Source organism: Podarcis tiliguerta (assembly GCF_965153285.1).
Source record: "Podarcis tiliguerta genome assembly, chromosome: 12".
Taxonomy (NCBI): domain Eukaryota; kingdom Metazoa; phylum Chordata; class Lepidosauria; order Squamata; family Lacertidae; genus Podarcis; species Podarcis tiliguerta.
The window spans coordinates 25393916-25466004 of NC_139545.1; the positions used below are offsets into that span (position 1 = coordinate 25393916).

The 72089-nt window shown below is 43.4% G+C and overlaps 1 protein-coding gene across 1 annotated transcript; it reads right to left on the bottom strand.

Annotated features, from left to right (window-relative positions):
• Nucleotides 1-17395: 17395 nt before the first annotated feature.
• On the bottom strand, nucleotides 17396-33375 carry NPY (neuropeptide Y). Its single transcript, XM_083405275.1, has 4 exons — nucleotides 33254-33375; nucleotides 31438-31625; nucleotides 20525-20605; nucleotides 17396-17910 (listed from the first exon to the last, which is right to left on the bottom strand). Exons 2-4 carry the CDS (start codon nucleotides 31623-31625, stop codon nucleotides 17886-17888), a joined length of 294 nt encoding a protein of 97 aa, XP_083261401.1. The 5' UTR covers nucleotides 33254-33375; the 3' UTR covers nucleotides 17396-17885.
• Nucleotides 33376-72089: the final 38714 nt, after the last annotated feature.

Below are 72089 nucleotides of genomic sequence, written 5' to 3' on the forward strand. Positions count from 1 at the left end.
GATCAGGATGCCCTTGAGTCCATCATCCAAGTCGTTGATAAAGATGTTGAATAAGACCGGGCCCAAGACAGAACCCTGTGGCACCCCACTAGTCACTCTTCTCCAGGATGAAGAGGAACCATTGATGAGCACCCTTTGGGTCCGGTCAGTCAGCCAGTTACAAATCCACTGAGTGGTAGCATAGTCAAGACCGCATTTTACCAGCTTCTTTACAAGAATATCATGGGGCACCTTGTCAAATGCCTTGCTGAAATCAAGGTAGACTACATCCACTGCGTTCCCTTCATCTACCAGGCTTGTAATTCTGTCAAAAAATGAGATCAGGTTAGTCTGACATGACTTATTTTTCAGAAATCCATGCTGACTATTGGTGATCACAGCATTCCTTTCTAGGTGCTCACAGATTGTTTGCTTAATGATCTGCTCCAGAATCTTCCCTGGTATTGATGTTAGACTGACTGGGCGGTAATTATTTGGGTCCTCTCTTTTCCCCTTTTTGAAAATAGGGACAACATTTGCCCTCCTCCAGTCTGCCGGGACTTCGCCTGTTCTCCAGGAATTCTCAAAGATGACTGCCAGTGGTTCTGAGATCACATCTGCCAGTTCTTTTAATACTCTTGGATGCAGTTCATCTGGCCCTGGAGACTTGAATACATCTAAACTAGCCAAGTATTCTTGTACTATCTCCTTAGTTATTCTGGGCTGTGTTTCCTCTGCTGAATCATTTCCTCCAAATTCTTCAGGTCGGGCATTGTTTTCTTTATCGGAGAAGACTGAGGCAAAGAAGGCATTGAGGAGTTCAGCCCTTTCTGTGTCCCCTGTTTGCATTTCACCATCTTCTCCTCTGAGTGACCCCACTGTTTCTTTGTTCTTCCTTTTGCTACGAACATACCCATAGAAGCCTTTTTTGTTGCTTTTAACCTCTCTAGCAAGCCTGAGTTCCTTCTGTGCTTTAGCTTTTCTGACTTTGTGTCTACACGTGCTGGCTATTTGTTTGAATTCCTCTTTGGTGGTTTCCCCCCTTTTCCATTTTTTGTACACATCCTTTTTTAATCTTAACTCAGTTAAAAGTTCTTTAGATAGCCACCCTGGCTTCTTTAGGCACCTTCCATGTTTCCGTCTCATTGGTATTGCCTGAAGTTGTGCTTTTACTATCTCCCTCTTAACAAACTCCCAGCCATCATGAACTCCCTTTCCTTTTAGTATTACTGTCCATGGGATCTCACCCAGCACTTCCCTAAGTTTTATGAAGTCGGCTTTCTTAAAGTCAAGAAATTGAGTCCTAGTATGCTTGGCTGCTCCTTTCCGTTGTATAGTAAACTTCAGAAGAGCATGATCACTTGCGCCTAATGATCCTTCCACTTCTACCCCATTAACCAGGTCATCGACATTGGTTAGGACCAGATCTAAAATGGCTGTTCCTCTTGTTCACAAGAGACAAGTGTCTCTATGGGTGTATTTCATTTATTTATTATCATTTATACAGCATATAGCTCTCTGATATCTACCACAGCTGTGTGAAATAGGTCGTGGTCATTACTATCTGCGAGAGAGGGCAGAATCAATAAGGATATATCTTCATCTGCAAACATATATCATTATCTTTAAAGACCATTTTGCATGCGTCCAATAAGTAAGAAGGAGACACCCTTCTTTATGAAGACCTAAGGGAATAATGCTGAGAGGACAAGAATATAGTGTCTTCAACGTCGCAAACAGTTGTAGACATTACAGAAGAGCTTGGAACCTAAGAGTAGAAAACTAGGGGAAACCCATAGGAAGGTCCAATGATCAGAAGGGTTCCTGTAAGCTAAATGCATAGGACCCACCAGGTCTACTCTGAAGTGAGACAGGCCTAGGGCTCTGTGGCTCCTATAATTCTTGTGAAGTATAGTATATGGCAGTGGTTTTCAACCAGTGCACGTGGCACCCTGGGGTGCCTTGAATGGGGGCCAGGTGTGCCAAAGGCACCACAGACCTCCTTCCTTCCTTCCCTCCCTCCTCTGATGCCTTCTCATGTCTCTGACTTCAAAGGCTTGTGTGGTTGTTTGCTGCAGCGGCCCTGGCTACAAGCTCCCCAGGTGAATGGTGCCTCTGGGGCCGGCCAGGGGTTGCTGGTTGCCGGGAGCTGAGGTGGCCTCAGAGGAAGCAAGCAGGCGGGTGAGGATTCCCAAGGAAAGGGGAGAAGAAGCTGAGGATATCTTCCATAAGGGAGGGTGTCCAAAAACAGGGTGAGGGGCTGACGGCTTGGCATGCAAGGGGTGACATAACTGAGACTCTGAGTACATTTCCCCACAAGGGAGCCACAAAAAGAATGTAGTTGGACAAGGAAAAGTGGACTCAAAAAGGTTGAAAACCTGCTTTATGGAATGCAAATTGGGCTACATCTAGAGGAGTGGGTCAATGGAAATCAGTGAAACCCCCTGCTCCGTTGTGCCTTCATTATTCTTGTGGACTACCCAGTCCTTTGCCAGCTTACTCAGAAGCAAGTCTCACAGGGTTTAATGGGGCTTCCTTTCGACTATGTGTGCTTAGGATTGCAGCCTGAAACACGGTCTCATTAGCGTGTTTTCTTCCCCCAGAGTGGAAAGAGCCACCTAGGTAAATAATACGCCAACCCTGATAGATTTTATTGCCGTAAGATTGTACAGAACGCCATTAAACATCAAATTGCGCAGCGAAAAAGATGTACTTGTCTTGTACGGGGTGAAAAACTATGCCAGCATAACAGTGCAGTAGGCAATGCAATGCATCAGGTTTTTAGACATGAAATGAGCATATTGTTCAAACTGGTTCCAGATGAGCATTGCTACTGTGGAACACCATGTGTGAAATGGGGTGATTTTTCATTTTAGCAAACATTACAAGGTGTTTTTTTCACCCATTTACAATGCCTTACACAATAGCTATGAGCACACAGGAGGAACAAATTAATTTCGCTTATGGCTACGTAAATTAATTTTTTTATCTTCTCCTGCTCACTCCTATTATGTATGCAATCATTTATTTTGGAGATTGCAGGGGCAGTTCTTACGTGGTGTTTTTCTTCTGTTGTATGCCACCATTCAGAACAGTTAAGAGGCAAAGGCAGCAGTGCATTATGCACCATAGGCATACTGTTAATGACTCCTATTTGCTCAGCCGGGGTAATAACTGTGTTGTTGCAGCTGACAGGAGAAGTTGGTCAGAGTCTGATATTAGCTCTAGGCTCTCAGCACTGGAGGTGGGGTATAAACCCTAAATTAGTGGGAATAACACAGTGCCTTCTAGATGTTCTTAGGTGCGGGTGGTGCTGTGGTCTAAACCACTGAGCCTCTTGGGCTTGCTGATCAGAAGGTCGGCAGTTCGAGTCCCCATAACGGGGTTCTAAAGCACACCAGTGCAAGTAGATAAATAGGTACTGCTGCGGCGAGAAGGTAAGCAGCATCTCCATGCGCTCTGGTTTCCATCACAGTGTTCCAGTGCGCCAGAAGCGGTTTAGTCATGCTGGCCACACAACACGGAAAGCTGTTTGTGGACAAACGCCGGCTCCCTCAGCCTGAAAGCGAGATGAGCGCCACAACCCCATAGTCACCTTTGACTGGACTTAACTGTCCAGGGGTCCTTTACTTGAGACTACAGTTCCCAGCCAGCATGGCCAATGGTCAGAGATGGTAGGAATTGTAGTTCAGCAGCTCCTAGAGGACATCATGCTGGCTACTCCTGGTTTATAGGGCTTCTGAGAGTGAGAAGAAGGAATATAAGGACAATCCACTATGCATTGTAACCTTCATCTTTTATGCTTAGGGACATTTCACGGAGTATTTCATACCCCACAGGCAAATGGGCAAATAATATTTTGACCAAGACCAAGCTATAGATGGAATGAAAGTAGGTCAAAGTAGGACAACAGAAAAGATGGAGGCCATGTGAGGTTTTTAAAGTGTGACATAATTTATGGACGGCCCCTTATAACCCACAGCTACATTAATGAAAAGTGTGTGTACATCACTTCTAATACATCCGATCTCCCTCAATTAAACAAAAGTAGTTTGCAGGCATTCCTTTATGAGCAATAGATGAGGACCTTTATTTTTGCACCATGGTTCTAAAAATGAAACTCATTGTTGCTTGGTATGTTTTCCCCGTTCAATTCATCAAGTACTCTGAAGCTTGCGGCTGGATTACAAATTAAATTATCTGCTGCAGAAAATGAATTTTACACTCTTATAATAAAGAAGAAGAGAGTGGAAGGGAGAGAAGGAGAATGGAAGCACATTATAATTTACCACCACAGGCAGGTTCATTTAAGTATAAAAGAGAGGGGGTGGGTACTAATAATAATAAAAAGTAGTTTTGAAAGAAATTTTAAGATAAAGAAGGAGACTAAATCAACACAGGAACATTTGCTTAATTCAGATATTTATAGTCCTATGTTGTTGAACTACAGCTCCCATCATGTTTGACCATTGGCCATGCGGAGGAAAGGCTATTGTTTAGGGTTGACATGTTTCGGTGTTGGGGGGGGCAAAGTTATTGAGCTTCTTTTTGCAAAAGCTGCTCCCCCCCCCCCCAATAAGTTTTTGAGCTATTTTTTTTAGGATATTCTTCAAAAAAATCTACATTTCCAACATGGGTTGCCCTACGCCCAGGTTTTCCCAGACATTTTTATCGACCTTCAGAAATTCCACCCAGACACTATTTTTGATGGACAAATACCAGATATGTCCAGGAAACTCCTGACATATGGCAGCCCTACAGTTGTTTCCAACTTGATGGCCCATCTCCAGCCTATTGCTACTCTGAGTGGGCGTTCTCCCAGCCACCTGAATACATTGTGATTAGGTGGACAATGCCAGCTGTCAATCTAGAGACCCACCTGGGTCAGATACTCTTAAAAGTGGACTGTAGCCATGCAGCCTCTTGTTCAGGCCCGGCTCACCTATGAGGCAGGGTGAGGCAATTGCCTCAGGTGGTGGATCTGCCTGGCAGTGGCACAGTCACATATACACACTGCCCCATGCCACCACATACACAAACGCTGCCACTGCCTGCCTCCTTTTACTGCCTGGGCCACCTCATTTTCAAGTTTGGCTAGGGTAGCAAAACATCCTGGGGCGGCCCTGCTCTTGTCCTTCCTCTCAGCTGACCATCAAAACAGCCACTTGAGGAGACCCAAAACCCGGTTGTAAAGCAGCTGCAGTAGGACGGGTGAGCTTAGACTAGGCTATTTCCATTATTTTCTCAAAGCAACCTTCTGCCTCTGCCACCTATCCATCTTATTTCTGTTTAATTCTTAATAAACGTCATAATATTGGCTGCCAGGCTCTTATCTGCATTTTTTCCAGACTGCTTTCTTCTCACATGCCTAGACCATTTTGGTGTTGTGCTTTAAATGTTTGTCTGAGTCGGGGTCTCACAGGGGAAAGCAAACTATGTTAGACTCAGGGAAGAGAAGACTTGGGTAGGGCTGGTATTTCTTCTGTCTCCCTTTCTAAATACCTGCTTTGGACTCCCCAGAAATCATTCCCATCTCAGGGTACAGATTACTGAGGGAAATGTCATGGCCGCCTTTCTTGATAGCCTCTGACAGTGCTGGCCTACCCAGGCTGGCGGTAGTGGAAAGAAAGGAATTAAAGGTTTTTCTCCCCATCCATTGCAACAATATTGCGATAACCATGAAGAACAGGGAAAAGCAGAAGCGTTTCTGACACAGGAGGAGCTGCAGCAAAATGAGCCTGCCTTGGCACACAAACAGCATTTCTGGTTCAGCCAGATAAGGTAGTCCCGTTGCAGCTGGAGTTTTATGCAGTTCTAAATACGATTCATCACTTCAATGTAGATTTATCAAAAAAAAAAAAAACAGTGCATCAAACACATAGTTTACACATCAGACGTCATCATACTATTTTCTTCATTCCTCAGTGTTGGTTTGGAGGCAGGACACAACAGCAAATTACACACACACAGACCCCGCACTCTGCCAGCTATAAACGTAAAAAGGACTGCTCATCATTTCTGAGAGAAGTCGCTCACCCACTCAGTTTGACTGATGTGCTTTGCCTGAAAAGAGGCACCCCAGTCTGGCCGTGGCTGCTAACGTTCTGTGAATAATTTTCATTTTCTGCCCTTAACATCAGTTGATTGGGGATCCTGTCTGTAGCTTCAGGGACTTGCGAGAAGCAGTGCGATAAGGAGCAGCCCTGATGTGTTAACTCGCAGCCAAATTAATAGCAGTTGTTGGGAAATAGTTTAGGCGGTGACTAACTTTCTCACGGCGACAAGCTCAAAGAGACTTTGCGCCATCAATTTCCAACAAAGTTTTAGCATATGGTTGCAGTGATAACCCACGCTCATTAAATAATCTGAGTTTTCTATAAAAAAAACCCCACATGTCCTTTCAAATAGAATATGATGTTTCTGATATTAGTTTCAAGCCTGTGAAATCTGCCTGCACAAGGAGGAAATTAATTTGCATTTGTCCTGGCTCCCAGAAGGCACTTAAGTCCCACCTTTTATCAACAACAGAATGGAGAGATGATGGTGCCTGTATCATACAAACCAATCACCTTCGTCTTACCAGATTTCCCCTCCAATGCGTCTTCAAGCATTTGTGATAGAAAATATATACATGTGGATCAAAGTGTGTTTGAAGAGCAAATAAATATGAGAACAGCAGCCACTTCAGTACTTCAACATTTCCACTTGCTTCCATGCTCCTTTCCCTCATAAGCAAACAGTTTGCTCTAAGACATGACAGCACTAATATTAATGGAATCTGTAAATTTGCACTGTGCAATTAATATCAGAATCCAAAATCTTGCAGCATTGTCTGAAACACACCTGTTATAGCTCAGAATCTTTTTCTGAACATGAGTCCACATAAAAGGAGGGAAATAATGAACTTGTTCATTGCTGTCCTCAGGCTTCCATAACAGGTTAAGTAACTTTTGAAGGAAATCCTATCCCTTCTTAGCCTCCTTTTCCCCCTGAGCCAAATTGGCCCTGGATGCTCTTTTAAGCTTTTGCCCATTCTTGGGATCATTCCGGTAGCTCCTCTTTGCATTTGTCCACATTGCCTTTATCGTTTTTGTACAGGCGTGATTAAGGCCAAGGCTGCACGCAAGCCCATGCTGAAACAGCAGCTTCCAACTTATTTATATTTTTTACTCCTTTTTATGTTGCTCGGATTTCCATGCAGTCCGGCAGAAGTACTTATGAGCTGTTTCAACACTGATTGAGTCATCAGTCTTGCCCCATCTCCCATCCATCAAGCAGCGTCTCTGCCTTAAAAAAAAATGCATGGACATTCAATCAACCAAATGTTCTTTTGCCCCCTTGTTTATTGACTTTCACAAAGGAAAGGGAAATCAATGTTAAACAGTTGCAGAATTGCTCTGAAAATGGGAGAGAGGGAGGATTAAGAAATCTGAGTGTGTAGCCAATCACTGTTGTGCACAGTCAAATTCCAAAACTAAATTGGTGGAACTGTTGGTTTTTTTCTGTTGGTGTCCCAGAAAAGGAACAAGTTTGTATGACAAGGATGTTGTGTAGTATGTACACCTCTTGAGCAACTCCATCTCAGCTCAACCACTTGAACCAGAGTAGGCATTTTTTAAATATTAAGATTTTCCTGTCAATTCTGCAACAAAAATTCCACGATCCCTTTTCTCAATGTATTGTTCCCATCTTATGAGTCTCCAACCATGGCAAATAAAAAAAAAAAAAAAATCCAAACCCCACAGTATTATTATGGATAGTTCCAGAGCAATAACTGCCTTAGTCTGTTGCAGCAAAGTCAACATTGATTCTTGTGACGTGTTACAGAACTACAGTATTCTAAACTTTCATGGACTAGAGCTTATATCACACAAAAAATTAAGTGTTTACAATGCCATTGTTGTTATGACTAGACATAACTGATAGTGGTGCTGAGCTAAAATTTCCTGAGGTTCCATTCTCGTTGTGAAATTTGCCACCTTAGGGGTGGGAGAGATGGTTACAAATAAGCCCTTCCTTCCTTCCTTCCTTCCTTCCTTCCTTCCTTCCTTCCTTCCTTCCTTCATGCCTGTTTGCAATTACCTTTCTCCATCTGCTGCTTTAGTACCTTTAAAAAAGAACTTGAAAGTCATTGTTATGTATTCAGTGGTCTGTGTTTATCTGAGCTTGAGTCTGGACTAAGGAATCTGAGCTCCTGTGTTCTGATTCGATACATGATGTCCAATCACAAAACATTTCAGGATTTGGGCCACTGCCATTGGCCCTTGAACTCTGAGTCATGATTCGCAGCTTGGAAGTTTAGACAGCCAATCACGTTGGGAGTGGGAGTGGCCCAGGCTTTCAGAAATGTATGTAAGCAGTTGCTTTGCCCCTGTTTCCCAGTTATGAAGGTTAATAAAGGTTCTTGCTTTTCTCACTGTGTCTTGCCATGTGGCAACCCACCTGCACTCCAGGCAGCTTATTCACTGCCTGATTCCAGTCAATCCAGCATCACAGAGTGAACATGATGACACAGGTAACTAGGTTTGGACTATGTGGTAACTCAAGGCAAACAAAGTCTCTCTTTCCCCTCACTCTGAACCAAGAAAAAGGAATCAAGCTGTGGGGCTTCGTTCTCTACCAGTGCTACAGGGTAGAATGTGTTTGGGGAGATGCATTTGAACTCATATTCAGATACACAACACATTGAAAGGAATGCATTACAAACAGATGGCAACCACACTCGGATGAACATCTGTGCTTTACCAAATATGGGTGTTATCCATCCATTACTTGCAGTAGGATTTGCATTCATATGTTCCTCCAGATGCACAGTCCCCATCAATTTCCCTTTACAATTAGTCAACTATATGCAACTGAGCTAAGAGGGACGCGGATGGCGCTGTGGGTTAAACCACAGAGCCTAGGACTTGCCGATCAGAAGGTCGGCGGTTTGAATCCCCGCAATGGGGTGAGCTCCCGTTGCTCGGTCCCTGCTCCTGCCAACCTAGCAGTTCGAAAGCACGTCAAAGTGCAAGTAGATAAATAGGTACCGCTCTGGCAGGAAGGTAAGTGGTGTTTCCATGCGCTGCTCTGGTTCGCCAGAAGCGGCTTAGTCATGCTGGCCACATGACCCGGAAGCTGTATGCTGGCTACCTCAGCCAGTAAAGTGAGATGAGCGCCGCAACCCCAGAGTCGGCCACGACTGGACCTAATGATCAGGGGTCCCTTTACCTTTACCTTTTATGCAACTGAGCATCAGGATGAAGGCACATGGACCCTGTTGTGTTGACAACACTGGTCCATTGCCACTTCCTCTGATTTTTGCATTCTTTCAGAAGGAGGCACAAAAATGGCTGAAAGGAGGATGTCATTATGTGAGGGCAATCCATCATCCCTGTTTCAGCTCAATACAAAGTAGTAGGGCTGCTACTGCTAGTCTCACATGTTTTCACATGCACTTCACATCTCCCAATTTCTATAAAGTTAAAAGACAAGCGTACAATGCAGTATTAGAGGCTGAAATTTCAGTCTCACTGCATATCAGTCTCACTTTTATTCTAGCCTGCACTTTTGGAAGGAAATCCATATTATCTTTGTAATGATTCCGCAGTGCAATTATCTCATGAGCTAAAAATCCTAGGTAACATTAGAGGATAAACCACACGAGATTTGGATCCATTGTGGTTTACCGTATGGCATTCATTAGTCTTTGACTCCTGGTTGTTGTCATGGATTTTAAAGAGCTGGAAGAAAGTTTGATCTATTCATTGATTTGTTTTCTACCTTCAGAACCACTGCAATACAATAAGAACAGGTAAAAACCACACACATTAGGGAAAAGAAGTAGAGCTTTCTTTTGTAATTAGGTTTCAGACCGTAATAAAGCAATCCTATACATGTCTGCTCAGAAGTAAGCCCACATAGTCCAGAGGAAGACTCACTAGTTAGTGGATATTGGCTTGCTGTTAAATATTATCAAGGCTGGGATTAAGATGAAGCATCCTTCTCTATGGGACTTGCCAGTGGCTGCGCTGCCATTTCAAAGATCACTTTCCATTCTTTTTAAAAGAAAGAAATGGAGCGATGCAAATGAAATTATTCACACCATGGCCCCATTATTTGATGCCTGTCACTTCAGCCATTCAACGGCAGGCCATCTTTTCCTGTAATTGCTAAGTGGAAAGAGCAATAATTTTCCATCACAACTCAGCAACTGATTGAGCTGCCTGCATAATTGCTGTTGAAGTGCCCAACCACTTTTGTATCGTGATGACAGTAGCCATAGACATGATTCTTCGGTGCATCTGTTCTGTACTTGCATCATCAATGAATCAGGGTGCTTCACAATTGAATTAAAGAATACAAAGGTCAATCCAACAGCCAGTGGAGAGGACAAAGAGCTACAAGGAGTTACTTCTTAGGCTGCTGTGAGTTACAACATGGGCGGGCCCATCAGGGCCAACCCTACCATTAGGCAGATTGAGACGCCTGTCTCAAGGGGCAGTTTCTGAGGGACACAGAGGGGACAGAGCTGTGTGCACTATAGAACCTGTCCAGCATATCCTAAGTTAAATGGCTGTCCTCAGGTGCCGTAGAGCATGCGGTCCCATCACCAGCATTGTGGGAGTCCAGTTGACATCTATACATGGGATATTTGCCTCAGGCAGCAAAATATCTTGGGCCAGTTCTGGGGCTATTTGTCAACTCTGTGCCTTACAGCACAGTTCTTTGTAAGTCTACTCACAATTCTGGAACCATTGGAAATATTTGCCAATATTGTTGCTGTTATTTTCTTTTGCTGTTTTAAATTATTTCATTGTTTTATATTATGCATTCTTAATTTACTCTCTCTCTCTCTCTCTCTCTCTCTCTCACACACACACACACACACACACACACACACAGTGGATGCTTGGTAAAGGCAGTATAGAGATCCCTAAATACAATGAATAAATAAGGCCCACTGAGTTCGGGGGCGGGCCTTACTTTCAGTAAAATGGATCTACGTTATGAAGTAAGTTAAGTAATGCAGATTACTATCTATAAAGGCCACCATCACCCATGCAACCATTCAGCCCAGAGTCTAAAATTACCTAACTGCACTACTGATTGTAGCCTTAGTTAAGCATGAATTAGCCATTAGGATAAATACATTATAGCGGAGTCAAGACTTCAGTTAAATTAGGGGATGTGCTGTAATGTAATTTGGCCAGCGTCACTGCCTCATGGTGGAGAGTGTGGGCTTATTCATGCATGCACTTGATATCGCTTCCGTCATAGCAAGACATAACAGATAGTTCCTTAAGGAAGAATCTATATAAACTGAAACATGTTAAATTTTAGTTTGTAAAGCTTAGTTTTATTTTTTTAAAAAATTAAACCACTTTAAGAATGCTTTTGATCAAATCAGCTGCCAAAAAAAATGATTAAGAAATATGATTGTAGAACTCCTCCATTCTGCTTCACTTTTGATTGAAGATTGAAATTTGCAAGGCATTTAACAAGGGCAAAGAGGGTAGGTAGAGTTTTATCCATGATCATGTGTGACATTATGGGCACTATCCAATAGGTGCTTGTGGCTCTCATGCAATTACAGTCCATGAAATATTCACAGCAGTGCTCGTTGGTAGAAAAATTGCATTTTCCCAGCAGCAATACTCCGGTCTGAGTGCTAGGTGGAACAAAATCTCCTGTCACCTCAAAGAGAAATGCAAGATTGAGACACCACAGCATTCCTTTTGAGTGAAAATGTTCAAGTGCTCCAAAGCAGCTGAATAATGACTCAGTTTTTTGTATTAAAATGAATAATCCAAAAAGACCTGAATTATTTTAATGAATAACTCATCTTTCAGTTATCTATTAATGATTACATTGGCCATTCTTTTGTCAAGAAAACTCCTTCTAGAAGGAGAATGCTGTTGCATCACTAATCCAGAGCTATGACCAAAAATGCCTTAATCTGGGGTTTTGAGGTGCATTCAGAACACCATCTGAAAAGAAATCTGGTATGTTCAGAGTTGAGGAATCCCTCTTGTTTGCCTGGCTGGGGAGGGATGGATTTGTGCAATGTGCATAGGTGCAAATTCTAGTATGTGGGGAGGGGACTGAGCCTACCCCCTTGAAGACCTGGGCCTTGAGGGGCTTCCCTGTGGTGGTGGGAGATGTCACCAGGCCTCACAGCCCAACATCACACATATGTGTCGCATGTGTGATGTCATGCACACATGGCAAAGTTCCTGCCCCCCCCCAAAAAAAAATATTGGGCGGAACTTGCTGCCTCTGGATGTGTGAGTTTGTGTGAAAACTAGCCCACTATACATAGGGGCCCTACACATCCCTGGCATGTGGCCCTTGAAAAGTTGCCCAGGAGTGAATGCGGCCCTCCCGTTGAAAAAGATGTACAAATCAAAGGATCTTTATGAATTCAGGCAGCTTCCTGTGTTGCATAAATAAAAGAGTTGTTGTGCCAAACAATGTTGTAGAAATCAGTGCGAACTCTCTTCTTTTTGTCTTGTGCTTTTAAACGGTTTTAAGAATTGTCCGTGCTGTTTTTAATAGGATTGCTCATTTATCTATTTAAAAATATTTACTGTGTATGTTTAGTTCTGTTTTCGTTTATGCTGTGAGCCACCTTGGGTGTGCACTGGGAGAATCTAAACAGAATAAAGAAATGAAGTAATAAATAAAACAATTATAAATTATCTGTGTATATTTGGGTAGAGGTAGATATAAAAGAAACATTTAGTTTTGCAGCTGGTACTGAACCCCCCAAACATTTAGCAAAGAGATATTCCAAGATGGCAGCAATTGATAAGGTGCTACAGGTGGCATTTCAACAGATCTTCTACATGCCATGTATTGGACAAGTAAGGGGGTATTATGTTGGCTGAAGAATGGAGGAAGATGGCTTTTGAATAAGTGGATCAGAGGCTTCAGCTGAATTCCCTTAGGAAAAACAAAATTTTGTCCAAAGAGCTCCAGAAAGTGGCTGTTAAAGTGATTGCTGCCTTGCCCTGGGACAACTGCCCAGTGAGGATCCGCAATCAGTGTGCTCTGACATCCCGTCCCTAAGTTGTAGCGTGGTGATGGATGCTAAGCTGAGTTGTCTTCCGCCATCTGGCTGACCACGTGCAGCTCTCTGGAGTACAGAGAGCAATGTGGTGAAGCCACCACAAGGTTAGCAGAGCACATAGGAAATATCGGGATGAAGATGTGGATTACAGTGGTACCTCTGGTTATGAACTTAATTCATTCTGGAGGTCTGTTCTTAACCTGAAACCATTCTTAACCTGAGGTACCACTTTAGCTAATGGGGCCTCCCACTACCACCGCACCCCGCCACACAATTTCTGTTCTCATTCTGAGGTAAAGTTCTTACCCGATGTACTACTTCAGGTTAGCAGAGTCTGTAACCCAAAGTGTTTGTAACCCGAGGTGTTTGTAACTTGAAGTACCACTGTATACTCATGTCTAGTGGTGTCAGGATTCTGTCAGAGGCTCCCGACTGGTTGCCCAGGAAAGTATAGCGACAAGGAAAAGTTTCTTAATGTCCTTTTTTATTTCAATCTTTGCAGAGAGAGGCTGTAGAACCCAGCCTCTTGGATAATGGCGTTGTCTCGAGTGAGTCTCATTTCTCCCACTTCCTCATTTGTCACTTCTATGGGTACTGCTACATGCCCTCTGTCTTTGAGCTCTTTGCTCTCCTACTTTTAAGCCTCGCCAGGTTCTGGGAGATGGAGCATCTGGAATGCTTTCTAATGACAATGTGTCAGCCAGGTGTTGGTCTGGCTCTCCTATGATTTGCCAACTTTCCCCCTCATCTGCCTCTGAGCTGTGATCTCCCTCAAACTCCTGTTGTAAATCTATATTGTCTTCCTCTTCCTCCTCCCTGGAAGGAGGGGGAGGCGGTCTCCACCATTCCTCCTCTGCCCAGTCCCTGAGAGGTAGATGCTTTGGGACTAAACTTATTGAGCTTTTACAATAAATAATTGGGTACCATATGCAAATGAACCCACGTACAGTTCTTTTGGGATAGGTAGGGGGAAAATCAGAATTTAGTTGGGAGTTTTGTTAACTAATGCTCAAACACTAATAGCAGGTAAGTGGTGTGCTCTGAACATCCCAACCAAATCAGAATTGTTTAGTAAAATTGGTATAATCTGCCAATAATGGCAAAATGAAAGGAAATGGTTCACTTAAGGGAAGGTAGATAAAGAAATGAGCAGTGTGGGAATCGATGCTGCCCTTTATTAAGTATGTGGAATGATAACATCAAAAAAACTTATTTAAAGCTATTCCCTGCTGTCATAATTGATCCATTGTTACTTCAGTCATTTATTCATACAATAAAAAATTATGTAATATAATGTGAATTTATAGAGAGTATTATATATGTGTTGTATTGAATACATAATCTTAATGTAGAATCATCATGAAGGGAGCGAGTTGATTTTTGAGGGAACGTTAGATTGTACAGTAGTGTGTAACATGTTATGTGCAGAGTTTTTTTGGTTTTTGTATGTTTATATAATTGAATCAGTAAAAACCGAAAAGTTGATCATCTGTAATAATTGCCCACCTATCAGTTTCACTGTATGTACAATTTCACTGCGACACCATGGCCAGTCATTGAGAAATAGACATGTGCTGCCATCATGCATGAGCTTAATGCAATTCCCTATGGAGAGCTGCTCCTTGGGAAAAAACCCTTGCCTTCCATAAGAGTCCTCACTGAGATGGAATGAAGGCAAGAATATGTTGCTTTCTTAAATAACTCACAGCAATATGGCTGAGTACCTGTTACATAAGCATAACTCAAGGTGTAATCCATCGCATGTTGACAGAGCAGCCATGAAGCATGTGTTTCACCACCACCACACTTCCTCAGTATGCGTGTACGGAAATGCTGGTCTGCCACTAGGAACAGGACACCCACACGCACCTCCTACTGCACATGCGTAGGTGAGAGGAAGATCTGAGAGTGTCAGAAGGAGGGAACGGTCCTGTTTAGCCCTGTGCTGATCTCTCCACTGTGAGAGCCAGTGTGGTGTAGTGGTTAAGAGCGGTAGTCTTGTAATCTGGTGAACCGGGTTCGCGTCTCCGCTCCTCCACATGCAGCTGCTGGGTGACCTTGGGCCAGTCACACTTCTCTGAAGTCTCTCAGCCCCACTCACCTCACAGAGTGTTTGTTGTGGGGGAGGAAGGGAAAGGAGAATGTTAGCCACTTTGAGACCCCTGAAGGGGAGTGAAAGGCGGGATATCAAATCCAAACTCTTCCTCTTCTTCCACTTGAGGGACTGCCCCCACGTGGTTACTGAACCACGCTCTAATTTTTCACATTTGGAAATATCGCAGAAACCTTCCCAGTTTGTGGCATTCCCGGTTGTATCTGGAAACGGCACCGTTTTGTAACATCTTTTTGATTATGCATTGCGAACCTCAAATAGTAGGAGTGTTTGATTGAGCAAGGCCTGCAACAAAACATTGTAGGGAAGACTTTTCATGTATAGGATCTAGCCCATGAGTAGGCAAACTAAGGCCCTGGGGCTGGATCCATCCCAATTGCCTTCTCAATCCGGCCCACGGACAGTCCGGCAATCAGCGTGTTTTTACATGAATAGAATGTGTCCTTTTATTTAAAATGCATCTCTGGGTTATTTGTGGGGCCTGCCTGGTGTTCTTACACGAGTAGAATGTGTGCTTTTATTTAAAATGCATTTCTGGGTTATTTGTAGGGCATATGAATTCATTCATTTATTTTTTTCAAAATATATTCCGGCCCCCCACAAGGTCTCAGAGACAGTGGACTGGCCCCCTGCTGAAAAAGTTTGCTGACCCCTGATCTAGACAGACAACCACCCGCAGTCTGCCTACTTCCACAACAGCCCATTCAGTCTCCCCTCTGACCCCCTCTATCTTCCCTCCCAGTAGCAGGCAGTGGGGCAGCAGCAGTCACCTCACCTCCCATCACGAGTGTCATTGTGGCTTCCCAGGAGGGGGAGTAGGCATTGAGACCAGAACACTGCAAATGCACCGGTGGAGCCAATCCATGCTTCCACCAGTGCATTTGCACAACAATCTCACAGCCACCTTCCCTTACCTCCAGGGAAGCAATAGCAATGCCAGTGATGGGAGAGCAGGTAAGTGCCCCACCTTGGGACCATGACTGCTTCCCACAATAATCAGCCAGAATTCCATGGTTGCTAAATATGCTCTGTTCTCATGGGATGGTTCTGGTTGTCCCCCTGCACAAGGTTGCTTTCTAAAGGTTTTTTAAAAACTTCTGCAGACTTAACCGGCCTGGTACTCCTTCCCTCCTTTGCACAGGTGGTGATGTTTGGCTAAATAAGGTTCCATGCTTGGAGAATTGTTGGAGAATGCAGACTGTTTCATAATAAGGTAAAAGGTAAAAGACCCCTGGATGGTTAAGTCCAGTCAAAGGCGACTCTGGGGTTGCGGCGCTCATCTCGCTTTCAGGGCGAGGGAGCCAGCGTTTGTCCACAGACAGCTTTCCGGGTCATGTGTCCAGCATGACTAAACCGCTTCTGGTGCAACAGAGCATGATGACGGAAACCAGAGCACACGGTTTACCTTTCCGCCACAGTGGTACCTATTTATCTACTTGCACTGGTGTTCTTTCGAACTGCTAGGTTGTTAGGAGCTGGGACAGAGCAACGGGAGCTCACCCTGTTGCCGGAATTTGAAACCCCGACATTCTGATCAGGAAGCCCAAGAGGCTCAGTGGTTTAGACCAGAGCACCACAGGAAGATAAGAAAAGCTTCACTGGATCAGACCAAATGCATCCTGTTCCCACATGGCCATCCAGATATCTATGAATATCCCTCCAGCAGGACATGAAGGCAATATCAGTCCCTCTGTTGGATATTCAAAAGCACATGGCCTCCAATCCTGACGGTTGTATGTATAAATATAGAAGCCTCCCTCGATCTGGTGCCCTCCAAATATTTTGAACTACAACTCCCATCAGGTCCAGATTGCCTGCTAGGAATGAGAGTCTTGAGAGCCAACAGGTCATATGGAAGCCTATCAGCCATAAATGGTAGTGCCACCAGGGTGGAAGGAAGGAAGGAAGGAAGGAAGGAAGGAAGGAAAGAAAAAGGAGGGGTTACCAGGATCCTGGCAGGCCATACTTCAGGGCTGGTGGCCTATATTTAATTCCATTTAGTTGTGGAGACCTGCACTAAATGTTCACTGCTTTGAGCAACACAAATCTTTTCTAAACTCATCCTTCTGTTATCTTAAATAAAAAATAAGGGTTCTTTTTTTCAAAACAAAGCAGCAATAGGTTTAGAGCACTTTTTCAAATTGGTTTTGATAGTCTAATTTACTGGCTCAGGGAAAGTTTCTGTCCTCTAAAAATGCTATCAATATTAAGAGATTTGTCAAAGCAATAAATAATATTCTGCACACTGATTAATAAAATATGCACTTTCCACATTTTTTTATTTTTATTTTTTATCTCAGTTGCATCATGGGCAATAATTGTAATGGAACAAATAATGTTCTATAAAATAAATATTAAAAGTGAGTCCCAAGGCCAGAAAAAATGTCAAACAAATGTCACTTTTTACAACTACTGTACTGAAGTTGGTACTCTGATTGTTGTTCATGCTACTTGAGACAGTTAAGAGGTTGTAACTCAGTTTTAATAGCTTTAAAAAAAAGAAACCCTTGCCCATTATCATGGGCCTTTTTTTGACACACACATTTAAAATGTTACCATTTGGAGTGCACAAGTAATTTATTTAAACAAATGTATGTACAAGGAGAAGGAAGGGAGAACACTACAGAATTCAGTACGATGGCTGCATGCATTTGGCGGGTGTGATACTCCCAGCTGGTCTTCTTAGCAATGGGACATGAAGTGAAAACTAGGAAAAATACTGAAGATGGTTCATTCCCATCACCACATGGAAGGATCTTCGTACCTGTAGCACAGAGAAAAACATATCCTGGTGGTCAGTGAGAGAATAGAAATATTTAAACTGTTTTTCAGGGCTACTATAAGTTCACTCAAAGACATATGCACCAAGTGCAACACAATTCATAGACAAGGAGGGTTAGAAGTGAGATTTGTACACCGAATAATGAAAATAATAGTTTTATTTTAAGAACGTTCTAGGTTGAATCCAGTGAAATCCTTGCACGAGCAGACCAGTGGCGTAGCGTGGGGGGTGCAGGGGGGGCGGCCGCACCGGATGCAACATCTGGGGGTTAGGGTTAGGGGGCGCAAATCCATGGGTTAGGGGGCACAAATCCACGGGTTAGGGGGCGCAAATTACTTGCCTTGCCCCGGGTGCTGACAACCCACGCTACGCCACTGGAGCAGACCAATTTCTGCTTGCACCACAGAACTTCTCTTCCTTCTCCACCCTCCCACATGCACTGCCCTGAATCTGTTCTGGTAGATTTGGGAAGTACCCAGAGCACCTGGGGTCCAGTAGCACACAGAGGGAGAAGAAGTTCTGTGGTGTGAGGGGGAGATGTTTTGCTCACACAATGGCTTTGTTGGATGCAGGGACAGATGGATGAGGAGCCCAAGAAGAACCTTCACAGAGGAGGATGCTATTCAACACAGGATGAGCCGAGTGTCTGAAGGCTCTGGTGTTAATTTCCTAGGAAGGCATGGAAGACACATTGCCTGCCCATATATATCATGTGCCTTCTTCCTGGAAAGGAGAGTCCTCCACTCTGATTTAGGCGTCTGAATTTAATCCTACTGTAATGCAACCAATCCAGTAAAATCATTGCTTTATATACCATTGAAGAAGACCACAAGGTTGAAATGCACCTGGGAGCTTACTTTTTTATCTTTAATTTACTTAAAAATATTCATAGGCCACTTCTCAGGGCAATTCCCATCTAAAGTGGCTTTCCAACAGCAAAAGAAAAAAAGTAATAAAAATAGAAGTCAGCAACACAAATAACAAAAAACAACAAATGTATTTGAAATCAAAAGACCAATAGAACATAGCATTGCTCACCATATTAATTGGTGACTAGACTTATTTCTCTCTGTGTTGCAGATAATCACATTATTTTGTTAACAATGTGTTGAAAATTGGATTCCGTGTGTGTGTAGTATTCTAGTTTTGCCTTTAAAGTTTGATTATTTGCAAGTTGCAGTAGATGGAGTAAAAACTGTTTAATTATATTATAACGGATTGTTCCTTGCTCTGAAGTGAGTCTCACTACTGGCTGGCATCTGACTAAGTCTTCCTTAGTGTAGACCCATTGAAACCAATGGACTTAAGTTAATCAAATTCAACCAATTTTAAACATGCGTTTTTCACAGAATTCTTGAGCACTTGCTTAGCTCTCAGCCATTGAACCCACTGGCTTAGCTTTGGCAGAACATCATCCTGTTTGAATAAGGTAGATGCATGATGGCTTGGATGAAATTATATTCAGAGAGAGGGGGGGAGACAGAAGATATTTGCAATTCATTAAAGCCCAGTTCTTCGTGTAACACTCTGTACGTTTGTACCACAATTGCAGAATCTCTCGTATCTATAGCTCTACTCTGACATTATTTGGTTCACTGTTTGTCAACATAGGACAGGCATAGGCAAACTCGGCCCTCCAGAAGTTTTGAGACTACAGTTCCCATCACCCATGACCACTGGTCCTGTTAGCTAGGGATGATGGGAGTTGTAGTTCCAAAGCATCTGGAGGGCCGAGTTTGCCTATGCCTGACATAGGAGCAAGGAGTGAGGTCATGTTGAGTAGACCCCCTTCCTCAACAACTGTGTGTACAGCTTGGTCGTACATAGGGTGGAGACCATCGCATGTATATGTTGTATGCATGAAGGCTTCCCAGAGATCTGGAACCCTGTGCTTCTAGATCTTGGAGAACCCTTGTGCAAAGAACTATGCATGGAAAGTCACGATTCCCTACAGGCATTCATGGTTGTTGGGGGAGAAGCATTGTGGGTGGGGTAATTCATAGAATCATAGAATCATAGAGTTGGAAGAGACCACAAGGGCCATCAAGTCCAACCCCCTGCGAAGCAGGAAACACCATCAGAGCACTCCTGACATATGGTTGTCAAGCCTCTGCTTAAAGACCTCCAAAGAAGGAGACTCCACCACACTCCTTGGCAGCAAATTCCACTGTCGAACAGCTCTTACTGTCAGGAAGTTCTTCCTAATGTTTAGGTGGAATCTTCTTTCTTGTAGTTTGGATCCATTGCTCCGTGTCCGCTTCTCTGGAGCAGCAGAAAACAACCTTTCTCCCTCCTCATCATGATCCTCCTATTTGGTCTCACATTGATGAAGATTTATGTAAAGCTTTTGGCATGTAAAATTTTTTGAATGTAAACTTCAACAAATTCTATAGTAACTCCCTCCCCTCCCCGCCCTTTAGCTTTAAAGCAGGGGTCCAGAACTGGATACGGTTCTAGAATGTGCAAAGTAAAAATTAACCTCTTATTTGTTCAATTTTTTAAAAAAAAAAATTACAAAAAGAAGGGTTGGTAGTTTAGAGCAAGGGCTTAAGCAACTCAGTGATAATAATGATCACAAAAAGACTTTTATACATACCTAGATCTAGGAATATTTTCTGTGCTTTCTCTCAACAAGAGGTCGGAGAGCAGTGTCTCTGGGCTGGATCGCTTCCCATACCTGTTAAAGCAGTTTTGTTTTTTAAAAAGAAGTATCTTAAAAACAGATTGAGTTGAAACATTTCAATGTAAAAACATGACAAGGATTAAACCAGTCAAATGTGTTATCTGGTGCTTCAACCACACAGCACTTTCCTCAAATTTCCCATATAATGCAGTGTGAACACACATAAGGCCATAGTTCTGTGGCAGAAGCACATCTGCTGCTTGTAGGCATCTCCCTGGCATCCCCACAGGTAGCAACCAATGTGAAAGACCCCTGACTGAGACCGCAGAGCAGATGCCCACCCAGATGTTGCTAGACCAGAAGAGGATCATCTGGTGGGGTGAAGCCACAGCAATAGCCGTAGCATTGAACTCTTGTGCTTTCTTCTCCACCCTTCCCCACAAGTCACAAGCTGTTATCAAGTTGGTTCCAATAATCTGCACTTTCAGTTTTGTTGTTATCCTGGTGTGGTGAGCATGGCTAAAGAGTTAGTGCAAGTCAACTAATTTGAGTTTTGCTTCTTTGAATTGCACTGGCTGGTGGGGCAGCTATTTTAGCTTGCTAACAATGCATTGGGTACTGTGCAGAAGAGAAGTCATGCATTACTAAAAAACAGTGCTTTTTTTCAGGGCGTATTCAAGGGTACGCCGTACTGGCACCTTTTTTTTTTTTTTTTTTGAGATGAAAAGCACTGGTTAAAAGTGTAGCACTTACTGTAACAACTTCATGGTAAGTACCAGCACTTATATTTCTAGAAAAAAAGCACTGACTAAAACCACTTATCAATTTTCTTGGTCTAATCCCCTATAGAGCTGAATTTATTTATTTTTTAGTGCGGGAGTGATGGGTAAAAGAGAGGTATTTTTTTTTAAAAAAAAAAAGACAATACCTTATTCAACAAGGGACACTTGGTTCAAAGACGTGACACAGACAGAGGAAAAAACTGAAAGCATCTAACTCACGCAGATAAAATTCACAATAAACCTTAGTACATAACAATCAGAATGCTAAAAAATGTAACTGCTTGAAATTTCCAGAGGGCACAAAACACTACACCTTGACTTTTGTGTGCTTCATTGTGTGAGGAATACAGACTGCGAAGAGTGTTGGGAGTTGCATTCAGAAGGCTGGCTTTGTACTTTTCACGGATAAAGCAAACTTTCTTCAACGCCATCGCCTCCCTCTTACTAAACTGGCAGGGGAAGGGAGTGGCATTCTGTGGTTCTCCCCGGTGCCAAAATGTCTTGGGCTGGCCCTGCACGTGACTCTCCCAGCTCCTCCACCATCTTGCAGCTGTTCTCCACTTTCCAGCAGTGGCTGCGTGAAGCAGCTGCTTCAAAATCATAGAACTGTAGAGTTGGAAGGGACCCTGAGGATCATCTAGTCCAACCCCCTGCAGTGAAGGAATATGCAGCTGTCCCATATGAGAATAGGATGGTATGCACCCTGGAAATGATCTCTTTCAGCTTCTGCCTTCTGGAAGAAGGTACAGGGCTATAAAGACTAGGACTAGCTGCCTGAGAAACAGTTTTTATCCAAACATGATTTTGGTTCTAAACGCAGTGTAAGGTAGTCTCTGCGGGAGTATATTGTATTTAATTATGGGGTATCAGAGTTTTTAGGGGGTTAACCAGGCTGGGATAGCAGGCTTGTTGGTTTTTGAATGACTGGTGTTGATTTTTTCAATTTTGTTGTTCTGTGAGGGACGCGGGTGGCGCTGTGGGTTAAAGCCTCAGCGCCTAGGGCTTGCCGATCGAAAGGTCGGCGGTTCTAATCCCCGCGGCGGGGTGCGCTCCCGTTGTTCGGTCCCAGCGCCTGCCAACCTAGCAGTTCGAAAGCACCTCCGAGTGCAAGTAGATAAATAGGGACCGCTTACTAGTGGGAAGGTAAATGGCGTTTCCGTGTGCGGCTCTGGCTCGCCAGAGCAGCGATGTCACGCTGGCCACGTGACCTGGAAGTGTCTTCGGACAGCGCAGGCCCCCGGCCTCTTTGAGTGAGATGGGCGCACAACCCTAGAGTCTGTCAAGACTGGCCCATATGGGCAGGGGTACCTTTACCTTTACCTTTATATGGGACAATGACAATAAAGATTATCGTATTGTATCAAACCTGCAACCTTGGCATTATCAGCACCATGCTCTAACCAACTGAGCTATTGCTCACTTCTATTAGAACATATTTGCCCTGTTTTATTTGTTGCGTTAAAAAAACCCCAAACCCATCCTTCCCTCACATAATTCCATCTTCCTCACAACAAGCCTGGGAGGGAGGGAGCCAGGTTAGGTTTTGAGTGTGTTACTTTTCTCTAACCAGGTTAGGTTTTGAGTGAGATGGGCGCACAACCCTAGAGTCTGTCAAGACTGGCCCGTACGGGCAGGGGTACCTTTACCTTTACCTTTACTAAAAGTAATATGTATGCCATATATCATTCAGCCTTACAGAAACCAAAGTTCCTATTTTCCAGAGAGGGAGCAGAGGCTGAAAGACATAATTTTAAAACCCTCTAGACTTTGGAGGGGGGATATAGTGTGGCATACCTGAGAGGGCAGAAGTACAATTTATTAAACATGTACAGTGGTACCTTCGGTTACGTAAACTTCGGGATGTGAAAGCGGCAAACCCGAAATTATTTCATCAGGTTTTGCTGTGCGCGAATGCGCAAAGTGGTCCTCAGGTTGTGGAAACCTTGGGATCCGACTGGACCTCCAGAACAGATCCCATCTGCATCCGGAGGTACCACTGTATTAGAATTCCCATGGTACTGTAGAACAAAGTCTAACTAAGCCCAACAAACTGTCTCCAGAGGATTTTAAAAAAATATCCCAGTCAGAAAATCCTCGGAAGCTCGAAAACAGGACAAGATGGTGATAAACATCCCTTGCTTGTCTCATTTGACCATTGATGGACACGACCATGTTAATGCCACAGGAAGACCCATAGCTCAGTGATAGGGCACATGCACTGCTTGAAAAACGTCCTAGATCCAATCCCCAACTTTGCTAGGTAGGGCTCAAAAAGACCTACAGTGGTACCTTCGTTCCTGAATGGCATAGTTGCCGAACAAATCAGCTCCCGAACACCACAAACCCGGAAGTAAGTGTTCCTGTTTGTGAACATTTTCCAGAAGCCGAACATCCAACACGGTTTCTGCTTTAACGCAGAAAGCTCCTGCAGCCAGTGGGAAGCTTATATCTGAAACCGTGAAGAGCCACTGTCCGTCTGGGTAGCAGATAATACTGAACCACAGGGACCAGTGGTCTGACTCAGTATAATAAGTCTTCTTGCTGCGCTTCCAATAACCTATTTTCAGTATTATTATTTTTAAAAAACTCATTTTCCCCATTGCAATTGTACATACTAGCTCCACTATAACAAAGGCATTCCCTTTTGCATTTAGCCAATGAGATTTCTTTATGCCATACAGACAAAGCATTTCTGAAGTGAAGAATCTGAAGAGAACCAGCTGCTTTAATCAACCACCCATACAATAATTTAATGAAGCATAATGCTAAACTCAAATGTTCTCCAGCCCCAAATGATCTGAGGCTTGCTTCTGCTTCCTTTCTCCAGTGAATTGAGACATGGCCAGAGCTTCAGCGATAGAATGAGTTAATATCCTTAAGGAAAATGCCTGGGCTTTTTATATTAGTTTACCAAATTAAGACTCTGATCCTGCTGCCCATTATAAGCCAAAACCCTCGTTGATGTCAATTAATAGTACTTCTGGATGATGTCTTTCACAATAAAGAGGAGATTCAGCTGCATTAAATATAATGGAATTCAAGCAAAATTGCCACCCACTCTTGCTTGAATGCCATAAACCAGGACCCCAATTTAAAAGGAGAAAATCAGCTCTAATACCATGAGACTTGGTTCATTTGTTAGGTTGCATCTTGCAGTCCCAAAACAGATGTGTTCTCTAGAATTCCCCCTCACCATGAGGTATTTTTTAAAAAAACCTAATAATAATAATAATGTATTATTTATACCCCACCCATCTGGCTGGGTTTTCCCAGCCACTGTGGGCAGCTCTCAACAAAACACCAATAACAATAATAAAAAAGCAACAACATCAAACATTAAAAGCTTCCCTAAACAGGGCTGCCTTCAGATGTCTTCTAAAAGTCAGATAGTCGTTTATTTCCTTGACATCTAAAGGGAGGGCCTTCCACAGGGCGGGCGCCACTACCAAGCAGGCTCTCTGTCTGGTTCAACAAGGCGTCTTATGGAACTATTTTTAAAAGAACAAACTGGAAACCTACCTTTGCCTGTGGGTTGTTGGGGGTTTTTTTATATCATCTCATGAGTGAATAACCCTAACCAGCCCTATGTCTGTTGACTCAGAAGGAAGTCCTATGGAATTCCATGGGGTTTACTCCTCCGAGGTACGTAGCTGCTTAGGGTGGCAGCCAAAGACTGTTTTGATCTCTAGTTCAGTTTTCCAAGAAGAACCAATGGTGGCAAGATGCTTTTGCTAGAGGTGGATTCAGGTGGTCATGTTATTTGTGGAACAATTGCCAGGGATCGGGGCAAATTTTGGTTCGCTTCACTATGCAATTCACACTGTCTGAGACAGCAAAGTTTCTAAATTCCAGTTGCTGGAAACCACAGAAGTGGATCTTGCCTGGGAGCTTCTCACAGGCATTTGACTGGCCACTGTGTGAAAAGGATGTGGGGCTAGATGGGCCATTGGCCTACTCCAGCAGGGTCTTCTTATGTTCTCTCCTCTGAATGTTATGGTGCAGTTCTCCAACCCAAAGACAGGCACAAGATTGTGCATATATCAGGAGGGAGGGAGCACAAAAATGCATGTCGCAACACACAAATATACATTATGTTGCAGAAAACATGTGCTTTAAATAGGCCTCGAATGTGTGGTGTGAACGCAGCCGACATCACAAATCTAACATCACTGACAGGCACTGCTGGAGTTTCATGAACTGCTAGAGTGCTGCTGAGCCATGTCACATGGGGAGAAGGAAGAAGCTGTGGGCTGGGCTGAAAGCAAAGCTTTTGAGCTGCAAAAATCTACCAGTGTGGGTTTTTTTTGGGGGGGGGACCAACACACACACACTCTTCTTGTTGCTGGTAAGGGGTGTTTGAATGTTATGTCGTAAGAAACGCTTTTGAGATCTTTCTCATGGTGTAAGATATTTGGCACATAGAAATCTCTCAGACGGTACGTTCACAATGTACACACCAGAAGGCCCTGCATTATGGGGATTAAATGGGTTATTTCTGTTAGAATTCCTGCTCCATGGCTGCAGTCATGGGATTGTTGTCTTTCACGGTATATGTTTTGACTCCATAGAGTGGGAAGTGACGGAGACAGGATGTTTGTATTACTGTGTTCCGTGAAGTGGGACTGATGTCCTTTGTTCTTTTTCTCTTTGCTGTCTGATGCTAGAGAGGGAGGGAGCCATGTTGCAGTGCTCCGTGTGTGTTTATATGTAAATAAAATAGATTAGCCAAAATGCTGAGTTGCTGAGGTCTGTCACGCATGATGCGCAAACTCTGCAGATCCCTAAGTGTGCCAGTGTCGGTAGGCATCGGTCGCCGTGATGTTTGGGCTGAAGAAAGCTTTTGAAGCTCCCGAACGAAAGACCAGGAGGGAGAGAACATGCCAGTCGGGCATGTATCTCTGCCAGGGTCCTACTCGAGTGTAGGCTGAACTCCTGACAATTTCTGTATGTTGCTGGTCTGGCTGTTCCTCAAACACTACAGCCCTAAGCCTGTATAGGTGATTCTTAGAAACCAAACAAGGCACAGAGGATGGTTGGAAAGCCAGCTTCTCCCCTCTCTCTGTTGAATCATCTCCCACTGTGGGAAACACTCAGATGAGAGATGAATCAGACCAGAGGCCCATCAAGTCCAGCAATCTGCTTTCGCATCTACCAACCAAACACCCATGGGAAGCCCATAAGCAGGGCTTGAGCGGAGTGGCACTCTCCCACTCAGGATCCTGTCATCACGATACCACCTTCAACACTGAAGGCGGTATATAGCCATCATGGTTAGTCACCATTGAGAGCCTGATCCCGCCCCCCACCTCCTGAAGTTTTCCAAGTGCCTTTTTTTTAAGCCATCAAAGTTGGCAGCCATCACTGCATCTTGTGGCAATGAATTCCATAGCTCAACTATGCCCTCAGTCTTTCAGCATTCAGCTTCGTTGAGTGATCTGGGCTGTTCATTATGTGAGAGGAAGAAAAATGTCTCCCATTCTGCTTTCCCTACGCTATGCACAATTTGGCAAACATCAGTCACATCCACCTTTGCTCTCCTTTTTTCTACAAAGCCCCAAACCTTGTAGCCTGTTCACTTGGATCCTATCAAAGGAACAGAGGGGCACAGGGCTGAGATCCTGTTTTGCGTAGCAAGACAGCTTGTGTCTTCTTCTACAAAAGGAGATGAGGGCTTGAAACAGACAGAGGTTTGGTATTCCCATTTGTTTCTTGTTTGCCTTATGGGTGTTCTTTGTTGAAAAGTGGTACCTTCCATCCTCTCTTAAAACCTTTTCACATGCAAGGCTTAAATCAGGTTTTGTTTCAATTGTTCCTTAATGGAAATGTACAATTTATGCTGGTTGTAATGTACATTTCACTTGAAAAAACGGCCTGTTTTCTATCCAGGATTAATATTTATATACGGCAAAAATTGTGAACGGTAAGCTAAAGGCATTCCCCCCCCCCAAGTCTTCTGTAGAAGTGGTCTAATAGACAAAATATACTGGTGGCAGTGGCGTAGCGTGGGGGGTGCAGGGGGGGCCAGCCGCACCGGGCGCAACATCGGGAGGGGGGGCGCTCGCACTCGCAGCTCTCTGCCCCTACCTGGCTCACTCACTCTCTCTCACTGCAGTGCTGGCTGTGCGAATCCGATCCGAGCCGCCGGGTCGCCGCCCACTGTGGAGGGGAGGGTGCCAGGTGTGCGGTGCGGTGCGGAGAGAGAGCGAGGGACTATCTGGGGGAGGGACAGTGCAGCGGGGGGGGCGCAAATTACTTGCCTTGCCCCGGGTGCTGACAACCCACGCTACGCCACTGACTGGTGGAAACACATTTTCCCACTTCGTCCTCTTCTTATGCCTGGCACTTTGATGTGGAATCAATTAATCTGAATCATAAAATTGTAACATTGGAAGGGACCCTAAGGGTCATCTGGTTCAACCCCTGCAATGCAGGAATCTCAACTAAAGCATCCATGACAAATGACCATCCAACCTCTGCTTAGAAATCTCCAAGGAAGGAGAGTCCCAGGGGAGTCAGTGCCACTGTTGAACACCTCTTATTCCATCGCTTCTAAATGCTTTGCTATTTGTTCCTTATTAAGGAATGGTTCCTTATCTAGTATTAAAATACTGTGCAGTATTCCTTTTTCAAGTTAATAAAGAAATACAGTTAGCTCCTTTTCTCTTCCTTCATTTCTCATTTTTTTGACAACACACACAGGGACGGGGAGCTGGCTCTTCTGGCCAGAGATGGACAAATCGGTCAATTTCAGTTTCTCTGTGTTCCTAATTTTTCCACTATTATGTTCTGTCCGCCACATTTCTGCATCAGTCTGGCAAATATTTTTGTCAACACATTCAGTGTACCTTTCTCCTAATATAGACGTTTTTGTATGCAGTTTTCCCTAATATAATGCAATTTTTTAGCCTTTTTCACTAACGTATGCGTGTTTATGCACACTCTCACTTAATACACTCATTTTCAGGTACGTGTTTTGGCATTGCAAAATCCTTTTTTTAAAAATCACATTTCAAAGGATAGCTACATTTCAATTCACGTGTTGCTTTCGGAAATGTGAACCAGGTAGATTTGCATTAAAATATGAACCAAATTTCTCTCTCACCCACAATTCCAGTGTGTGGCATACCGTATATGCAATTTTCTTACAGTACCACAATCTGTTCCTCTTTTTGGGGGGAGCTCTTCAAGTACCAAACCCTACAAAGGGCTGGAATTTCACACAAGGCTGGATTGTCCAGAAGAACAATCCTGACTTGCTCTTTGTATGAACACATGGAGAGATGTGATAAAAATAAAAGGACGAGCGAATACAGGCAATAGTAAATATACCTGAAAAAATTGCAACGATTACTGGAAATTGTGCTTGTTATATCTAAAATCCATTGGCTCACACGGTAGACTTATTCTTGTGAGCACATGCCATTAAACTCCTTTTGATGAAAGGCCTTTCCAGTGGGCTCTTCATCTGGGGGGGGGGTTTAGGGGGGACATATTTTATTGCACAGACACTAAGTTACCAGTTTGCTAAGGCGTCTTTAACAAGATGAAATGATCATTCTGCCTTCTAATTCAATCCCCCCCAACTGTGAGAGCACAGAACCAGTGGCAACCTAATTAAAACTATCTCCTCTGGTTTGAATAGTAACTCAATTAGGACATGAACCAAACCTGGACTGTGTTGTAATCACTTCCTGGGACTAAATGGGACAACATCTAATAACCATTTGAATTAAGTTATTGTGGGCATCCAAATGGAGAGATTATTAATCGAAATTTTAGTTTTCATTTGAACTCTGAAATTGATGCGATAGAAGAATATCTCTCTCCCATTGACCAGGATGCAATCTTTTTTCCCCTTTTCCTAAAAGGATATTCCAGCCTAATCTTTATCATACACACATTCTAAAGGCTTGTAACTGAAGATATTTAATTTCTTCTCCTTCCATTTTTAAAAAATGCACTTTTAAACAAAAAAAAGCTTTAAAAGTGGAGAACAATGAAACCATTAATTACTATAAAATATAAGACAAAATTTATCCAAAGTAGTTCAATAAGTACATCAGAAAAAGGGATATATAATCCAAAGTTGTTTTTTAAAAAAACAAAACCTTTTTTTTTTTTTTTTTAAATCTACTGCTTGCCTAAACAAAAACGTTTGAACTGTTTGAATGGATCAAGTTTCTGCTGGATCTAAGGCAGCATAAGGCTCCTCTACTATAGGAACACAGGCAGGGAATAAGTGTCATTGGAGAATGAATGAAAGCATTTCTCTTGTGACCAGCTTCCCGGAGAGGTTGCTAAATGGTGTTTTTTGCACATGAAACATTAAACAGTCCAAGCCTATGATTGTTTATTCAAATTATGAACGTATGGAACAAATATCCTGCCCTGCACTTTCTGCAGCAAGTGTCACCCTTCTAGTCCTTACATTTATAGATACCTCCATTAGGCTGGAATGAAGGGGGAGTTTTAGAAGATGACAGCGGTTTGGAAGAGGCTTTGCTTCCCATGGTGAACACCAGGGGTAGCCAATATGGTGCTCTCCAGATGTGCGAATTCAACGCCCATCTGCCCTCTCTAGCTTGGCCAATGGTCAGGGATGATGGGAGTTGTAGTCCAACAACATCTGGGAAGCTCCAGGTTAAAAATAATTTCTTAAAGTGTGTGTCTTTGTTTCTCAATTTGATCCATTTACATATTTACATGGTTTTATATGTATTGTGGTGGGTTTTGTGCATTGTGACACAGTTATTTTTATTGATTATTGTTTAGTAATTATGTAATGTAATGGTTAAGAGTGGATTTCTGTGTCATTATTATTTGCTGGTATTTTGAGAGTTATTTTTATTGGCTACTTTTATATTCTGATTGAATATTACTTTATTTGATATAAGTTGCTTATTGTGTTTTTATTACGACATTTTTTGTATTGGAACAAATTATCATAAAGTGCGTGATCTTTTGTTTTTTTTGTAAATTGCCTTGAGTATAGCAACATAGAAAGGCAGTATACAAATTAAAAGTGAAATGAAGTGAAAATGAAACATCAGCTGCCCCTTGAGGGGTGAGATTACCCAGTCATCAGCAGCAGCACCAACTGCACATCCACTGAGAGAGAAATAATAGCATTGCTTTGCACCTGAACTATTGTATTGCAACTATGAGGAACAGCTGTCTGCTTAAATTGCAACAGATGATCACTATTAGGACCGAGGAAGGATTAGGGTGATAATAGAAAAAACGCATGAATACAACAGTTAGGAATGAACCACATCTGGATTCCCAGAAGGAAAGGGATGAGCAAATAGCAAGTATGCAAACACCCCTGAGATTGCTATAGGTTGTAGGATTCTATGCATTTATTTAATTGTTGAGTAAAAGGGAAGATGTTCACCAGGTGCAGCTTGCCCTGCCATAGTGCTGCAGTAGTGACAAATGTGCAATGGTAGTAGTAGTAATAATAATAATAATAATAATAATAATAATAATAAATATTGCCTTTCTACACAACGAAGTAGGACCTAATAGCAATTCAAGGTAAAAAATAAGTGATAGGCTGCATTTTTATATTTCCATGCGGGATGAGTGGGTGTGCCACTAGAACAGGCATCCCCAAACTCGGCCCTCCAGCTGTTTTGGGACTACAGTTCCCATCATTCCTGACCACTGGTCCTGTTAGCTAGGGATGATGGGAGTTGTAGTCCCAAAACATTTGGAAGGCTGAGTTTGGGGGTGCCTGCACTAGAATGAGGCTGGGAGCCCTTCAAATATGTAGATCTTCCTATGTGCATTGCACATTCTGGACTTGGGCAGGCTATAAATCAGGGATGGCTAACCTATGGTCCTCCGTATCACGTTGGATGACGACTCCCATCATCCCTGACCACTGACAATGCTGATGGGAACTGATGGGAGCGAGGATGCAACAACATTTGGGGTTGGGCACAGGTTAGCCACCCCTGACGTAACTCACGATGAAGAGCTAACAATCTACCGCATCTGGCAGTCGTATAATGGATCTGTGATCCGTGGTAGGTGTCCTTAGCCATGACATCACTCTTGCCGCCCAGAGTGACGGTGGCGATGCCCCCTTTTGGCACCTACCTCTGTCGTGTGATGAGGTTGATGTAATGCCTCAGTGCCGAGTAGTATCTGGCCATGTCTTCTGCAGGAGCATCCTCGCCAGGGCTGTCCGGTTTGGATGGATATGCTTCTGCCAGAGTCCCCAGGCAGATCAGCAGGCACAGGGCAAGCGTCATCGCAGACAGCCACAACCGCATCATCCCTTGCATCTGTAGGAGACCAGGGAAGGATGCCGGGTGGAAGGGTGAGGCAAGGCAAGGCAAGGCAGAAAGCATCACATTAAATGTTTCTCGTTAACCATTGTTTTGGGGGCAGGGGCAGAAAGACAGTGAAATGAGTGGTCCCCGGTCCCTTGTTGTATTCGGAAGACCCCATCAACTAGCAAAACTACTCTGATTTATGGAATATTGTCTGTCCTTGACTAAATTTCTTCTAAAGCAAGACTTGCTGGGAGTTAGGTCTGCTTGGAGAACAAGCCAAGTGACCATCTAGTGTGCCAATTGGTTGTAGTTTCTTAATGGGGAGAGATGAGTGTGGTTTGTAGGTTTTATGGTTTGAACCGACTGCACTGTGCCCCTCACTGGAAAAAAAAAGTGAAGGGGGCATAGACATCTTTAAAATAGCTAAATAAAATTAATCACTCAGGATATGCTCCAAGACTGCATCATGGTGGTGTTGAAAATGGGTTCTGGGAGCAGGTCAGAGCAAGGCAGTCTAAATTCAGCCCTGTATTTCCCAAATTTAGAATCAGTATTAGACGACATTCCTTTTGGTTGTACGTTTGTTTGTTAATTAAAGCTCCAAAGGATTTTACAGAGTTCGTAAGTCGTTCTTTCATTTCTGCTGAGTAAAGAATAAATCTGGGAAGCTTAACAGCTTTCGCATCCTTTCTCCAAGTACATTGCTTCAGTCAACTTTCTGGTTTTATTTTATAGTCTCTCTTAAATTCTCTCTTATAAATAAATAAATAATAAGTCATCATGGAAACCCCAACAATCTTTCTCCAAGGTTCCTTTAGAAAAAGGAACAAACCCCACTGATCTGGCAAGTTTTTTTTCCTTTGGAGAAGGGAGTTTATGTTTGTAATAAGGAGTCTGGGGAAGAACTATTGGTTCCTCTGGCTCAGTATTGTGGACAAAAGCAGGTGTTTTGCTCTGCCACTGAACTAGAAGACAATAGACAACAATTGATGGGCTCCCAATGTTATTATGCCCCGGATCAACCCTTCGTGTTCCTCCTAGTGGTTCATCATAACCTTTCCCAGTGAAAAGGCTCAAACAGCCAGTGTCCATAGGAAGGGAACTCCAATCCCTGAAAAGCAGGCAAACGTGGGAAGGAAAAAGTTATTTTCACAAAGGAATTTGTTTAAAATCCAGGAATGGCGACTGAGAACTTTCAAACCGACGGGCGCCATTAAGGACTTGGAACTGATTGAATTCTGTGGGACAACCCTATCCACCGATCTACTGAAAAGTGAGTCCCGTGGATCCCAGCGGGGCTTACTCCCAAGGAAGTGGGTGCAGGCTGGCAGCCTTCTCCCGGAGCGAACTCTAACGCGAAGGAGGAGCGCGCGGAGAAAAAGTTGCAAGAAGCCTTGGAAACACGTCAAATCTTTGACGCGTGGAGAAAAGAGGGGAAACCCAGAAAGGGGGGGGGGAAATCTCCGCAGATTTAAGCACCGATGAGATTGGAAAGCTCGAGTTAAAACCCTAAAGAGGGGGCTTTCAGCAGATGGAGAGGAGAAGCGTCCTGGGAAACTTAGGAGGAGCAGGACAAACGGAGACCAAGGGAGATGGGGATGTGAGATGACGCGTGGGGAGGGGAGACGAGGACTCACCGTGTGTGTGGCTGAGGTTCTCTGGCAGTGCTGCTCCTCCGGAGTGTGGTTTGGGCGTCGCTTCCTTCTCGAAGTGGCTCCGCTCTCCAGTGTGGGGTTGCGCGCCTCGGCGAGGTTTTTTATGGCTTTTCCAGCAGGCGGGAGGGGCTTCGAGCGATCACGCAGCGCTGACTCCGAGCACCCCCTCCCCCCGTCTCCATCACCGCCTCTCCGCCTGCGCCCTCCTGCTGCCCTGGGATTGGCGATCGCTTGACATGGACATGGGGGTGGGGGAATCAAGGGGGAAGGGGGGAGAGGGAAGGAAAAGGGGTCCGTGGGAGAGTAGCCCGACTTGCCTCAGCCATCTCCAGCCAGGCGCTAGAGGCCCCTCGATCACTCCAGAGAAAGTTTTTGGTTTGGTTTGGTTTGGCCATTTCCTCCATCAACACACTCGCAGCAATTTTGGCATTTCATCCGCCAAAATTGCTGCCAGCGGAGCCAAGAATTTGACACCTCCTTCCTTAGGGCATCCGGGAATCTGGGGGGATTTAGCGATCCTCACTCCATCCATAAGGTCCTTATAGTTAAAGCTATGGTTTTCCCAGTAGTGATGTATGGAAGTGAGAGCTGGACCATAAAGAAGGCTGATCGCCGAAGAATTGATGCTTTTGAATTATGGTGCTGGAGGAGACTTTTGAGAGTCCCATGGACTGCAAGAAGATCAAACCGATCCATTCTTAAGGAAAGCAGCCCTGAGTGCTCACTGGAAGGACAGATCGTGAAGCTGAGGCTCCAATACTTTGGCCACCTCATGAGAAGACAAGACTCCCTGGAAAAGACCCTGATGTTGGGAAAGATGGTGGGCACAAGGAGAAGGGGACGGCAGAGGACGAGATGGTTGGATAGTGCTCTCGAAGCTACCAGCATGAGTTTGAGCAAGCTGCGGGAGGCAGTGGAAGACAGGAGTACCTGGCGTGCTCTGGTCCATGGGGTCACGAAGAGTCGGACACGACTAAACGACTAAACAACAACAATTCCATCCATGCCCCCTAAACAGAAAGAAATGGAGGGGAGCCATTTCATCAATGGGAACTAAGGACACTCAGATGTCTAGTTGGCAAAGCAGGATTTGAACGGTGGGCAAATAGCGCTACACACACACACGAGTCTGTAGACTTCAAAGGGAGACTAAATGCTTTCCTGCTTGCACCGAGGAGATTCAAATACTAGGACCTGACAGGCGGCATCTGAAAAGCTGCCCGCCCCCTTTCCCTCTTCCACTCCAACTTTGATCTCGAAGCAGAGAAGACAATGATCCCTTAGAGAGCTCAGCCCTTCTTGTAATCCCACGCGGCGGCTGCAGAGTGGCAAACGCACAAATCCGAAAATTGAGTCCTGCCAAATTTCGTCTGCAAAGTTCCCACCAACTGAAGAGAGGCAAAAGAAAGACTCCTTAGCATTCCACGCAGATTTCACCAACATATCCCTAGACTTCACACATTACTTTTCAGACACAAGAGATTAATTTCCATTTAGCAGGTGGGGGGGGGGGCAGATGTGTGTCCTGAGTACATAAATGTATGTGCATAGCTATATAGCAATTGTGGGAAGTCATTAGTCCATTGAGCTCAGTATTGCCTTCACGGACTGGCAGTGATTCTCCCGTTTCAGAAAGACGTTTCCTGGAGCTGCCAGTGAATCAGCCCAAGACCTTCTGCGAAGCAGGTGTTCATTGAGCTACGGAGAAAGGAGTGACCACATATGTTGCTTTCTTGGAAAAATGCATTCACTAACCTGTGTTGTGATGCACAGTTCTAAAAGTGCAATTGTCTTTGGCTAATGAATACATCCATGCGCTGTTCCATACACAAAGCTCTCACATTTCAAGGGTAAGCTTTCGTTATGTGCTGTATATGGGATACGGTTACTACACCCACTGAAATATGCAACGTGTGGCAAGGAATTCTTCGGGTTGATATTGCATCGAATGGCTAAATAGCAAATTGGTGTTTGTCCCAATTCCAATCAATGCCATAGAATGTGGAGATGTGAACAGGTGTGACATTGACACATGTTATCTGTGTGAGAAAGATGCTCCAGTTCTTGGGATCCTGTTTTCTGTACCTTGTATAGACATTAGAGCCACACACTGGATTCCAAATATAGCCTCACCAATGATTCATATCATTGTGATAACTCACCAGGTCTTTTCAGTTTATTTCTTCATTCTTCTCCATTTTTTTTTAATCATTCTTCAACTGAGATAAGAAATCACACTTGAAAATTCAGTGAAACTCTCATGAATGGAGTTTCATAGAACCATAGGGTTGGAAGGGACCCTGAGGATCATCTAGTTCGACCCCCTGCAATGCAGGAATATGCAGCTGTCCCTTACGGGGCTAGAACCTGCAACCTTGGCATTATCAGCACCACACTCTAACCAACTAAGCTTTGTGCTTTGTTTGTTTTTTCCCCATTACTTTTGAGATGGCCAAGGGGTTTGCACAGGTTCTTTTTTTTAATTCTACAAATCCTCTCCCAAATGATCTGTATTCTGCAGCCTTCCTAGGTGCCCGAGCATCAATCATAGCCTAATGAAAGGTCTCACAGGACTCTTTCAGACCAGGAAGTGCAGGCAGCTGGGGAGGCTGCAGAGGGCTGTAACAAAAACCCAACCTGCATCTTCCTTGGCCACCTTGCCATTATAAGGTAACCTCAAAACATAGGACAATGGAGAGGCTAAAGGAATTCTAAAGTTCCTCAAGGATGAGACAGAAAAATGGAAGCCTTTTTTTTTTTCACAGATGAAGAAAACTTTGAAGCCATGGAAGACAGATTTCATCACAGCAGTAGAAATCCTACTGAGTACAGTGCGAGTCTGCTCTGAGGTTGGTTTGTATTATACTGCAGCCTTAATGTCTTCTTTCCATGGCTTCAACATATGAGCTGCCACTGTCTGTGAGCTTTTTACTATGCCTCGAGATCTCTTTCCAAGGTGGTTGCAGCCAGCACAGAGCAAAGGGCATTTTATTTACAGTGAGCATAAATTGCTTTGCACTCTTGTAATGTGCTTACAGCAGTGAGGAAGCCTCACCAGAAACAGCACGTATACCAGGCGGGGTGAAAGTGATAGATAAGAAAGTGGCACATGAGATGGAGTTGGGAAGGGGAGATTCTCCCTTGTTTTGCTGATAGGGTACCTTGATGGGAGTTTGGAGGGACAGACTGTACCCCTTGGCATTTGCAAGCCAAAACATTGATTTTAGGCCTCCAGATCATAAAAATGTACTACCCAGGAAGGCACATCAGATTTTCTTTTATTGTATTAGCAGCATCCACATGCAGCATAGACAGCTTGAGAAAAAGACTCATGCATTATTTTTTTAATCATTTATGGAAAAAATCAAAAGCTAGCCCCACTCCTAGTATACTGAGGACCACACATTATCATGGTGTTAGGAACTGCATCTGGGGGTGAGCATTCATTAATACAGTAGTACCTTGAGTTACAAACGCCTCAGGTTACAAACGCTTCAGGTTACAAACTCCGCTAACCTGGAAGAGTTACCTCAAGCTGAGAACTTTGCCCCAGGATGAGAACGGAAATCATGTGCCAGTGGCATATCAGCAGCAAGAGGCCCCATTAGCGAAAGCACGTCTCTAGTTAAGAACAGTTTCAGGTTAACAACGGACCTCTGGAACGAAGTAAGTTTGTAACTAGAGGTACCACTGTAGTAGTCAGGTGCAGGGATTTTTGTTTGGACCAGAAGGTGAGAGGAGGGGGTTAACTGTTTAATTCCAGTATACCTGAAGGAGCGTCTCCACCCCCATCATTCTGCACGGACACTGAGGTCCAGCTCTGAGGGCCTTCTGGCAGTTCCTTCCCTGAGAGAAGTGAGGTTACAGGGAACCAGGCAGAGGGCCTTCTTGGTAGTGGCACCCGCCCTGTGGAATGCCCTCCCATCAGATGTCAAGGAAATAAACAACTATACAACCTTTAGAAGACATCTGAAGGCAGCCCTGTATAGGGAAGTTTTTAATGTTTGATGTTTTATCCTGTTATTAATATTCTGTTGCAAGCCACCCAGAGTGACTGGGGAAACCCAGGCAGATTGGCATATTATTATTATTATTATTATTATTATTCCCTCATGCAGTCACATGCGCACTGCTAGGGCTGGGCGATGTATCAATACATCGTCCAAAATCTGTTTGAAGTCCACATTGTGATAACGGTTTCATAATATTTGACATGGTGATATATCACAATATATCACAATGTGTGTGTGCGCTATGTAAAAAAAATCACAATATGGGGAAAACTGTGAAGTTGATCATCACTTCTCTCATGTTGCTTGGTACTAGAAATTAATAGCTGTAACAATATGTTAAAGGGAGTTAAAAATCTATCCCCTTGAGACCCCTAAGTAGCAGCAGTTGTCAGGACATTAGCCTGTGCGTTTCTATGTACCATATTTACTCAAATGTAATGCACACCTTTTTTGGCCAAATTACATCACAAAACTTAGGGTGCGTGTTAGATTTGAGGACACATTTACATTCACCAGCAAATACTTTTTTGATTTCAAGATTTTGAAAATTGAGGTGCACATTAAATTCAATGGCATATTAGATTCGTGTAAATACGGTAGTTACATCCTTATTTCAGACATTGAGATATATCGGTATCACGATGTTTAGCTGGTGATATATCACAATGTTGAAAGCCAGGTATCACCCAGCCCTACTGACTGCTATTATTCTGGGAAGGAAAGTTCCCATAGGTACTTGGGAGTAAGTCCCATTGAATATTGGTACTTACATCAGAGTTCCTAGAATCAGGATGGAGTCATTTGTACAATTGCAGCATTTAAAACTCTGTTGCTTTTGGAAGGATTAAAGCAGGCTTACCACACACAGGGCTCCAGCCTCGGATCTCTAGCATCTCAACTGACAATCAAGTCAATGTACATGGACTTTATTGAATTGAATCCCAAAATATGTGGATCAAATAGATGGAAGACAACTCTGGGCAGTTGACTGAGAGAGAAGCCAGTCATTGGCATCTGATCCTATTGGAGTGGCAGCTTGCTTTTTACTCAGATAGCACCATTTGGTTCAGAGAGGACTTTTATTTACACTGACTTATAAATAGAAGCTTTTAAAAAGAATGCTGTGTGCCCAGGTAATTGTTCCAATGGCATAATGCACCGAGATGTATTAAAAACAAAAATGGCTTAATTGATTCAGTCTGTAGCCCAGACATAAATGCCCATTTGCCATTGCTAGCCTTTGGATCCAGAATGAGTGGGGAGAGGGGATGGAGAGAAGAGTTTCGCATTCTCTTGCAATACTGGGACTCAGTGAAATTGATGGGAGATTCAATTACTTCTTTACACATTCTGTAATGAATTCAGGAAATCTGCTGCTGCAAGAGATGACCAGGGGCACTGGCTTAAAGGGGAATTGCACAAATGACTATTAGCCATGATGACTATCTGGTCTATATCCAGAATATATTCCTGAATATCAGTTGCTAAGATGGGGAGAAACAGTGGGGGGAATCAATTGCCTTCACACCCTGATTGTGAGCTACCTGGTTGGCCAATGTGGGATGCTAGTCTAAAGGGACCTTTGGTTTGATCCAGTAGTGCCTTCCTTGTGTTTGTGTACATTTCTCTTTGGTATGTGAATAGCACTGGTCTACCTGTGTTCCTGTCTAGCACCATAACCCTAAAATAAGATGCACTTAATCGTGGAAGCCACATACTCTGACCTAGACATGCAGATGGGCAATGTTACACATTACATTGTTATAGATTTGGGGTGGGGCTAATCCCTAGAAATTAATAAATGGTAGGATTTTGATTATTTGGAGTATCAAAGGGAAGATTGCAGGCCAGTGGAAAAATGCAGGCTAAGCTTCCTTCCAAGCCAGGGCTTCACATGGGATAGAAGCATGGACATGACAAAAGGTGTTGATGGCCCATCTAAGAGGAATTCTTGGGCCTGGGCAGACAAAGGTTGCATGTGCACACTGATATCAGTCCTGTGAGAAACAGGATGCTGAACTTGACAGGCCTTTAGTCAGATTCTGCAAGGCTCTTCTTGTCTTCTTATGCCATTAAAGATACAGAGCAACCTTGTGCCAATGGTTGCAACAGGGTTTATAGAAACAGTTGGATATCTTTGTATTTCAGATAATTTTTCTCATGCAAGATTCAGCTACTAAATTGGAAACAGCCCTATCATGAGTGGAAGAGGTTTTCTGATTACAGAAGAGCACTATTGGATCCAATACCATATTATTAGGTTCATAGGGACCCCATACTCAGGACACTATTTTTAAACTGTTCCATCTGGGATGCCCTTTATTTTTAAATTCAAGACCGTGTGTGCGTGTGTGTGTGTGTGTGTGTGTGTGTACACATATGGGAGAGAAAAATCAACAAGTAAAACCAATCAAATAAAATCTTCAATATCCAATGACCTGAAAGAGCCAGCTCTGATCTTGTACTGTACAACCATTCAAAAGCACACAATTCTTCATTTTCCCAGGAGAGTTCAATTAATGGCTGGTTAAATATCAAGACTTAAAATAAGTAGCTGCCCACCCCCAAAAGGTGACAGGGCTTGCCCAGGATTCGATTCCAGAATTGAAGACATGCAGTCCATGTAAATGTCATTGTTTGCATTTGTGATGATTAATAATGACTGCCAATATTAAACTATACAAACGAACCCATTTTATGAGCATAGGTAAATTTTACATCTTAAAACCAAAGGCCAATTATAGGACTTGATTCAGAAAAGTACATATGCCTTAAATTCTATTTAGCAAAGCAGGTAAGTACGGAGGGATTTTTACAAATCCAGGAAAGTCAAATCACTTAACATGCAGATACGCCACAAATATTTTATAATCTCCCTACAAGGAAGCATGGGTTTGTATTTCCTTTGCACAATCATAATTTGCTTTTCATTTCTTACATATCAAATCATTCACAAATTCTGCTGCTATGATGAAGCAAGGGGATCAAACACAAAATGGGCTTTGGTCTTTAAATGTTAAGCAGTGCAGCAATCACCAAACGCACAGAGCTACTATTTGCATAGTACAGTGCAGCAAAAACATTGGTGCTCCTATGGACAGAGTGAGGCACCTTTAATCAACAATGAAGAACATAAATAAATGGTTTGTCTCTCCCCAGATTCTCAGGTGAGCAGCTATATATTCTGGGGTGAGCAGCTGAGAAGACTGTGTATATATCCATCATATCCCCTAAATTGGATTACGGGAACCAGGGACAGATTCGGTCCACTGTTCTGTTCCAGGCAGTGGTACCAACTTGGGGGCAGAAAGGTGTTCTAGCCAACGTGGAGGCATGGATTAGGTTTACTAGTCCTAATCCAGGATCTAGGAAGCAACATCAAATCAAGCAAGGGTCATGTCCCATCAGGGCAAATTCAAATAACCTGAAGTCAGATTTTGATGAGCAGGGTCAAGTTTTAGCGAGCACAGTCAAACACAGAAGACAGTGGATCCAGATAAGCAAAGTCAGGGGAAGAAGGCATCAGAATCGAAAAAGGCAAACAAACCAAGTGGGTAGCACCTTGGAGAGCTCCAAGTGGAGCAAGCTGGGGCTCAGACAGGGAAAACTTGAATACCGCTCCAACCACCAGCAAGCCCAAACTGAGCCTATTGAAAGAGTGTAGATTCCAACTTGCTCTGACCCTGAGGGGTGGAGCCTCAGCTCTTAAAGGGGCCCAGCCTGTTTTATGAGCCATCTACTCTGGTGGTGTGAAGGAGTCTGTGGTTCAACTATGGCTTCTAAGCTGGTCCTCAGATTCTGAAGAAGGCAATGCAACCTCTTCAGCCTGGAGCGGCATTGGCATCTGGCACTCACTATGGCTTTTATATGCTCCATATTGCAAAACTAACACAATGGCACCACCTAGCCTTTGAGTCTTGCAGGAGTCAGGCTCAGTCCCAAGCCCACTGACCTGAGGACAAGCCCCACTGAATTCAATAGGATGAACTTTTGAGTAGACATGGTAAGTCTTGTGCCCATAGTCAGTTTGGATAGTCACTCACTTTTCTCCATAGTTATCACAGAGCTCAGGGGAGAAGCCCATACCACACTATGGGTAGCCGAGATCTGACTATGTCTCCCTCACAACTTTTCTTTCTACCAAAATATACTACTGAGTGGTTCCTAAACTTAAAAACTTTAGGCTGCAATTCTCTACACCAGGTATGAGGAACTTTGGACCTTGAGATGTGTCTGAACTATAACTCCCATGGGTCTTTCTTGCTGGAGCCAATGAGAGTTATAGTTGAGCAATATAAGGTGGACCAAAGGTTCCTCACACTCTGCATGCTTACCTGGGAATAACCCAGGTAATAAAACCAATGGGACTTACTTCAGAGATGGTATGTATCCTGGCTACAGGATGAAGAAGATATGATATTGATATAGCCAAGCTGCTTTTTGCTCTGTGAGTGCATGGAGGGTAAGAAACGATTGCAGCTCACCCAGTTATTTAAAACAATTTGTTACATTTTGTTCGGGTGGTCTAATACCATCATAGGAACACAAGAAGTTGCCTTATACCAAGTCAGACTAGTTGTCCATCTAGCTTAGCAATGTCCGCAATGGCAGCGACTCAACAAGATTTCAGTACAGCATTTGCAAAATGTGCAGGACCTCAGCCTCTGTATCTTGTACTGCAATTGCTAATAGCCACATTATACTGTGCAGTACTGTTAAACATATACTATGCGGTGGTCCTGCAACGTCATCAAATTAGCATTGATACGTGGCTATAAAAGATGCATGAATAAAGGCCAATCTTAGTTCGTTCTTCTGTTTACTTGCTCATCACAATGCTTACATCAATACCATCAAATGATCTTAGTGTGCCCTTAACACCATTTGTGAGCTGAGAGCAGATGGCCCTGGCATTAGCTACTGAAAATAGCCAACATTAAAAGCAGCAGAGAGCCAATCAAACCTCACCTGCATATATAAAAGCATGAACCATTAGAAAGCCATTCCTTTCAGAGTGGGTGGCAAGAATCACAAGCTAGAAACTTTTGAAATAAGGGCATAAGGTTCATAGAGTGCCAAGTAATAGAGTCATTGATATACAGGCATCCATGTGCAGGATAAGTCTAATTTGAAGACCAAATGAAAAACAAAATATTTCAAACCCATTTGAATGCATTCTGGACAGGGGCCGAATAAGCAAAGACCAGCAATTTCCACTCCTCTTTCCCTTAGAATTCTTCAACATCCCTATACTGAGCCTTCCGCTCCCTGACCTACTCCCTTTTTGTATGCTGTGTTTATTTCCTGCAAGATCACCTAAATCGTCTACTGATTTTAAAAAAAACTAGGAGAGTTGGTGTTTCTTCCTGCTCTTCTCGTTAAAGATACTCTGGAGGGAAAACACAATTGCCCTATATGTCCTCTGCAGTTCAAAATACACCTCTGTAACTATATACCTCACATAACTGTTGTATTATGTGGATGCCAAAGGGGCAGGCTGGAAAAGAAAAGAGAGAGAAGGTCATGCTGGGTCTCTGCATGAATCCAAGGCTGCTGCTAAGGGGAAAGCAAGACCCTTTGGGGATGCTGTGAACCCCTCCATCATAGGCTCAGGTTGTATATATGTGTAAATAAACCGAATACACTGGTACCTTAGTTCTCAAACTTAATCTGTTCCAGAAGTCCATTCCAAAACCAAAGTGTTCCAAAACCAAGGCACGTTTTCCCATAGAAAGTAATGCAAAAAGGATTAGTCCGTTCCAGACTTTTAATAACAATCCCCCAAACAACAATTTAACATGAATTTTACTATCTAACAAGACCGTTGGTCCATAAAACGAAAGCAATAAACAATGTACTGCAGTCACACAGTCAGTAGCAGAACTGGGTTCCACACAGTCACACACACACACAAAAACAGCCACAAAAACGCAAAATAAATAGCAAAAACAGACAGACCTCAGTGTAACATTCCAAACGGAAGTGTGGCATTCAAATTGGAAGCACGTTTGACTTCTGGAAAAAGTTCGCAAACTGAAACACTTACTTCCGGGTTTGCAGTGTTTGGGTTCCAATTTGTTTAGAACTTGGTTTGAGAACCAAGGTATTACTGTATCCTAAAGACGCCACAGTCTCTTCTGTGCCTCACAAAGGAAACACAGGCCCCAGGGAAACACTTGAAACCGTGGAATTTCCCACCGCTTAGAGACTGGGGTGGCACACAATAATATGTATCTGGTTGCAAGATTTATTTAATGCATTCTTCACTGGTTTCTAAATCAACATGAAACACTTGCTGACATTTAACGTTGTGACTAATATCTCCTAAACTATCCAAAGAACATTCACATGCCCATATTTCCCAACATTTCCCATAGGATATCAGGGTACACAGAAACTTTCGTAGAAACAGTCAATTATTGTTAAAGCCATTGGACCAAGTCAATCATTAACCCACTTTGATTTGTTCCAGCAGCATTACACGAGTAGATAGTGAATTAGCTGGCGTGCTGGTAGTCAGCCCATTACTTTGTTCCCTTTTCAGATTTCCCATATTTAAAACACATTAATTGAAAGTAAGTGCGCTTGACGTCCATGAAACACATCCATGAACTCTGTGGAACAGTAAATACCACAAGGCACTGCAGTGATGGAAAATCATTAACATTTATAGCACACTTTTAAGTTGCAAAATGCTTTATAGTCTTTTGTTTTGATTGCCCTGAAAACAACGTTCTGCGGTAAATCTCCTATTATTTCACTTGGGATGAGAATGATCTCTCCAAAGCCTACACAATAGCTCAGAGAGCTAGTTAAGCTCATGTAGAAGCCCATGGTTTTATTTTACACCACTGCAAAACTGATTCTCATTCCATGTCACAGACTGCTTTTATGAACATCCCTGGTTTCAAAACCAGTCATGTCGGTCAAGACCTGGTCAAAATTCCCCTAGAGGCTTGTGGAAAGAAGTTTGTGGCTGTTTGGCTCCTGACAAGTGAGAAGCGGACACGGAGCAATGGATCCAAACTACAAGAAAGAAGATTCCACCTAAACATTAGGAAGAACTTCCTGACAGTAAGAGCTGTTCGACAGTGGAATTTGTTGCCAAGGAGTGTGGTGGAGTCTCCTTCTTTGGAGGTCTTTAAGCAGAGGCTTGACAACCATATGTCAGGAGTGCTCTGATGGTGTTTCCTGCTTGGCAGGGGGTTGGACTCGATGGCCCTTGTGGTCTCTTCCAACTCTATGATTCTATGATTCTAAAATACAATATGAAAATCCTACAATTTTGTTAAAAAATAGCCAGAATGTCCTTTCTTTCAAAGAGCCAGTATGGTGCAGTGGTTAGAGAATGGGTAGGCAAACTAAGGCCCAGGGGCCTGGCCCAATCATCTTCTAAATCCGGCCCATGGATGGTCTGGCAATCAGTGTGTTTTTACATGAGTATAATGTGTGCTTTTATTTAAAATGCATCTCTGGGTTATTTGTGGGGCATAGAAATTCATTCCCCCCCCAAAAAAAATATATAGTCTGGCCCCCCACAAGGTCTGAGGGACAGTGGACCAGCGCACTGCTGAAAAGTTTGCTGACCCCTGGGTTAGAGTGTCAGATTAGGACCTGGGAGACCAGAGTTCAAATCTTCACTCAGCCATGAACTTCACTAGGTGAGTTTGGCCCAGCCACTGCCTTTCTCAGTCTAGCCTTCCTTGCAGGATTGCTGTGAGGATAAAATAGGAAGGAGGTGAGCCATGCATGGCACCTTGAGCTCCTTCGAGGAAAGGTGGGGGAGAAATGTAATAAACAAACAAACAAACAAACAAGTAACTTTGAGAAACACGTGAAATGATCTCACGCCTTCATTGCATTCATGTAAAAAGGTAAAGGTAAAGGTACCCCTGCCCGTATGGGCCAGTTGTGACAGACTCTAGGGTTGTGCGCCCATCTCACTTAAGAGGCCGGGGGCCAGCGCTGTCCGGAGACACTTTCGGGTCATGTGGCCAGCATGACGAAGCTGCTCTGGCGAGCCAGCACCAGCGCAGCACACGGAAATGCCGTTTACCTTCCCGCTATAAAGCGGTACCTATTTATCTACTTGCACTTAAGGGTGCTTTCGAACTGCTAGGTGGGCAGAAGCTGGGACCGAAAGACCGGAGCTCACCCCGCCACGGGGATTCGAACCACCGACCATACGATCGGCAAGTCCTAGGCACTGAGGTTTTACCCACAGCGCCACCCACGTCCCTGCATTCATGTACAGGATTCTAATTCTGCACTATTTCTTTCCTTGACAGAATAAGTTTACATAATTGGAAAGGATGGTTATTTTATACACCTTGCCTGTAGTTTTATAAGCTCGGAAAGAAAGGGTGTCGCTAGGATCAGGGGAGGGATTTGGTTCAGTTTGCATTTTAATGTGAACCTACTTTATTTGCACTTCCCAGTAACACCCAGGCTGACATGTGGCTACCCTTCCAAATTCTCACTTCCCCGAATTTTATGATCTGATTCTCCAACCAAACTCAAGAGTACAAAAACTTGTGATTTAGGGTAGTGTCCATAAAATTGCATGTGTTGGTGAAAATAATGTACCAAAATACTTTACAATAAGGGTACATTGCTTGCAAAATGGTTCTGTTGGGTAAATGTCATACCAAAAAAAAAACAACTGTATATATGAGGATAAATGTGTACTAAAATGCTGATGAATTTTTGTGAGGGCTTAAGAAAAACATCTGGTTGTCCCCAATAGAAGCAAAAGCACTAAAAAAACTCAATATGGAGGCCAACTGGCCAAAATATTGGGAGATTCTAGAACAAGATGGAGAAAAATGGAAATTACAGAGTTTTGACAAATTACAAAATAGAGTTCGTGACTGGCTTCATTATCATCAGATAATGGAGGCTTATAAAATGGCTTCCAGGTGGAAAAATCAAAATTGGAAACAGAACTGTTAGAACCCATAACTAAGATTTTGTCAAGAATGTACAACTTGCTGTTGAAATGGAATACACAGGATGAGGAAGTGAAATCAGCGATGGTTAAGTGGGCCCAAGACCTGGGTCATAACATAATGTTTGCTGACTGGGAACGGTTATGGACCACTGGTATGAAATTTACGGCATCTAATGCTTTAAGAGAGAATATTATGAAAATGATATACAGGTGGTACATGACACCAGTCAAGCTTGCAAAAATCTATCATTTGCCCGATAATAAATGTTGGAAATGTAAAGAGGTTGAAGGTACATTCTTTCACCTTTGGTGGACGTGCCCAAAGATTAAGGCATTCTGGGAGATGATTTATAATGAGCTGAAAAAAGTGTTTAAATACACATTCCCGAAGAAACCAGAAGCCTTTCTCCTGGGTATGGTTAGCCAACAGGTGCACAAGAAGGATAGGACATTTTTTATGTATGCTATAGCAGCAGCAAGAATACTCATCGCACAGTATTGGAAGACACAACAGTTACCCACGCTGGAAGAACGGCAAATGAAAGTTACCGACTACATGGAATTGGCAGAAATGACCGGCAGAATCAGAGACCAGGGAGAAGAGACGGTGAAGGAAGATTGGAGGAAATTTAAAGACTATTTACAGAAACATTATAAGATAATGAACGTTTGATGACATCGGATTGATGGTGAATGGTTATTAGTTAAAAAGTAAATAGAGAAAGATCCAACATTTTATCAGATTTAAGGAAATGCAACTATCTATTAGACTTTAAGATTATCAGAAAATCAAAATATGATAGAGGGAAAGAATTTGCAGATAGAATATTTGATTTGGAATACAGAGAAGGGAGGTCTGGGGAAGTCGGAGAAATAAGTTAATGCAAAGAATACAAGGAGATAAAAATTGTTTTTAATATGTTTATTTTCTTTTTTGTATTTTGCTGTTTTGCGTTTGTGTGTTGTAGTGCTCTTTTTTCTGTTCCTTTGTTGTGATGTTGTTTGTTTATTGTTGTTTTATGTTTATTGTAAAACCCAATAAAATATTATAAAAGGGGGGGGGAGAAAAACAAGACCATCATAAGCTGATGCGAAAATGTTGGGGACCTGAATTTAATACTGGGAAAATGAGGAATTGAAATTGGCAGATTCATTCCTTCCCATCTGTCACCAAAAATATATACAGTGGTACCTCGAGTTACAGACGCTTCAGATTACAGACTCTGCTAATCCAGAAATGGTACCTCGGGTTAAGAACTTTACCTCAGGATGAGAACAGAAATTGCGCAGCGGCGGCACAGCAGCAGCGTTTCAGGTTAAGAGCAGACCTCCAGAACGAATTAAGTTCTTAACCCGAGGTACCACGGTATTTTATAGCAAGAAATGTCATCTAAGAATGTAGCTATTCATTTTTTTAGATTTTGCTGAAGAACTCTGTGTTATCAACATCATTTTATGTGGACCACAGTTTAAGCAGACAATTCTAAAGCACAGTGGACAGAACTTGCAGCAGTTTCTTGATTTGGTTTATAGGATGCTGTTCAATTAGTGTGTGGGGTGAGGTGTGTGTGTTTGACAGTATTGGCATATAAAGTCTCCTGGGCTTTTTGCCCTAATGTTTAATTTATCCCAGTAGATTTGAAACAAGATAGACACTATCACCCTAAGTCACCTGTTTGCCACTGAATGACTTGGAGTGAATGCCATTGTTTAGCACATCTTGACTTTTTGGCTTTTGGACTGTAGTTCTAATCATTTCACACCTTCCTCTGAGGCAATGATCTAATCCCTTTATAGGCACAAGTTTCACTGCTAAGACAAATGCTGCCCATTATTATGTTGGTGGTTTCTGGAGTCCAGTCTGTTCTCAGATCAGTTCTTGCCAATGTTGGATTTTGCAGCACATCTCTACAAAATAGTTATATTTTTAAATGATCCTTTGATTGTAAGCATTGGCTAGACAGCCAACAAAGCATCATCACAACATTCCTCATCCTTTTTCATTCAAAAGAACCAAGAATTGATGCGTATCAATGAAATATTTTTCCAATGCTCAATAGCATTCTTATTTAGAGAAGGGTATCCTAGTTAACAAAGATAGAATTCAGATTCCAACATCTCCAAAGTCCAATGGACTCAGGTCAGGACTGGACAACCGTTTTGTCTGTTGAGGACCACATTTCCATGGGGGCAACCTGTCAAACTCCACATGCCAACAGAGGGTGGATACAGAGTCAAAAATGGGAAGGGCTGCAGCCAAAAGCAGGTGCAACCCTCCAATTGTTTTGGCCTACAACTCCCACGATCCCTAGCTAACAGGACCAGTGGTCAGGGAGGGTGGGAATTGTAATCCAAAACATCTGGAGGGCCGAAGGTTGGGGATGCCTGAGCTAATCCAATGGGAGTAAGAAAAGCCTTCCCATGCATAACATTTTACCAGAAAATACACTGCATGTACCATTACACCCCAACCCCACCCTGTCACCCGGGGTGACAGGGAGACACAAACCTTCCAATACACACTCATAATGATTAGTTTTTCAGATCAATGCACACTGTCAGAGCTGTGTTACCTGAGCCCCAAGTTGGAATTCATTTTCATTGATTCTCTCTTGGCTGCTTGCATATTCAGCCATCTTCCAGAAGAGGGCACTGAGCTGAGTATGGAATAACTTTGCAAGCTCTAGGAGAGTGATGGCCTTGATGCATTGGTTGGTATTGCAGTCTCAGATGGAGTCTTCATGCATCGGCTGATCATAACTTGTACTTTCTGATTCAGAAGACCTGTTGGACCTGGTTCCATGTTGAGAAGTGCATTCCATGTTATCTAGCAGCAACAAGTCAATGCACACATACTCATAATAAGCTAAGTCCCATGAGCATGCTTAGAATTTCTGCCTAGCACATACTTGCAGTCCAGCCCAAGTTTTACCTATGGCTCAAGCTGCAATCTTGTGCACTGATAATGGGGAATCTGTAGTTCTACAGCTCCCATTATCCCTGACCACCAGCCATGTTGGGTGGGCCCATTGATAGTTGGAATGCTACAACATCTGGAGGGCCACAAGCTTCCCATCCCTGCTATATATACTTACCTGGAATAATGCCCATTGTTTAATATGTTTTCAATGCATATTATATATAAATATTGTAGAGCACGTTGATACTCTTAAAATACATATGTCTAATAAATCAAATCAATTGAATTAAATATCACTTCTGTGTAAACATGGATAGGATTATGTTATCTTACTTCACGGCTTGGACCTGGTCATGCATCCATGAAAAAGCCTAGCAAGACTCACTCTACATATTTGTTTGTGTTAAAGAAGTTTTAATAAAACCAGATTGTTGGCTTAAAGATCTTGCTGCATTTTTCTGGCTCCATGGGAAAAATCTCATAGGTCAAGCTGCTGACTAGCAATAGAGAACAGAGCACACGCTTGCAAGACTGGAAGTATCTCATTTCCATAAAAAGGGGGTTAATATGGTTGATGAAATGAATACGTCCGGATCATCGGTGTTATATTAAATGAAAATATGAAAACTGAAACCCAAGGCTGTAAGAAAGGATGTGTAATCCAAGAACTAATTCATGTACAAATTCGTGTCTATAAAACAATAGGGGATTTTTCTCAATTATCTAATAAACGGAGAGAACAAATTACTTCCCACCCACTGTTTTCATGGTTTAAAACATTTCTTTATTGGCATGCACATTTTAATTCAAGCCTTATTCTCTTAATGTCAGCCAAATCAATCTCTTTATTGCTAAGAAGTCTCCAGGGGCTCGTGGCAGGGAGTGTTTCGAACAGAACCAATGATGCACTCTTAAAAAACGGCAAGTACAATAATCAGTGTGGATGACACAGCCCACCTAATAGGTCTGGTCATTAATGACTTGGCCGAGTTCCATTTGAGTTCAGCTCGTCAGGGTTTGGAAAAGAGGCTTCACAAGAATGATACTAGCAGTGGATTTTGCCCAATTTCTGAGATATATATACACAACACAGCCCAATTAAAAAGCTTCCATTTGCCTAAGCATCAAAATTTTGATAACAGTAATAGGTGCTCAACTGGAGGAGATTAATTTGATCGGTAAGATCCCACTAGCTTTGGAAATTGAGACTAGGATCTAGAGCGAGGATGGATGATTCCATCCCTCTTCCACCCTCTATGGACCAACTTGCACAGATGGGCAGGGTCACTACCTGTCAATCACCTGGCATCATTAGGACATCCGATCACACCTTCAGAGAGGCCTGCTGCAACTTTCCAACAGCTGATCAGGAAGCCCCTTTGAACTCTGTTTGCAGGCATGGTTTGGATTCAGACAGCACCTGACATTTTCCCTCTGAGGACCAGCAAGGTGTCTACCAAGGGGAAATGTTGGTTTCCACACATGGTTTGAATCTAAGCTGTGCCTGTTGTGAATGAGCAAAGCAGGGCTCACGGTGACCTCCTTTGACGGGACTTCAAAGTGAGCATTCAGTCCAGTCTGCACCTTCAATGAAACTCACTTTCAGCCCCAGTTAGCTGATCAGCCCTCTCAGCTTTCTGATGGAGAACTGTCTAGGGCAGCCAAACACACTGGGGCCCACTATCAGTACCAAGCAGCTGATCAGCAATGTCAGTAAGCTGGTTCATTGGAAAGGAACTATCAGAACTACAGCCTTACCTGCTCTATACTTGATGTCACATACGATATCAGGTGTGTAAGATTTTGGGGATTTTGCCAGCAAAATTGGGGCCCAGGACCAGGCTGAATTAGGCCCACAACTTGGAGGTTCCACACCCTTATCCAGAGAGTTACTTTAAGTGTAACAAAGGATACACTCAGTGAGATATCTAGGTCTCCTAACAACTCTCAGCACCTTTAACAAACTACAGTTCTCAGAATTCTTTGGGGGAATCCAAGGCTCTTTAAAGTGCTATCACAGTACTTTAAATGTATGGTGTGAATATGGCCTGGCTTATTGTGGCTGTGTTTTTATTAGGAAAGCACATTCAGATGAAAGGAAATACCTTCATTCTTTTAAAGCAAACCACAATCTCATCATCCACTGCTAAGACACTTCCCCACATAACACATTGTTTTTTGAGACATTATGTACCATTGGATCTTGCGTAGCTGTGCATTGACAAAGAGCAATTCCCCCCCCCCAAAAAAAAACTGTGTGGTCAGGCAAATTATTTTCAAATCAGTTCCTGTTTGTTGTTCTGCTGGAGTAGCTTTTATCTTTAGAAAACATCCTTTCCCTTTCTGCCAACAGACAACAACAACTGCCTCTATTTTCATGGGAAAGGAAACCCCTTCCCATTTTGTTTCCAGTTTTATAGCTTTTTTAAAAAAAAAACCAACCCGCATGTATGTTTGCCAAACTTAGACCATTTAATGCATATATTTCTAAACTCAATTTATTAATTTATTCTAGTTAATAAATAAATTGGCAGTGTCAGTTGAAATGTGTCTATTCAAGCTGTTAATCTAATGACCAATTGCCTGGGAATTTATCTTGGGGTTTTGTGTTGACAGTCCAGAACACTGGGCTCTAATGCACACAGAAGATCTGATACAACAACAGATGTCCCATTCACTTCCATGGATACTTTTATCTGCACAATTTCCCTTTGTGCATTAGAGCCCCAGTCAGTGTTTCCAGTGGTCAGGGATGAGGAGAGTTGTCCTTGATGTCAGGGGCTGGCAGGACACTGAGAAGTGGTGGCTGGATTCTGAGAAGTAGGCACTGGGAGAAGTGGAGTTGGAGACTGGCTTAGAAGAAGGGATTTGGTGAAAACTGTAACAGCCAGGAGACAAGAGTCAGAGGCAGGAGAAGCTGCAGGATTGGAGAGGAAGAGATAGGTGGGGCATAGCTGTCAACCGTCCCTTATTTGGCGGGAAACTCCCTTATCCCAGCGCCATGTCCCGCTGCTGTCCCGGATTGATGATGTCCCTTAGATTTCCCGGGTTTCATGCTTGCCCGGCTTGGGAGGGAAGCAAAAGCTCAGGGTCCTCCGCCTCGAGAGAGAGTGCGCACGAGCTGCCGCGTCTCCATCTCTCCCTTTTCTCCCTCAGGGGCGCGTTGTGAGGAGATGGGTGGCGGCAGGCAGGCAGACAGCCCCTCTCTTGCGAGACTCCCGCTGCACTGCCAGGGAAGCCGGAGGCGGCAGCGGTGGCTGAGGAGGTGGCCTGAGGGAGGAGGAAGAGAAGGAGATGGGGAGGGACGCAGAAGGACGGCGCTTCAGCGGCCACCGTGGCGCCGCAACCGCCTCATGCTGGGCTCGCAGACGGTGCGGGCGAGAGTCTCTCTCCCTCCCTCTTGGGCGTGGAAGGGCCAATGGAACTCATAAGCTAAGTAAAATCCCTTATTTTGGCTGCTGATCCCTTATTTTCAAGGCTGCTGGTCCCTTATTTTCAAATCTGTAAGCTGACAGCTATGAGGTGAGGCTGAGGTAAGAGTCAAGGGCTTCCACACCTTCTCCTCCTCCTCCTGCCTCCACATCTCATTGTCTCCCAGGACCAGGAGAGGATTGAAGCAGGAGGAGCAGAAACAGGTAACACGCAGGCATAGTCTTTGCTTGCTTGTGCGCAGCTCAGTTGAGGGAGATATATAAGCTGAGGTTGCGAGTGGGACCTCTCTGTGGGACCTCTCAACCTTCCAACACTTGGACGTCACCCTTGAAGGCGCACTCCTCCATTGTCTTCTGAGACAGACAGATGCCAACAACAGTTTAAACAAATGCACGTGAAGCTCTTTGAAAACCTGAAAATGCTGTACAAATGTTCCATGGTATGATTAAGTGATGGTAGACAAGCTGTCCTGTGCTATGCAGTTTTCTCAGCCGGCTTAGCATGGCCTGATCATTTGCAATCACCACAAGTGGCTTCTCAATCTCACCATCACTTTCCAAATGTCTGTAGCACTTGGAATACCTGCCAGAGACCAATGTTCTGTCTGGAAGCTCGTGTGCCAGCAGAGGGGGAAAAGAACGAGCTGTTTAAAGTCTGAACACAGAGATAAGCAGTTTAAATTGTTTGGAGCCAGCTGCTGCGAAAGCAAGTCTGGAGAAGTGGCATGGATGTTATGCTGTTTTGAAGCTGCGATAGGCCTGTCTATGGGCTTCCCGGATTCCCCATACCATGATCTGTGCAGAGCCTGTGAGTTTGCAGATGATCAGATGCTGCCAAATAAACCACAAGACTTCAATGTTATCTTTTTTGCGAGGAAAGGAGTCCTGGGATTCCTTTCTGCTCTTGTTCGGGGAAGCAGGGAGCATGAAAAAATAAAGGCTTCTTGGTCTTGGATCACGTTCTCCAGGTAAACATGATCAATGGTTTACTAGATTGTGCACAGACAAAATCCCCCACTTCATTAGTCTTCAGCTAGCAGGTCAGAGAACCCACAAGGGGGTCATGGTGAACGGTTCCCAACAGTGGCATTACAACATTTGGGTTTTTAATGAAAAAGAAAGGAATTCTGGGGTAACGAAGGAGAATGTGAAGATGTGGTTATGTCTGTATTGCAATTAGAGCAATTCTCTACTGGTTTAATGTTGTATGGATTTCCTCCAGGGCCATTCCTACCATTAGGCTGAGTGAGACAGCTGCTTCAGGTGGCAACAGAGTGGATGTTGCAAACCATAAGCCAGTTGCTGCCCCCTACAAGGACCACAGGTGAGAATGATGGCAAAGGAACAATTAATTGTATTGAGAAGAGGTCGACTGGGAGAGATTGGACAGAATAAAGGTGGCAATTGGATTCAGAACATTCAGCTTGTAAGAAACTTGCTGCGCAGCTGAAAGTTATTTTAGCCCTGAATAAGCAACCTCTTTCTTTCAACTTGGCTGCAGTGATAATTAAATCAGCTTGGTTTATCATTAGGAGTAGTGACTTACTACAATCCCCTTACACCTACACTCAGCTGCCAAATAACACTCCTTTGAGGCCAAGAAGGCACATGATGAACTGTGAAAGGCGACTCCCCACAGCAAAAGAGTCAGAATACTCAATTATTTTAATGGCAAAATGCATGCAAGAGTATTGCCAACAAAAGGAAATGAAACGGTCTTGGCCCAACTCGAGACAACATCAGAACTTTCCCACTGCGCATTCTTTGACAAATTGCAATAAATTAGCAAGCAATATACGCCGTGCATCTAAAATTAGAGGAGTGGATTTTGCAAACCATAAGCCAAATCCCGCAATCATTTCTTGAAATTAGTGTTTTCACTGAGAATTCCCCCCCACCCCCAATATCCAAGATCACGCATGCAAACAAATATAAACCCAATAAAACCATTTGTTTTCATCATTTCATGCGTCCTGATATCTCAGTGGAGGGTTCCAGATGGGGCCATAATATGGCAAACAGGTCATTGGCAGAATGTTGTTCTCTACAGAATCATAAAATTGTGGAGCTGGAAGGGACTGCAAGGTCCAACCCCCAGGAATATAGGGTTCTTTTCTTCTTTTAATTTACTGGATTTTCCCTGGAAAGGGTTGATCTGGATTAAATGGAGGAAAAATATGGGCTGGCATAAAGCGCACCGATCCCACAGTAAACACCCATCTGGGAAGCAGCCTAGGTTTATGTTTCCACAAATCAGGTGACAGTCAATGCATGTAAAAGGTGGCAGGGAGGCTCAGAATAATGTCTGCTGGCCAGACCTTCTGCTCTCCAGTGAATAAGTACTGACAGCCTAGCACTGCTTGTCCCCTCCACTTTGTCCTCCACAATGCTGCTTCTACTTCTTACGTTGGCAGAGTTGCTGCTGCTCTCCATGCCTTCTCAGTGTGCAGAGGTCTAGCTGACCCATTGGCCAATAGCACCTGTTGGGAGGAGGAGTGGGGAGTTAAGGCCAACCATGGGCCACTGCAAGAGGGCATGACAAGGGGACCATCCCAAGAGCCCATACAAACCTGGAACGAGCCTTGAATAGAGGGCACGGACCGTTGATGTGATGCCCACTCCCAATACATGCTGAATTTTTCCTGATTTGCTCAAAAGTTAAGCAACCTGGGTATGAAGAGCTCAGCGCCACCTTCTTTTATGTATTCAGTGGTCTGTGTTTTCCTGAGCTTGAGTCTGGACTAAGGATTCTGAGCCCCTGTGTTCTGATTCAGTACAGGATATCCAATCACAGAACATTTCAGGATTTGGGCCTCTGCCATTGGCCCTTAAACCCTGAGTTATGATTTGCAGCTTGGAAGTTTAGACAGCCAATCACGTTGGGAGCGGGAGTGGCCCAGGCTTCAGAAATCTATATAAGCAGTTGCTTTGCCCCTGTTGTCCAGTTCTGTTAATTCAATAAAGGTTCTTGCTGCCATAACTGTGTCTTGCTTTGTGTGAACACACCTACACTTCAACCTCCATCCAACCTGCATCACTGTCAGGATTGGAGTCAGGTGCAGGTCAGCAACAGCACAATAAATCACCTGAAGCCGGTGAAGTAGACACTTTATTCAAGGAAACAACCACAGATCAGGCCTAGTGGTCTCAGCAACTTTTTCTAGGAGAGTCCCACTAGGACTTTTCCTCTCCAGGGTCTTTCCTACATAGTCTCAGGCTGTGTCTGTGCACTACCCTCGGCTCTGCCCGTTTCATTTCTCTGTGTGTTCTAGGACAGTGGTTTTCAACCAGTGTGCCATGGCACACTGAAGTGCCTCGAATGATGGTCAGGGGTGCCATGGGCAAAACTGGCCTCTGTCCCTCTTTCCTTCCCTCCCTTCCTCTGACGGCCTCTCCCAAAGGCTTGTACAGCTGTGTGTTGCCCCTGTGGGGCAGTGTGAGGTGGCACCTCTCTTTGGGCAGCATAGAGACCAGTGGCGGCAGCTGCAGCTGCCCAGAGGGCTCCCAATGAGAGGGGAGAAGAGAGGAGGCTGAGGGAACATACAACAAGGGAGAGCGTTTGAGGGGCTGCTGGCTCTGCAGGCAAGGGGTGACAAAACTAGGCTTCTGAGGCCCACAGGGGTAGCTGGTCAAGGGAGCCGTGGACCCAGAAAAGATAAAAACCTCTGTTCTAGGAGACCAGGGGAGAGGGGAGCTGGTTGTGGCAGGATGAGGGGACTCCCTAGCTTCTGCTTCTGCCTCGGAGTCTGAACTGCGCTCTGCCGTAGCCTCTTCTTGCTCACTAAATCCTGTCATGTCTTCTGCCTCTGATACCTCCTCCTCCCAGTCTGCTCCTTCTCCCTCTGACCACTCGTCATCATCCCACCACCAATTTCCTGGCTCTGAGCCTCCTTCCTCTGGGGGCTCCCTGGCTGGTGTCTCCCACCTCTCCTTTGCATCTAGCCAGTTCATGACAATCACCTTAAGGCACTAGAAAAGCAGCAGAGTTGACAAATCCACACTCATCTGCAGAACTAAAACACCAGCCTCTTATCTTGCTGGAGAAATGGAATTAGAAAGCAGGAAGCAGGCTGGGGCAAGTTTCAAAGAAGATTTTACACCGTGGACGCTTGGATTTTTCACACCAATACTGCAGAAGAATCAGTTAGTAAACTGTAAAGGAAAACCTTGGTAGGTCTCCCTTTCCCTACTCACACATTACCTTGGAGATTTCTGCATTAGTAGTTAGAATAAACTTTTCTCCTGCTCTCTCTACTCCCTGGCCTGAAACTTAGCAGTCATGGACTACATTAGGACAACTGAATGGCAGGTGGAAAAAAGGAACAATCTGTTGAAAAGTTCCACTTGGATTATAACAAGAAATCAATCACTTGTTTTGCTCGCTTGTTCCTAAGGCTGACAGGCATACAGAGTGTGAATCTATAAAGCCTGCACCTGGTCAGGAAACTGTGAAATAGGACAACAAATTCTCTTTCGGTAATAATTATGCTTCCCATTTAATCGTCTGCATCATGCTCAACAAAATGGAAGCTGCAGCAATGTAAATGAGGAAGGCATTTAAATCAGGAATTCGTTCCACACACAACACTTCAATTCGTATGGTGATGAATTCTTACCATTTGTTTGAAATTCCAGCTGATGCTGTCAGTATTTAGAATTAAGGTTAGAAACTAAGTACAGTATAAAACTGACTAGCGACAAGCAACATAAAATGTGTCATTTTCTTTGCTGCAGGGCTGAATATAGATTCTTGATGGTTTGAATCATGACTCAAAACCCTCAAATGCAGATACAATTAAAATATTACTAGTTATTATCTATTCAGAACAGTCAGTTTTCTGCTTCTCCGTCACAAATTTAGCTCTCCGATTGCTGGCCTAACAACAGATGGGACAGCTGCCAATCTTATCACACAAGAGGGCCCTTTAGGTCTGTTCAAATCCTTTACACCCCACCTAGGATGCTTCCAGACAACCTGTTTATTGAGGATTCATCCCCATATATTTGCATAGGATGTTGGATATGTAGTGCACATTCATTCTGATATGTTTGCAGGGAAGCTAGATGATGTTGCACCAAAGCACATGGTGTCTCAATGCAATTTCACATCACTTTCCTTATCGCAAAAAGTCCAATCCTTTGAGGAAGTGGGTTTCATGTGCATGAGTTCCCAATGAACTACAATTGCACAACCCAAATTTGCTGGTATGTGATGGAGCTCCGCTACCCACTCGTCTCCTAGAAGTGCCCCATCAGGGTGTGTACACACAACATTTTATTCCAGAATCAACGGAGTACATGTTTTTTCTATGTGGTCCATTCACAATTGAGGTCCATTGCATATTTTTTTGCCTCTAAAAAGCACCTCTCGAGAAACTGCTTTCATTCCGAAAATAGATTGAACTTGCATGACCACACAGCATGCCCATTTGGAAACAGATGAAATAGGTCCCAGCAATGAAGGATGTTCCACATCGACCCAAATACATTGTGGAGGGGGCGTGTACAAAGACTGCAATCCCCACTTTCTATTTGAGTTACCTGTGACAAATACAAGGAAGAAAAGGCACAGATAATCAAGAGGAGACTTTTTGAATGTATAGCAAAGCAGGATCTAGATTCAATTTTACATTAGGTAAAAAAAAAAGTCTTTAAAATGCATTATAACACTGTGACGCCACATAGAACTGTAGAGTTCAATCCTTTGGCAACTTGATTTCCCATTATCAGCTTTACAACACCTTTTCCTGAAACGGTGTGTTTTTTTTAATGTGTCTGTCAGTTTGCATTTCTTGGTACAGAAAGTATTGATCTGATGTGTAGAGATCTTTCCTATTCTAATCAATTCAACAGGGTTCTGGAAGCTTCTCTGTGTGAAAGAAAGAAGCAAAAGGTTCATGATGTTTGGGTTATACCTTCAGAGAAGCTGAGTACATCTGGCTTAAACTGGTTCTGTTACCTCTTCTGTCAAGGTCATGCTGACTATAAAAGTAGGGCCAGAAGGAGCCTGGGTTTCACTTTCTCTTTGTTTGTTTGTTTGTTTGTTTGTTTGTTTGTTTGTTTCTCTCTCTCTTCCTTCTGGTGTGGTGTTCTGTACATAGTATGCTTAGTGCTGAGGTTTAGACTGATTATAAGTTATTTTAAGTTTAAGTTAAGTCTGCTGCAACTGGATTTCTTATGGACAGTGCCAATCCTGATTGTATTGGATTTTTGACCATTATGTTCATTTGCCTTCAGTAGCAGTAAAGCTCTGCTGGATGAAATACAGTTGCCTCTAGTCTATTTTTGGGGGATCCTGCAACATTTTTACTCTGCTAGCTATATATTGGAATCTGCACTGGATCATATTGAGTAGAATTTCATGACAGTGTCTAGCTCCAGCCCTGGACTGAAATCAGCATGTTGAGGATGAGCATGAACAATTCCAGATTAAGGAAAACTACATTATTGTGCTGCAAATGGGTGAGTGTGTGCTCAGCCTAAGAGTTACTCCAACTTTCTTCCAAAAACATGCTGGTGCAATGAAATACCCAAATCATCCCAACCTAGAAAGGGTCTAGAAGTACCTCCAGTCTGTTAATGTGTTACACTTGGCCTAATCACACGAGAAGCTACTTTTATACCAGATCCACTTAGTAGAGTGTTGCCTACTCTGACTGGCAGTTGATCTACTGCAGGGCTGTCAGCTTTGCCTTTGAGCCAGTGCCAACGACTGGGCTCAACCTCTTCAGCCCCGACTGGGCCAGGCGAGCTGGAAAAGCACTCCCAGAGACCTTCCACTGCAGGGAGCAGGTCTAAGTGCTGTGGACTCACAACTTAGAGCTGTGAGCACCAAACTCAGTTCCAAAAGTCAGCGGAGCACAGCAGAGTATGAACCACACGAACGACAGCTGTGAAGTATAACTTCATTTATTCTCTACAGCTACTGCATAAACTAACTAAAGACTAATCGGAGGCACTGGACTGCATGAGTGTTACAACTGCTTGAGCAGTCACCTTATCTATATACAGATAACACTCAGACTCCCACAGGCTGGAGCGGAGAAAGCGATGAGCAAAATCCGCCCCCTCCTTTCTGAAACATTGTCAGCAGATTCTTGCAGCAGATCCTCATCCAAAAGGTCGATTGTGATCTGCTGGTCAATTGCGGGGTGCCCTGGTCGATCCTGGTCAATCACCCCAAAACGATCCTGAGTGGGGAAAAAAGCCCCCAAAAAAGCTCAACAACTTTGGTTAACCCAATGGGTAGATCACTACCAGTGTTTTTATAGTGGGAGTAGATTGCAGTCTCTTGGAAGCTGGACATCCCTGATCTACTGGATTTCAGGACAAGGTCCTTCCCCTCATCTGGTATCTGATTCTTCTTCATGCTAAGCAAGTGTCCTAGCACAGAGCTATAGTGTTCCCCTTCACAGTCTTACCCAGAAGTCAAGTAACAAAAAAAGAGGTTGAGGATGAGCTGTCAGGCTGTCAGGGACTGGGCTGAGGAGGAATGGTGGAGACTGCTTCCCCAGCCTGACCCTTCCAGAGAAGAAGAAGACAGCTCAAAAATTACAACAGGGGTTTGAGTTAGATCACAGCTCAGAGACAGATGAGGGGGAAAGCTGGGAAATAATGGGGAAGGAGGAAGAAGAAGAAACACCAAAGGGGGACAGCTGACGGACACAGTGTCTTTAGAAAGCATTCCAGACCCCCCTCTCCCAGAACCCGAAGAGCATTGAAAGTAGGAGAGCAGAGAGCTCAGAGGCAGAGGGCACTCTCAGCACCTGTAGTGATGATGCATGAAGGAAGAGAGTGACGGGGTGGAGACTCACTCGGGGCAACACTATTATTCCAAGAGGCAACATTTCCAAGCCTCTCTCTGTGAATATTGAATAAAAAGGAGCTGGTAAGAACTTTTGTCTTATCTGTTCCTGGCCACTGGCCGTGGGGGTTGGATCCACACAGGCACCTCATGTCTATGTATTGATCTAAATAATACTGATTTTTAACAACAATAGAAAGGGGTGAACAAGATGTTTGAGGCATTTGTGCTTTTCAATAGCATTTGGAGGAAACATAACGATGGATCAAATCCTGTTTAATTATATTGTAAGCTTTAAAATGTCAATCTAGGAGCGTTTTCATTCAACCACAAAAGGCCCATCAATTATTATTTTCAACAATTGTAGGATATTTTCTATCCCAGATAAAGACCCATAAAGATGTTAGAAGTTGTTCCCATATTTGCTTCTAAGAAATAATATATTAGAAAGGCTACAGAAACCCAAATAATTAAATACTCAGTAAGCTGGAATTGTCCTTTTTATCATCCAACCAGATGCAATAAAGAAAAAAGGCTACAGAAGTTGTCTGGATGTGTGTGTTCGCATATGCAGGCATTATAGTAAATACCCATGCCTTTCCTTGTGCTGTTTTGAAGCAGTTAAGCTTTCAGTTTATAATGGGTGGAAATTACAGTGCAGACTTTGCTTCAGATAACATTCACGGCTAGTAAATGGGGAACTCTAAATATCAGAAAAACAAAGCTTCAGAACAAAATATAAAGAATGTAGGAAGAAAGAATACTGGGGAAACCGCAGACATTTATTTTTTCTTTTGGAGCAGTTTCAGAACTTATTGTATTGACAAGAGTCCTGCAAAGAAGTTTTCAGAACTGTAACAGAAAACTTGTTATTACTGATTAACATCCCTTTGGAACCTGTATGCCCCAATGCAGGGAGCATAACAAGGGCCTGTGCATCTACTGCTCACACACCCCGGAGTCGTTTCACATGCCTCTGGTGAACAGTTTCTCATGCACATCCAGCTTCCGCCTTTAGTCTATGCTGCCTTCCTACCTGACTGCAATCATCCAGGCCTAGCATGGATGGTCTGGAGGAGCCATATTACCATGAGAATCTCTTTTGAGGACATGGTTCTTGTTGTTTTTTTCATTGTTAGAGCTAAAAGCAGAAGCATGGGAAGTTTGTGTTTGGATATGAGCTTCAAGCAGGGATGGAGAACATTTATACCATACCCTCCAACATTTCTCTGATGAAAAAGGGGGTTTGTCCTATTCCATTGTTGTTGTTGTTGTTGTTGTTGTTGTTGTTGTTGTTGTTGTTGTTATACCCTGCCCATCTGACTGGGTTTCCACAGCCATTCTGGGCAGCTTCAAACATATATAAAAATGTAATAAAATATTAAACTTTAAAAAAGACTTCAGGCCCTTCAAGTGTCCCTATTTTCCAAGGACAGTCGCAGATTTACAGAAGCTGTCTTGGTTTCTGATTTGATCCCAGAATGTCCAGCTTTCCTTAGGACATCCCTCTTTTCATCCGAGAAATATTGGAGGGTATGGTAGGATGTCCCTATTTTCCTCAGAGAAATGTTGAGGGCATGGAGTTATGTGACCCCCGAGCCATCTGAAGGCAGCCCTGTATAGGGAAGCTTTTTAAACAGTTAATGCTTTATTTATGTTTTTTATATATGTTGGAAGCTGCCTAGAATGTCTGGGGCAACCCAGCCAGATGGGTGGGGTATAAATAGTAAATTTATTACAGTATTATAGAATAGGACACCCCTATTTTCATCAGAGAAATGTTGGAGGGTGTGAAACATCCCTTTACAGGGCTGCCTTCAGATGTCTCCTAAAAGTTGCACAGTTACTTATTTCCTTGGCTCAGGGGATGCATAATTCCATACCTTCCTACATTTCTCTGATGAAAATAGGGACCTTCTAAGGAAAAACAGGACATTCCGGGATCAACTGGGACAGCTTCTCTAAATCCAGGACTGTCCCTGAAAAATAGGACCTTAGAGACCAACTAAATTTGTTATTGGTATGAGCTTTCGTTTGCATGCACACTTCTTCAGATACTTCTTCAGCCTGGATGATTCTTCAGGTATCTGAAGAAGTGTGCACTCTAAGGTGCTACTGGAAGGAATTTTTTTATTTTGTTTCAACTACGGCAGACCAACACGGTTACCTACCTGTAACCTGAAAAAGAAGGACACTTGGAGGGCCTGTATTCCGTCAAGGATGGCCATTGTTCCTCAGGTGTAGCCTATCAGTAGGCACATCCTGACTGGAGATGAAGTTGGAGCAAGTAGTGGCTGGGGGTTCTGCCAAAGTGAGCAGAACCAAAAGTGGAAGGTGTTTAAAAGTCGGGAAATTGACTGACTATCCCACTTTCTGCCACTCTCTCCACCATCACCAGTTTTCTCAGGCCTGGAAGAACATCTGCTCACACAATGCTCTGCTATTTTCACTCATTTTGTTTCATTTTACTTTTTTTCTCACAATTAATTTATTGATATTCAAGCATTCAAACTTTATAATCATTTTTTAAAAACACCAACTGCTATAGAACCACATTCATAGGGGCAAGGCCTATTGAAGAAGAGTTTCTGTGCTCACTAGGCCTGGCACTCCTGAGAAGATTCTAATTTTTTTTCAATAAAGAGATAACTTGACTTACTCCGTGTGATTTATTCCTGGCTCATTTGTTCTAAACGAGCAATGCCCACAATCCACAAGGGCCTCCATGAGGAAACGTCCAACGTCTCTTGGACAAATCTATGTTTCACGAAAGGTATTTCAATAGTTTTTCACGGAACTAAATCAGTTACTTCTTTCATTGGGAAGAAATTTCAGCGATTACAGAGTCTAGACACCCCAATGAGGAGAGATGATGGAATCCTGTGAAATTACAGGCAGTTCCATCCTTAGTTCAGTGAAGGGCCTACTCAGAATAGCAACCCCATGAGACAAAGGAAATCATCGACTTTCTCTGCTTTTAACTGTTGGCACTGAGCTGATATGAACTATTTCAGGTGTTAACATTTCATTTTCTATAAAGTCCCCTGACAGTGGTACATACATAACCAGTGACTAATCACATCTGAGAAGAGTTGCTTCTACCAGTTATCCCTGTGACACATGGGAAATATGTGAGGGGGTAAGCCTCGCTCTTGACAGGTTGACATTTCTGAGTCAAACTGAACATTAAAAGAATTCACTTAAGGTTTGCCAAGCAATGAAGAGGCAGCTGGAGAAAAGTGAGCCTCTAAGGGCAGCACAGTTCAATCCCAATGGAGTCTTAATAAAGGGTGATTCGAACCAAATATCTGCAGTAAAATGAGACAGGACTGGTATTTTGTCCAGCGTAATGACAGCATTCAGTTTAATCTTTTATCAGAGCAAATTGGATTGGGAGGAGAAATTGGGTCACACTCCCAAAGTTTTGATCTTCAAAAGACTGGCTTTTGTCATGCTATCAAAAGGGCTTTCAGACATGGTTTATTTACTAGAGATGTGAACTCTCCCGAGGTGCAAAATGAAGTTTTCTTTTCTTAAAAAAAAAATGCTGATTGTCATTACCGTCATAACTCCCTAGACTAAGGGTGATAGATTTACTTCAGTTTATTGTTGGTGTTACATCTTGATCGTGCTCATTCTTTTGCTTTAAGGCTCCCTGACACTGTGCCCCTTGTCACTGTTGCTGGGACAATGGTGTCCTTTGTGAGCCAGTAGTCTCTGCCTGGCAACCTTAAGAGGCACGGTAGTTCTTCAACAACTTTGCAGTGAAGAGAAATTGCTCAAAGGAGCAGGATGGAGACTTCAGCAGCAGCAAGGCAGCTCTGCTTAAACGGCAACGGAAAATAGGACCACTGATCAGGCTTAAATCATTAGCCATCTTCTGTCAACCCAGAACAGCAATTGGTTCATCTTCAGCAGTGGTGCTTGGTGTATATGGCTTCTCTCCTCGTAAAGAAGGGCTGCATGCCAACAATTACATACCCTCCAAAATTTCTCCAATGGAAATAGAGGTGCCCCATTCCATAATAATAATAATAATTTTATTATTTGTAAACATAACAAAACATTAAACATTAACACACTTCTCTATACAGGGCCACCTTCAGATGTCTTCTAAAGGTTGCATAGTTACTTATCACATACCCTCTAGCATTTCTCTGATGAAAATAGGGATATCCTAAGGAAAAGCAGGACATTCCAGGATCAAATCAGAAACCGAAGTGGCCTCTTTAAATCCGGGACTGTCCCTGGAAAATAGGGACACTTGGAGGGTTTGCTGTTGAGGAAACTGAAGTGTAAGAGGGTTCCCACAAGGCAAGTCATAGTGATAACAGCAAGAACCTTTACTGAATTACAGAACTGGACAACAGGGGCAAAGCAACTGCTTATACTGTAGTACCTCGGGTTAAGAACTTAATTCGTTCTGGAGGTCCGTTCTTAACCTGAAACTGTTATTAACCTGAGGTACCACTTTAGCTAATGGGGCCTCCTGCTGCACCGCCAGCGTGCAATTTCTGTTCTCATCCTGAAGCAAAGTTCTTCATCCAAGGTACTATTTCTGGGTTAGCGGAGTCTGTAACCTGAAGCATCTGTAATCTGAAGCATCTGTAACCCGAGGTACCACTGTATACATTTCTGTAGGCCTGGACCACTCCCCACTCCCAACATGATTTGCTGTCTAAATTTCCAAGCTGCGAATCATAAGTCAAAGTTTAAGGGCCAATGGCAGAGGCTCAAATCCTGAAATGTTGTCTGATTGGATATCATGTATCGAATCAGAACACAGGGGCTCAGAATCCTTAATCCACATTCAAGCTCAAGCAACACAGACCACTGAATACATAACAGAAACCACACCCAGAGAGGAGTTTCTAGTACATTCAAGGTATACCCCTTAAAGAGACTGGCCACTCACCACAAGCAGTCTGTCCTTATGTTACAGGAAAAAGTGGATGAGGGGAACTATTATGTCCCTCATCTGCTCCCTGGGTGTCCTTGATTGGTCTGCCATTTTATTGTTCATTGAATGCATGAAAAGGTCAGCCACTCTGCAACACAATCGTGGCACTTACTCATTTTGGTTAATAGAGCTGATTTGGCTCCGCACACAATAAAGGAATGAATTCTTGAGCACGAGAAACAAAAGAAGGATCTACATGCTATCTACAGTTTCCTCAGAGTGAATTGCGCAGAATTAAAATTTCTGAGAATCGTTCAAAAAAACCATAAATTGTTTACTATTTTATCATAACAGATGCTTCAGACAAAGGAAGCAGGAAGTTGCTGCAGCCTCTGGCTGATCCACAGTGCAGCACAGCTGAATGCTGTTGCGTAAATTGGTTCGTAGACTTTGTTGAAGAAGCCAGCAAGCGAAGAAGGGATTGAAATTACAGCACTGTGTTGAAGGGCTCTTTCGCTAGCAATCAACTAAAATTGTGCCGTTCTCTGTCTTCCCTCTGCTGATAATGCAAATGTACCCATCCAAAGCAAACAGCTTTATGTGTAACACATCCTGAAATGGGGGGGGGGGAATGACAAGGAAGAAAAAAATATTCAATTATATACTCTCCACCTTTCAGACCTGCCCTGGAAAAGATGGAAGCCGTTCACAGTCCGAACGTTGCCCAATATGTGGCCATTGTGGCAACTATTGCCAAACCTACTGAGTAGAGCTAATGAGAATGCTATAGTAATAGGGGCAATATACGGTAAGTCCTGTTAAAATAGTTGATCATTTACCTTCTGGTGATCTCCACCCAACACCAACTTAATCTTAATCTCAGGGTCAAGGGTTCGAGCCTAGATGATCCTCGAGGTCCCTTCCAACTCTACAATTCTATGATCTATGTGGCATTTCCTCCGCTGCCTTGCAGGATATCTTTGGGAGAAGAAAAGGCTACACAAATCTGGAGTGAAGTCCCTAAGATGGTAACTCCCGCTTTTCAAAGGAACTTCAGGAGGGAAGTTGCCAGCCATGACAGGAACTGACACTGAGGCCTGCAGATATTTGGGAACTGTAGCAGCAGAACCAAAGGGTTAAGAACAGAACAAGTTCCACAGGTACACAGATTTTCCAGCTTTGAAATGTGATGTGAGTCAATTGTACAAAACCCTAACTGGTGCAATTATATGGCTCTCCCCTGGTGGCATCATCATCTCAGTCACCAGGTGAGACTGCACTCTTGAATTCACGCAAAGGATGAATTCACACAGGGCTGCAGCGTGAGGTGATGACTTTCAGGTGTGAAGCAGGCCAGAGCTTTCAGACTGACATAATCCCCAACATACTCTTCCATCACAGAGGCAGTTTGCACAGGTATGAATCACTGAACACTGAGTGATCTGTTGACACAAAGGCATGTGTGAATCAGACCTTCGTCAACCAACAAACAGCAATATTTACCATGGGACACACAGTGCCATTATCCTATACCCAAATGGCAGTGTGGCAAACCATCCTTCTAGTCACTCTGAACTTCCTGACTCAAGCACATAGCTTTCATTAAACCTCTTCCAATGGTAGGAAGTTAATTTCTAGAAAGGGTGTTTTAAAAGCAGAGAGCACAAATGTTCTCCAAATTAAATGTGCTGTTATTCATTCTTTATTCATCCACGGCTTCCTTTAGCTATCATCTCCCAAGGCTTCCACTCCCACAAAAAACATTTAAGGTGCTGGCCTACCCCATGGTTTCCTATTTGAAACATAAATGTGATGTCTCTGCTGCTAAATTCTCCATCCAGCGATGGCAAACCTCAAGTTCAGGGACCTGATCTGCTCTCCCAAGCATCCCCCCCCCCATCTTTCTAAGACCCATCCTAGTTTGGTGGCCTCTCCAAAAGTAAGTAAGTAAGTAGGTAAATAATTAAGTAAAAGCCAGTGCTGAGGTGAGCAGAATACTAATGGAGAAATGAATTGCCCCCTCTCTCACAAGGGTGTAAGAAAGTAGCAATTTCCATTCTGGCCTGAATTCATCACAATCAGTGCTGTTTCTGTTCCACTGCAGTTCATTTTCTGCCAAATACTATTTTATTTTATTTCTTTTTTCGTTATCAAATTTCTATACTGAAGGATCATGGGGTGGTTTTATAATATATAAAAACATAAAAAATGCATAACATACTAACAAACAAAAACAACACACACAGCCCGCAACACACCATGCTACTGATCTCACTGTCAGCTATTTAATGCTAAGTTATAACCATTTCATTGGAAAGGGGACAGCAAAACAATGTTTTAAAAAGCCGTTATGTGTCATTTACAGACTTAGAAACCCCCAACGATGATGTGAATGAATTGCAAGTCATGGTCACTCGACCGATTTCCATTTCTGACCTCAGGCAGACATGTGAACTGCCGCAATTCCCACTTCCTTTTCCATTTTCTTCTGCATTCTCCAACATCCCTGCTCTCCAGTCATCAGATCAATCATTTAATGAGTGGGGTGGAGGATAAGTCCCCTTTTCCGCTGATCTGCACAAATCAGCTGAGGAGATTTGTGTGCCTGCATGTGTGTGTGTGTGTTCAAGCCTGTGAACACTTACTGTAATGGTTCTAGGGGTTGCTCGTGCGTAAGTTGCCGTTACTCCTGGCTAGGTTGCCTGGTTGAACCCTTTCTGTCTGGACAGCCTCAAGTTCCATGGCTGCCTCAGTCACTGGCAGAATCCGTCAGTGGGCGTTTCTTAAACCTCTTCCAGCATAGAAGCTGTTTGACGCCCAGTCTCCTCCCCCTTTGCCTGCGCAGAAGTTTTCTGCGCAAAGTGGGCGTGGGCAACGGAGTACTCGTGCCCTCTCCGCTGGTCTCCTGCGAAGAGTCCTGGAGCCACCTCTCCGATTCCCCCATCTGCCCCCCTTCTCCACTGGTGTTACGCTGATTTCCTTCCCCAGCGGATGGGCTACCTCTCCCCCTACTGGGACCCTCTCCACCATCGTCCTGGAGCCTCCTCTCCGCCTCCCGCTCCGATGGCAGTTCCCTGACACTTACATTTGCATGTGTGAGTGTGGCTACACCCACTGTTAGCATATGGCCCCCAGAGAGTTGCCCAAGAATGAATTCAGACCTCGGGTGCCAAGAAAAGTTAGACAGCCTTGCAGTGCAATCCTTCTAGTTATCTGCTTCGTATCAGATTGAATTAATCTTGACTCCATCATCAGCAACCAAATCTGGAAGCAGCTTTTCACAGGAGGCAAAGACCCCTCCAGAAAAAAGTGTCCTTACTGATATCACCAAAGCATTTCATGCTAAGTGTCCTTACTGATATCACCAAAGCATTAACGATGGCTAGATATAGGCAACCCCCAGAAGACAGCTGCTCGATCCATTACAAGAAGAAAAAGAAAGCAAAGAACGCTGTTGTAATACCTGGATTAGCACAAATTTTTAAAAATGGCTAAATGTATCAGTTGTATTACTTACTGTGCTACCAGGTTTAATTCCAATTCTGTTAATTCAGTTTACAAGGCCATCTGCTCACCCTGTATAACTTGATCGTCCCTCTCTGTCTTAACAGTGCCTACTAGGCTGGTGTTGTCCATAAATCTCAGCCAATTTCAGACGCCCATCTCCGAGCTCATTATGTACAGCCTACGTATTTTTTGAATTCTAGATGCTTTTAACAAACAGAATTCTCTTATATTTGTGCTTATTGTGCCTTTCGTTCTACGAAATGCTAACGGCAGCTAACAGCAAAAACAAAGCAAATAATGTCAATCAAATAATGAAACTATTTACTGCAAAGATCACAAGAGCAGCAGCAATCAAATCTCAGCTGAAGAAGAAAAACAGCTGCTGAAATAAAACCATCTTTTGCTGCCCATTGGACAATAAATAGCAGTCGAACCAGCCAGGCTTCCCTTGAAAGGATGTCACAAATTCAGAATGCCACAACTGAAAAGGCCCTCTCTCCTGTGACTACCTGCCAATGTCACACAACTGACACTAGGTGTCTTTGTGGGAATGCGATTATTGATACACTCAGGCTGCTTAGATCTTTGAGGCTGCAATTCTCTACATTGTTTGCTGGTTCCATTGAACTAATCAGGGCCTACATTGGTATAGACATGTAAAGCATTGCATTGTGGAGGTCAAAGCCAGTACCTCGTATTGAATTCAGAGACAAATTGGCAATCAATGTGGATAATAAAGTATCAGAGTAATCACAGTGTGATTGCTCCTCTGAGAATTCTGGCAGTCACGGTTTGGACCGATGGAAGTTTCTAAACCATCTTCGGCAGCAGCTCCCTGCAGAGTGCATTATATCCATCTAGTCTGCAATGAGCAAGGTTGGCTCCTGGAGAACACACACACACACACACACACACACACACACACACCGGCTGCTAGCCTGTTATGTTAGAGAGGATAAATATACCACCATACAATACATGTCTTACACTTATTTCCAGACAGTAAAAAAACCACACACCACAAACTAGCCAACACTCCTCTGTATTTTTCCAACGATATAGTAAAATATGGTCAAATCATTCAAAAAAACCAGGCACAAATTCAAAAACTTAAAGAATTTAAAGGACAAAAATAAAACTATTTTGACAACCATTGATGGTTGCTTTGACCTACAGGCAACATTTATGTCTATAAAGTATAAGTTATATCTGTAGATAGATATATAGATATATTTCCTCTATGCTGCTACAAATTCTGTTCTTGTTTTTAAAAATCAAGACTGCTACCCAAGTCTGAAATCCAGCCAGTTGTATTTGCAGACAGCCCCCTTCTCAAAGAAACTTGTTCTCCAACATGCCATTTAAATCATCCGCCTGGTTGTGAGAACAGAAGCACAAGTCTGACAAAGTACTCATTAGGCATACCCTTTCGCAAATGTCTGAAGATCATGATCTGATCTATAATAGTATTTTCATCATGGCGATGGTCTTTTTCTTCCTTTGGAATGTAGGCTTTCTCAAAAACCACCCTAAGAACACCAGAAGAGCCTAATGGATCAGGCCGATGTCAAATCCTCTTTAGTGGCGCTGTGGGTTAAACCACAGAGCCTAGGACTTGCTGATCAGAAGGTCGGCGGTTCGAATCCCCGCGACGAGGAGAGCTCCCGTTGCTCGGTCCCTGCTCCTGCCAACCTAGCAGTTTGAAAGCTCGTCAAAGTGCAAGAAGATAAATAGGTACCGCTCCGGCGGGAAGGTAAATGGGGTTTCCGTGCACTGCTCTGCTTCGCCAGAAGCGGCTTAGTCATGCTGGCCACATGACCTGGAAGCTGTATGCTGGCTCCCTCGGCCAATAAAGCGAGATGAGCGCCGCAACCCCAGAGTCAGCCACAACTGGACCTAATGGCCAGGGGTTCCTTTACCTTTTTAAGTTAGTGGCCATCACTGCCTTCTCGGGGAGCAAGTTCTTCTGCATGAAGAGGTACTTTCTTTTTTTTATGTCCCAAATCTTCCAAAATCGAGCTTGATTAGATGAAAATCTACAGAGATTTCAACATGACAAAAGGGAAAAATATGCCACTCTCTTACAGCTTCATTGCACATTCTACATCAGATCTAGAATTCTTCACCAAGACTGGGCAGGAGAATCAAGCACCCAAAAAATTCACAGGGTGTTTTAGAAATTATTATTATTTATTCTTTTCAGTGTGGGGGAAAATATGTGGTTTATCACATAAACCATAAAGCTTCACTATCTCTAAGGAGGCATATAAATACTCCCCCCCCCCATTTTTATTTTTATTTTAATTCAGTTGACAAAGCACTTTCATGTGGACTGCAGTCAGTTTGCAAAACACAATTTGTTTCTGACTCTGTTAACTTCACATCAATGGACAAATGTAAATGATCAGTTCATGGGGATAAGATAAACCTTGACCAGAGTTTGTTAGAAGCTTACATTTCATTAGTCATGAGAGAGGAACATCATTATCTTCTAATGCACAGATGGCATGTGCACAAATAAAACTGATCAAAGTTAGCATGGGCATCATTTCTGTTATGATGGCTAGATTCACAAACAGGTTCAAATTTAAGGGAACTTTCCAATAACTTAACATTTCAGGGGGCAACAGTGATCAAAAGAAATTGTTTAATTAATGGCATGGGGTGGTGAGGAATTAAATTTTGCAAAAAAAAAAAAAAATCAAGAGCATTTTGCTAGTTACTAGATAAAAGCATCTCATTAGTTGTTCAAGCAACACTGAGACACCGATACAAAGAGAAGGAAATGTTGTGATCTGGTTCTAAAAGCAGAATCAGGAGTTCAACACATAGTTGGTTGCATGGATATTTTGTATTCATAGAAAGCTTGCCCCAAATTGACATTTTTACACGCTTTGGGTATCGCTACACATGATGATAAACGTGTAATTGCATTAAATGTGCTCATTAAAATGTGTGTGTGTGAACATTATCAGGTGTTTAGAAGGAGTGACAGGAGTGATTTCACTACCGTATATTTCCTCCAATCCAACTAAAAGCTTCAAAAGGAAAGATTTTTAGCTCAACCTCAGTATGGGACAAAAATGATAGAATCTGCATCTATACCTGCTGCGATAATTACCAGCACCCCTCTGGCAGATGCTATTTGTGCACATTAAACGAAAAGATGCATTGAACCTGGTGCCTAGCTACAGCCAGAGGATCAATACGCATCCAGGACAGACAGGAAAGTACAGTGGTACCTTGGGTTACAAACACCTCGGGTTACAAACACTTTGGGTTACAGACTCTGC

What these genes read in the sequence shown, in the direction of transcription:
- NPY (XM_083405275.1), bottom strand. Translation starts at nt 31,625, where the DNA reads ATGCAAGGGATGATGCGGTTGTGGCTGTCTGCGATGACGCTTGCCCTG. An exon ending in AACCTCATCACACGACAGAG is followed by an intron (nt 20,606 to 31,437) that starts GTAGGTGCCAAA and finishes CTGCTTTAACAG; the next exon opens with GTATGGGAAGCGATCCAGCC. An exon ending in GAAAATATTCCTAGATCTAG is followed by an intron (nt 17,911 to 20,524) that starts GTATGTATAAAA and finishes TCTGTGCTACAG; the next exon opens with GTACGAAGATCCTTCCATGT.